Below are 72,089 nucleotides of genomic sequence, written 5' to 3'. Positions count from 1 at the left end.
CAATGCCCACCATTCCACAACCTCCTCCTATATCACAAACAGTCCTTACAAACGAAGCTATGATAATCCTAGTGCAAGCACTGTAAGGGGGGTCGCAATGCCACGTCCAACTTTTCCAATAAGGGATACCAACCCCTCAAGGAGCAAGCCTGTCACAATATCCAAGCTAATCACCAAGCTTGTAGGAGAAGGTTACCCAGTCTCCCATGTTGAGATATTTGAACAAATCTATGATACCTTTGGTGATATTGGGGATCTAGAAAATGTCAATGCTTTTGGCTTGAGTCTTGATGGAAAGGTTGGACAATGGTTTAGAGCCTTAAACCCTGAAGAGAAAATAAATTGAGATACGTTGCATAAATCTTTCATTGTGGGGTTTGCCCCCAGTGGTCCTAGGTGGAGCCCGATTAACTAGCTTTATGAGGTGAAGCAAAAGGAGACTGAGTCCTCAAGAGACTACATTGCCAGGATTAAACATCTAAGCTCATGTTGTGAACCCCATAAGAGGATGAGTGATGCTCAGCTCTTACCATGCTTCTTCATAGGGCTAGGGGAACCAAGCTGCGTGATCATCTATTTGCTATGAATCCCACATCATTTGAGCTATGTAGCAAGATGGCGGTATGCCTAGGGGATAACATGAGGGAGAAGCCCCAAAAAGATAAATCATTAGGTTCCTCTGATACGTCCCAAATAGCAAAGGCTTCAACCTTAGAAGTAGCTAAGGATGCAAGCATGATGCCCAAGGTGCTAAACATAGAAGAGTTGGCCATAGATCTATTAAACAAGTTGAGCCAGCAATGGAAGGCAAAAGCATCAAAAGAGGCTCCTAGCAACCCCCATCTATTACTACAAAGAGATAACATATGGTGTGGGGCATGCAATGGAAACCATCCCACTAATGCATTTTCTCATCTTAGGGCAAGGCCAACACTCTATTGTGCTCATTGTGTTCATTGGGAAAATCGTGACACATCCCAATGTCGTTATCCTACGGTGATTCCTCAACCCATGTATCAACAAAGGCCACAACCCACATTGCTTGCACTACCCAATCTGTCTAATGAGGCACAATTGGCAATACAAGGAGCCACATTAGCCAATGAAGGGAAATTTAGGGCTCAAAAGATTCCATTACCCCCACTAGTACTCTTGGGGGGGTCACCTCCAAAACATTTAGTGTACCACATGCATTCAAAAGGAGGGGTATTTCAATCCCACTTTTTGTTAACAAGATTACAATAACAAGAGGGGTTTTTAATTCAAATTTAGAAAAAAATCCGTTAGTTCATAAGTAAAGAGGGGTGGTTTTATTAGGGTAGTACGTAAGTAAGGAAGGATATTTTCGTCCCACTTTTGGAAAAATTTAAAAAGATTACAATAACAAGAGGGGTTTTAAATTCAAATTTAGAAAAACATCCATTAGTTCATAAGTAAAAAGGGGTGATTTTATTAGGGAAAAAATTTTAGTTGAGAGGCTTTTTAAATATCCCTTGAATGCACGTGATACCTAAGGATTCTTAGTAGTGCATCCCTCGAGCCAGTACTAGGACCTCAACCACCACCACCACCATGAATTACTCCCATGAATCAAATATTGGTGGAAGAGCTACCTAGTGATTGGGGCGACCCTGAACCTAGCTCTAGTGGAAATGACTATCCCCAATATGGTGACAATGCAAATCAGTTTAACATTATAAGTCACTACATTATACAAGATGACCAATACATTCCAGTCTACCAAATGGCACCAATTTCTCAAACAATGGGAGATAAGAACAACTTGACCAAGACACAACCCATTCAATGCCATGTGTGTCAAGGGCCACACTCAACCAATGAGTATCCATATAAGGGGCAATCTAATCAGCCAATCACATGTGCACTAGCATCTAATACACCACCACCATTGTGCTTTGGGTGTGGTGTGGACCATCTTTTTAAGGATTGTCCGATTCAAAGGCCATCTAAGTCCACAAGCCTTAACTTGTTGAGTGTTAAGAGAGGCCAAGTGTCATTAGTATCCTTGAATATAATCACGAGGTTGCAAGCTAAATCCCTTCATAAAGAGCTTTGCAAACAAGTGAAAAGGGATAAATCTAGCAGAACACAACCTAGGGAGGCAACTACATCAGCATGAGTAAGCACCAAGGGTGCAATGAAGATTGGACAAGGACAAAATAAGGTCATCATCCAAGATGGGTCAGATAAAAACACAACCTCCCTAGCAACATCATCTTCCTCTATTGGTCCTTTATCAAATGATAGTAGCAACAAGAAGCTGCATGAGGAAAATGAGGGAATGATAAGGCCCTTAGCCCATGGCCAAGCCAAGGTCACAGTAAATATCCTAACCCATGGGTGGGGAAACAATGTCTCACCAAGGTGTAGAAATTGGTACACAAGTGCCAAGAGGAATGTGAGCAAAGGCTCAATCCAAGCAAGAGTGCTGAGACAATTCATTCAAGGCATGAGATAGCCACTCGAGCCTCAAAAGCCTTGCTAACACCTAAAAGGGTAGATGAAGAAGGTTTTCTCATGCCCTTTAATAGAGGGATCCGCCCTAATGTAGTGGATGTTTGAAGAAGACCCCACCTTGCAACAACTAAATGAGGATGACAACATGTCCTTATATGGCTTAGAAGAGTCGGAATCAATAGGCAGGGAACCTATCACTAGTCCTCAAGGCATTCCACGATTAACCTCATTCATGTCCACCACTGAGATCAAGATGCCCATCGTGACACTATTATGCGATCATCCTACTCTATGGAGAGACCTCTCAGCAGAATGGATGAATGGGCAAATAGTGACACCCTAGTCCACTAATCCTGAGAATATTGAATCCCTCAATCAAGCTCAAGACCTTGCAAGGGTGCAAGTCAACAAACTGGGCCAATACTTTGGTCTTGAAGACTCTTGGGGTGCTCCTATACCTGAGTTAGAAGACTCACTAAATTGGATGCATACACCAACAACAATTGATCTATTAAATGCTAAAGGCACTCAGACAATGCATCGATAAACCTACTACCATTACACCTTTTTAAACCATAAGAGCGGTAGTACATAATCAAGTTGAGCCTGCAATTGATAATGTTACTGATCCTAATGAGATAGATATGACTCCATCTCAACTTTAGGTAGAGCTAACATCAACAGGTGCAACATACCGCATGTAGGCTATGGCAGATTGGTGAGCAAGCAATAACCTCATCTCCTGGGAAACATTAAAGCATCCTGGCTAGGTACACCTTCAAGTATGTGATTCTGAAATTCAATCCGAAGGAGGTACCTCAATTAAGGTTATTGGTTCTTTAATGTGATTGTTTCCATGGACAACTACATTGTGAATGTGCACTCGGATAATGCACCGATAAACCTACTACCATTACACATTTTTACACCATAAGAGTGGTAGTACCTCATCAAGTTGAGTCTACAATTGATAGTATTACTTATCTTAATGAGATAGATATGACTCCATCTCAAATTTAGGTAGAAGTAACATTAGCAGGTTCAACATACCGAATGTAGGCTATGGCGAATTGGCGAGCAAGCAATAACCTCATCTCCTGGGAAACATTAAAGCATCTGCCAGGTACACCTTCAAGTATGTGATTCTAAAATTCAATCCAAAGGAGGTACCTCAATTAAGGTTATTGGTTCTTTAATGTGATTATTTCCCTGGACAATTACATTGTGAGTGTGCACTCAGACAATGCACCGATAAACCTACTACCATTACACCTTTTTACACTATAAGAGTGGTAGTACCTAATCAAGTTAAGCCTACAATTGATAGTATTACTGATCTTAATGAGATAGATATGACTCCATCTCAAATTTAGGTAGAACTAACATCAGTAGGTGCAACATACTAAATGCAGGCTATGGCAGATTGGCGAGCAAGCAATAACCTCATCTCCTGGGAAACATTAAAGCATCTTGGCCAGGTACACCTTCAAGTATGTGATTCTAAAATTCAATCCAAAGGAGGTACCTACATTAAGGTTATTGGTTCTTTAATGTGATTGTTTCCATGGACAATTACATTGTGCCTTGCAAGTGTTTTGTAACTCCTGTAGGTACCTTTACAAAGGCTACCATTCTTGGTAAAAGCTGTATGTAGGCACTTACAAAGGGTTATTTGGTAATGAGTCAACCCAACAAGATGTGTTAAGAACTACCAACCGGCCCAACATTCAAGCATCAACATCCACATCTGCTTCTCAAGCTTGACAAAGACACCACCAAGGAAGAAAATATGGGTCCGAAAGGATCTACTAGAGGCCCAAGCAAATGTGGGTCCGAAAGGATCTACTAGAGGCCCAAGCGTACTTTGAAGGTGAAACATATTTTTGGAATCCAAAGAAACCTCAACATATCAAGCCACCCCCTCATGTAAACAACAAACCTCAACATCAAAGAAGAAGATGGTGCCATCCAACAAGGAAGGTACATTACCAATGGGTTCCCACAAGACTACTTGAGGCCCATGGATATTACCTTGGCAACTCTTATATATGGGCACCCAAGCCTCGTCAGAGCAATCAACAGTCCATCCATGCCTGCCCTCAGCTAAACGTACACCATCTCCATCGCAAAAGTAGGAGCGGATCTCCAAACCTATCAATACAAAAGCATCAATGAGTGCATATGCACTAGTAGTAGTCACACAAGAACCTACTCTACAAAGATGCCAAGAATAGCAAGAACCTACTTGTAAGGACAAGGGAAAAGCACCAATGCAGGAGGATCATACGAAAAGGACTTCATCTACCACCTCTTGAGTAGTTACACAAGAACCTGTCTCAAAAAGGCAGACAGTAGCACAAGAACCTACTCGACCACTAGTCTACCAAAATGCTATTAATTTACTGCATCATGTTCAAGGCAAACAATAGTTACACAAGAGCCTCTATCTTGAAAAAAGAGACAATAATACAAGAACCTACCAAGACAAAAGTTGAATCCACTTTGGGAGCCACACATGAACCTTCCATACTGAGAAATTCGACGGCAATGATTAGGACAACTATGCAAGAACTGGCCATACCGGTGATTTAGATCACAATAAAAGTCCCACAAGAACCTTTCATTATGACTGATAGATTAGCTTCACGACAACTTTCTCAATGAAAACTTGGGCCCAATCTAAAAAAAAGATCTCTAAGACATTGTGATCCTATTCCCATCTGATACATAGAAAATATATCACTTTATTACGGTGACTATCATAGAAGTGGTACATGTGGGAGATCGCAATGTTCAATGGTGTAGCACTGACAACAAGTACACCTTGATAGTAGATCCACAAGAACGTACTCCTAAAAATGGAGTAGCTCCACAAGAACTTGTTGCAATGAAAGATATCAAATAAATTCAAACAATGTTGGGAAGACAACTACCCTCCCACAAGATCTCCATGGGTGTCTCAGTCACACTTCTTCCAAGTCACGATTATCAAGCTAATATGAGGGACCTAATAGTGATACAATTCATATTCCTCATGGTGATCTACAAGATCATGTTCTTGCTAGATCTAGGTCACAATTGGTCAGTGTGTCACGGCACTCACCTTCTGATCACTCACAGGTACTAACGCCATTTAGGTGAATAGAAAGTCACTTCCAAGTGCTAGGTCTAGGTGTGTCATAAAGAGCAATAAAGTTATAACATGTGGGAGTCCTACCTCTCTACTCACTTCAAGGAAAGTCCTAGGTGAAAATAAGTAGTCAATCCTCTTTAGGTCCTCAACATAGAACACTCAGCACATCACCTCTTGCATAAGCACCCACTGGGACCTATGGCTTGAGCAAGTGATGGTAAATCAACCACAATCTCACATCTACATTAATCCCAGGGTTCCTTGATCAAGAAAAGGCTACAATTTTTACGAAAAGTAGTACACCACTCAGAATCAGCAACCAAAATTAAACAAGGCCTTGACTTATGGCTAAGTCAGCAGAGTCTTGAATACATATAATAATAAGTGGTTCTACACCAACATCTCCAAAAGATGCATTCAATTGCAAGGTGGAGGTGTAAACATCCATATGGATTTAGATGAGTTTCTTGTGACGCTCAAAGTTTTTTTCCCAAATTCCCTTACTAACATCACCATTAACTGTCTAACTTCCACTCATCCTCTTTTCTTTATTTTTCTTTTCTTTCAATTCTAGCTTAGAAGACTTTCCAGGAATCCCCTTCTATAAACCTCTTCAACCATAGTCTTCATTTTAGGAGTTTGTATAATGTATTATCGAATTCCTCTGGATGGATTTGATGCCTTGGAAAAAGAGTGCTCTAGATTGCATCAAAAGCTTATTGGGGTAGAAACTGACTTCAAACAAAAGCCAAAATGCTATGTAGTCCATCAACTAGACTCAAAAGAAATGCCCCTATGAAAATAGCAAGAAAAAATGACATGTTAGAAACATAGTCTGATGAGAATTCCATATATGTCCTACTCAATTAAATATGGAACTTGCACAGGAACATGGTAATACATTAATACTTACCCCACTAACACTAATCCCACTAGGATCTTACATCAACCCCTACTAACAACTTTTGTAACACTAACACTAATCCCACTAGGATCTTACATGAATACTTACCCCACTAACACTAATCCCACTAGGATCTTACATCAACCCCTACTTACCCCACTAACACTAATCCCACTAGGATCTTACATCAACCCCCACTAACACTAATCCTCCCACTACGATCTTACATCAACCACTAGGATCTTACATTAACCCCTACTAACAACTTTTGCCTATTAACTTTTCCCTTAGATTTTTCGTTCTCTTTTTCTTCTTCTTCTTTCTTTGAAATGTCACAAGTACTCATCTATACTCCCTCCACCCAACGTCTAACCATTGCAATCAATCAAGCCATGCCATGCCAATTACAGTGGAATCCAATGCTACCAGATGCAATATCCATCTTTCTAGCAACAATTCCACCACAGAGGATCCAATGAAGATCTATGAAGCACTGTAGATGCCAAAAATTCACACAGGTACTCACCAGTAATTATCTTCACCAAGAATGAGCCAACAACCATGACCTTTGCATGATCCAAGGGACTAGATTGAGAACAAGAAGGGGGGGATGTTAACCAAATAGGTTAACAACATCATTTAATGGATGGTGGCGAGTTTGTCGAGCCAAGATTGTGTCTTAGAGCTAGATGGGCCCAAGAGGATGGTAAAAGAATGAGAAGAGAGAGTGGTAGAGAGCAATTAGGGTTGGCCTTCCCTTCAAAAGATGGCATGTATAAAAGGCCAAGTTGTTTACTTTGGTCTTCATTGTTGGATGCACAAGTTTGGAATATAAGCTCCCTCTTCTCTTCCAATAGTGTTTTTGGGTGTTCTCTTGTTTCCTTTGTAGAGCCTTTGTGTTTGCCACTCCATCCCCATTCATTCTCCTCCCCTTCTCCTCTCTTCTCCCCTTCTTCTCCCCTCTCCCCTTTCCTTCCTTCTCTCATGGAAACACATTCCAACAATTCAAGAGATCTTGAGTGACACTTGTAGACAGCTTGTGCTTTGCATTGCTCTCACAAGGAGTAGCTTGGGGTGGAGGCTCCATCAGCATTCCTTCAACATCCCCACAAAACGTGAGTCACCATTGAGACAATACATGAATTTAGCAAGAAGAGACTCAATTGAATATCAAGTAAATTAAAGACAATGAAAAAAGGTAAGATAGTCGTGAAGAGCAGGGTCAACAATTTCATCTCCAAATTAGTATTAACTACTTAGATTATTGTCTATGAGCTAAGGTTCTTGGAGTCAAAGCTTTTGGAACAAAAACTTGGAAGGACTAATGTGTTTGATGTGTTGGCTATTGATATATGTTCTCATGTTATATTTCAGACTACATAAAATGAAAGATTCACAAGTTAAGATAGCTCCAATCCAAGGGATGTATTTCACATATATATGAATTGATAATCAGAGACACACAACGTAGAATAGCAAACCAAAAATCTTTATGGATCATCACAGAAATCTGAATATAGTGTATCAAAGCAGTGTATCAAAGCAAGACTCTGACCCTCAACACAACCCTACCAGGTTTGTTGTTGTGATAACAAGGCATCTGACTCAATCTAAGGACCCTACAAACTGATAATGAGTCAACACTCCTACTGTTGCTACAAGTAGGTACTACTAGAAGCTGAAGCAGGTCTAGATGACTCTCATCAGAGTTTTCGGACAAGAAGAAGGAGAATTTCACCATTCCATAGATTTATAGGGGAGCTATGTTTCCATCACAAGCTCCTGAAAGTCTCCAAACCGCCTCAACCTAATGCTCCTAGAACCACCATGCAACCTTCAGAATGCCAAGTGTTATCCATGTACTGGCCAACTGACTACAACTCAGTTTACTAGATTGTCTGACGATTTTTAGTGTTTTTTGTTGTCACATTATCAGAATAACTAGTTTGGGTGATTGCCAAAGTGTGTGTGGCATCAAATTTCACTCAAAAACACTAAAAAATGAGGTTAGATCAGATTTAGTTGAGGTGTGAGGGAGTTCTCAGCCACCCCCTTCAAAAATCCCCCATTTGATGCTTTCAAATCATTTTTTGGGATTTTATGGTTTAAGTAGGTATAATACGTAGCATAGCATCCCCTTGTGCTCTCAAAAACCCCTAGAGAGCACCAAAAACTAGTTGGTGACATAGCGAGACTGTGTGTCACTGCTTTAAGGTTAACGCATCGACTCAGCCATGCTTTATAACGTAGCTCAACTAACAGGTAGACTGCCAGTTGGCCAACCACACCCACCCACCTCACCTAATGCCATGTGGCATTTAATAAACTCACAAATATCACTCCAAAGGTTAACCCCCCCTTAAAATTAATGCAGTGGCTCGTAACCCATTGTGTTAGCAATCTTTCCTGCTATATTTTACCTGTTGCATTACCTAGGTTTTGGCCACCTAGTCCCAAAGTGCAGGGTATTGATCAAAAGGACTTTGGGGAGGATATCATGCCAAACCCTATGGCTCGCCATCCCAATTTGTATATCACTTGGTTAGGAGCTTCGAAAGGTACTCCCTTCCCTATGACTACATCTTATATGCCAGTTCCTAATGTAAGCATGACCTTGCCAAGGTCCACACCAGTAAGGCCAATAAATTTGGCCCTACCATGCATGTTGGATCCAGGATCAATTAGGCCAAGACCCGCAAACACAATCTGCCTATGGCCTACAAACCTCTACAATCCACCCCAAGGACCACCCAACCATGGTACATGCCAACCCCTCAAGCACCACTGCCTATGCCATAGGCAATACTTACTTATGAGGCTATGAGGATCCTAATCCAAGCATTAGGAAGGGGGTCCGTGCCACAAGTGGCTACGAGAAGAGACACTAATTCTTCACAAAGCCGTCTAGTTACCATCTCTAAACTCATCACCAAGTTTTTAGGAGAAAATGATCATGTATCCCAAGTTTGAAAGGTTTGAGTAGATTTGCAAGACCTTTGGAGATATCGGTGACTCGGATAAAGTGAATGCATTTGGCCTAAGCCTTTATGGAAAGGAAAGCCACTGGTATAGAGCCTTAGGAGTGGAGGAAAAGGTCAATTGGGAAACATTAAGAAGCCTTTATAGTGGGATTTTATTTCACCGGCCCAAAATGGATTCTGATCAACCAATTGTATGAGGTTAAGCAAAATGAGCATGAAACCCTATTGGAATACATTGCTAGGGTTAAACATCTAAATTCCTACTATGAACCACATGAGAGGTTGAGCGACGAATGGCTCTTGCCTCACTTCCTCATTGGATTTAGGGATGCCACAGGAAAATTATTTAGGAAATAAAATGGTCTTCATTTTTTACATTTACCTTGCCTGAGTGCAGATGCCCTTGAGTGAACTGGATGTAGTTATTATAAAGACTATTGTGGCAGCACTTACATTATCAACTATGCCTTCCCTTTGAGCTATTTCAGATCTTAGCCCTGTCGCATCACCCTCATCATCCAAATCTTTCCTACTAGGAGGTACACCTATGTGCTTCATGGGTTTTTTTAAATCTTGGAGGAGTCCTTGAATCTGTTTATTAGCTTGGAGACTCCTTGACACAACTCTTCATTCTCTACTTGGCTTTATAGAAACTTGGTATGTAGTCCACTTAGTGCCTCAATACAATCTTCCTAGTGCACTATTAGCTTCCTCTAGGACACTATGGTCACCTAAACAGTGCTAATACTTGAGTGGAAGATTCCCTCTCCTCCACTCCTAGGGATCTTGGTGCACGGGACCCCCACGGGACCTACTTGGTGCTTGATTAAAGAAGTTAGATGTCTAGAACTAACATGGGGATTTGTGTTGGGTCGGTGAAACCATATGGAGATGGAAAATGAGCATGCATAAGGGTAATATGTGTCATTGAAAGAATTTAATGGACAATCAATATGCCAAATCCAATACTTGTATATCCAGAAGGCCTTAGCCTATTATAAAAAGAGTTGTAGCTATTGCAGTCCACTCACTCAATTAGGACATAGAGATTCGCACTCACTAAGAGCAACAAGGCTCCCCTCAAACTAAGACTACAACACTGATAAGGGGGTGAGTCAAAATCCCTTTCTACATCATACTCAACAATTATATACCTAGTATTCTAGGCTATCGGTTCCAAGAACCACCTTTTAGACTTGGCCCTAGAAGCCTTCAAAATTGCTACCAAGGATTGGCCACATAGCATGGCCCTTGCTTTTTATCATGGTGGTTGTGCCAGTTGGCTCCTCAATGGTAGCATTAGGATTACCATTGCTCACATACTTACTCCTAGCCATGTAACCAATGGCCAACAAGACCATTCCACCCAAGCTTGAGGTTTGGTTTGAGGGGGCCAAGTTTTGCAATGTAGAGGAACATGAGAATTTTATTCGTTAGAATATTTTTCACTATGTGTTGGTCATGTCATGCCATCATCTTTTGATGACATAGTGTGCCCATGCCACTTACACTTTGAGTTCATTCAATCCTACTAGCTGTTGTAGTCTCCTAGTGATAGCTTCAATATTTTATCTTTTGATTCTACTTCATTTCACCTTGGGCAGTACCCATTGTATGATCATGAATTCTTTGATGAGTATCCTAAATACTTCATTCATGAAGTTTGTTCCATAGTCTCTAACGAGTATGCTAAAGACTTCATTTATGATTTTGGCTCTTTGATAACTTATAAAAACAATCAGGTGCCCATATCTACAAAATGATGCTTTCATAGATGAATTCAGCTAGTCAACGAGCTAAGGTTTCTCAAAATGCTTTTGCTTTCGGTCTACTAGTTTATGGCTACAAGGATATACTTATTTTGTGTATGTTGGGCCGACTATTTGAATGGCCCCATTAAGTCGAGGCTCTATCTTTGGAAGGCTTCCCCATGGGAGCTTGGGTGAAGAAGCATGTGGCGTTGAGGTAATAGCCTCCACACTATTTGGCACACATCGCACTCCATGCATTGGGCATTGTATCTTTACACAAAGTGCTCCACCAAAGTCTCCCTTAAAAGACTTTCCTTGCCATCAGCTCTCCATTGTATGTGGTATGAGTGCGATATGTGTCTCAATAATGACAATAGCTCATTCATGTAGAAGCACCCACTTTCTAAAGGTTCCATTTGTGCCCTGTTGGTAGATTGTCCTCTAATTAGGATATAGCTCCAAGCCTTCAATGCAAGTCACCTTTATTTGTCTTAGGGCATGTTTCCAAGAAATGTTGTTTGTAAGAGGTATTGGAGCATACCTTCATACTCATTCTCAAGGATGGCAATGCCAACGAGATATATGTCTAGAATTTTAGTCCAGACTCCTAGTTTGTCTTCAACTATTGAAAGTCTTGAGAGGCCAACCACTCTAACATGTGACTTCCCAAGCTTGTCTATTATTTGGAAGTTGAATTCTTGTAACAACAACATTCATCGTTTTCTAGTCTAGTTAGGCTAAAGTGCCTGGCAACAAAGTTGAAAGGGCGCTTCACTTTGAACTAGGCTACACATCCGTTTGACAACACCCAATGACGTTTTAGTGCAAGACCCTGATGTTTAAGCCACTAGTCATGTAAAAGAAAGCAATGTTGCACAAAGAGGTTATCATGTGTCTTGTCACCTAGAATATAGAAATGGAGAATTTTCCTAACATCATGTGAATCAGTGTACACATACGTTATGTGCACTAAGATAGTAACCTAATAATTGTACCAATGCATGGACTGTATTTCATTTTGCTCTTTGAAGGTATAATTCTCAGCTACAAACTTAATTACTAAGACCACAACATCACATGTAAAGTTCTCAATACAATCTTTGTATTGTTGAGCCTACGACTTGTAAATGGTGTTGTGCTAAATAAATTTATTGATGTGCTTTGTAAAGAAGGAAAAAAAATCAAGAAATTTCATCTATTGCACTAGAATATCCTTTCTCTTTTTCTTTCCACCATCTTCAGTTTGCCAGTCTCTATATCTTGAAAGACCTTCACAGGGAGGAACAAGTAATTATCTATTGTCTCATTAGGACATAGAACCATTCTTGCTATGCCACATTCACCACACGGTCCCATCAAGCATTCATAACTGTGAAACAATGCATCTATTGGTTTTGGGCATAGTAATGTTTCACAAATTGTTGTGATGCTATTGTAGATACAATTTGCAGCTCTGTACATGAAATTGCTCCTGCCCTTGTCACAAACACTGTAGGCACATGTTCCGTAGTGTCCCATGGAGTCCAAATTGTTTATGCTGCATGTAATTGAATGCTTCTTTCAAAAAAATCATTTGCACATGTGAAACACATTAGCAAGTGTATCGATCCTTCAATTGGCACACAAAGAAGGGCTTGAAGCCCTCAAAGCATCTTTGAGAAATCTTGATCTGTGGGTAGTAGGCCTTGAATCTTTTAAAGAGCTCCACCTACCACAAAACAAATATTGGTTAATAGTATCTTTGGACCACTAAGAACCACTTAATAGTACTTCAAGACCACTCAGAGGTACTTAAGTACCACTTAATAGTACCTCAGAACTATTAAATAGTATTGTAAAACCACTTAATATTGCTTCAGCACCACTTAACAATACTTTTGGATAGGTTTTGGATCACATAAAAGCACTTAATAGTACTTTTGGACCATTTAAAAGCATTGTATAACCACTTAATACTACTTTAGGACCACTTAATAGAGCTTCTAGACTATTAAGCTTGTGTGTCCAATTCAAGCCTTCTTAGTTTATGGTCGGATCTTAAACATGACCAACGATTGAGTACTTTGATTTTGCCTTGCCATTTTCACATAAGAAGTAGGTTCTTCTTTGCTCTCTCTTTCAAAAACATTTGGTCCAATCTGTCCAAAGAGAATTTTGGAGACTTGAACACCATTTGTAGTCCACTTCCCATGTTGATCTCATTCGATTTCTCATGTCAAACACATCCTATGAAATCAACATGAAAAGTGGATTACAAACAACATTATGTGTCCATTCATTTGAGAAGGTCCTCCAAGAGAAAGCTGATAGTTCTAGCCTCCTAACAAACCCATCTTGCTTCTTTCATCATGTATAACAACAAGACTAACAAGAGGGTTTAAAAATGACCACTAATAGTACATCTAGACCACGTAATAGTTTTAAATAACTATTTATTAGTACTGCAGAACCACTTAATAGTGCTTCAAGACCACTTAATAGTGCTTTAGGACCAATTAATAATGCTTTAACACCACTTAATAGTACTTCAAAGTAGTACTTTTGACCACTTAATAATACTTCTGGCCACTTAATAGTACTTCAGAACTATTTAATAGCATCGCAAAACCACTTAATAGTGCTTCAAGTCCACTTAATAGGTCTTTAACACCACTTAATAGTACTTCTAGACCACTTAGAAGCACTTACTAGCACGTTTGAACCATTTAATAGTACTTTAGAACTATTTAATAGTATTCCAGGACCACTTAATAGTACTTTTATGGCTTACAAGTACTTAAATACCACTTAATAGTACTTCTAGACCACTAAAATAAACCAATCAATAGGACCTCTAAAGCACTTAGAAGTGCATCTGGACCATTTTGCAATACCTAAGGACCTATAAGAAGTAATTCTACAAGTATTTTAGAATTATTTAAAGTACTTATACCAGCTCCCCAAGTAATTTACTTTGGCCCTAAAGTTCTTTTAAAAGGTTTAAAGCACTTTTAGGTGGCCTTCAAAACTAAAATTAGCACAAAAGTACTCCAAGTATTTTCAAGTGACATTGAATTTGTTCCAAGTGGTACTAAAGTACATGGAAGTACTTCAGTATCACATTAAAATTATTGGATGTTGTTTTGTGCCATTGAAAGTCCACCTAAAAGTGCTACATAGCTATTAAAAGTTCCACATAAAAGTGCTTCAGGGCTATTTTAAAAACCACCAGAAAGTGCTTCAAAGCTGACCACTTGAAAGTGCTTCAAAATGTCTAAAGGTGCTCTAGGGCTACTATTATTTTCAAGTGACACTAAAGTTATTCCAAGTGGTATTAAAGTACATGGAAGTACTAGAGTGTTTGAAGCACTAAAGTGTTTGACGTACAAGAGTGTTTGAAGTACTAAAGTACAGAAGTTGTTCAAGGTGGTACTAAAGTACATGGAAGTCATAAAGGGCCGAATTTATTCCAAGTGGTATACTAAAGTACTAGAGTGTTTGAAAGTCCCCACTGAAGTTGTTCCAAATAGTACTAAAGTACATGGAAGTACTTTAGTATCACTTTAACATTTTTGGAAGTTCTTTTTTGCCATTGGAAGTCCACCTAAAATTATTGCCGAGCTATTAATAGTACTACTTAAAAGTGGTTTAGAGCTATTTAAAAAACCACTAGAAAGTGCTTCAAAGGGTCTGAAGGTGCTCTAGGACTGCTTTACTTTGCTTGAACAAAAGTAAAGTACGGACCTGAGGCTCATCAAGAAACTTTGTGGGATGCTTTCTCTTGTAGTAAACATCTTTTTTGCTGGGGGAGACTCGAGCTTCGAGTTTCCAATGAAAAAAACAAGATCTTTAACATCTTATGTGATGATGGTACCTATAGGTTGTTGTCTATGGCATGTTTGCATGGGCAAGACTCCATCCTCTTCTAATTTTAGGCAAGTGTTGGCTACACAGAGGAATCTGTTATGGATTCCCATAACCTTTGCTACCTTTGCCAAGCTAATAGGTTGGTTGTTACCACCTTCTCCATTGAAACCATTACCATTAAGTACCATCATTAGAGATGACCTCTTCAAGAATAGTCCATCTTTTGATCGGGGCACTTTGACTTGTGTCAAAGTGTTGCCTTGTTTGTAGCCCATTTCTTCATATCAAACATCCTTGAAATTGGGATGGAGGAGTAGTTCTAGAAATAGTTACTTATAAGTAAAATTTGTTGAGTCCCTTTGTCTGCTCACACCAGGTGTTAGCTATGGTTCTCGAAAAACTTCTTTCTTTCCTTCTCATCAATGGACCTATTCTGTTCAACACTTATGCTTCTCCTTGTCTTTTTCTTGATGTTACTTTTGCTTTGAAGACCAATACTTCTTGATAAACTCAACTCCTTGCTACCCAAGAACAACCATGCCGCCATTTGCTTGTGGTGTTGCATTGTTGTGCAAAAATTGGTCTTCTCCCATTGCATCCCCATTTGCAGTTTGCAAAAACTTATCTTCTCCCATTGCATGACCTCCATCCATACTCTGCAAGTTCCTTCAACCTTAAAACATGCAAGGAGATAAGTGGAGGGAAATGCACGTTCTATGTGTCACAGAGAGAGAGAGAGAGAGAGAGAGAGAGAGAGAGAGAGAGAGAGAGAGAGAGAGAGAGAGAGAGAGAGAGCTAATGAATGTACCACAACTCTTGTTAGCCACCACAAGAGATGAATATGAAGAAGTAGAGAAAAGGAGTTGAAGGATGAGGTTGATGCCTTCTCTAAAGTTTGGGAGACTCTATTTCTCGTGTATTTCTCTTTGCTTTTAGAATCCTCCAACTGCTCTTTGTCTTCAAAATACTCGTTAGAGAGGGTGGGAAAAATGGAGAGATTGATGACAAAGGATGGAAAAAATAGAAGAATCTTTAAAGATAACAATGTGATGCTTGATGGAAGGAAAAATGATGACTTGAGGTGAAGACAAGAAGGTGCAGCAAGAGTGGAAGTTTCCAGGGAAGCTGAAGGAGGCGTGGAGGCATCAAACATAACAAATGGAGATGGGGGGAAAACTTGGTTCATGCACCACAATGTGCAGTACGAGCACACACACGTGCACACGTGCATGCACATACACGCATGCACACACACAAAGAGACCCATGACACAATGTAGATCAAAGAAATGGAAATAGTGGTTCACCATCATAAAGCCATATTCTAACAAACTACTACCATTCTTTCCATTAACAAACTACTACCATTCTTTTTACTTGCATCTTACTACCTTTACTCATTCTTTCTTACTAGCACATTCTTACCTTTAGCCACTACCTGTTAGCACTTGATAAAGTAATGTCAAAGACACTAGTTTTTGAACCACCTATCGATGCTTTCACCCGCAGCTACTCAAGTGACAAGACATCCATCTTTAGCTGTTCATCGTCTACACTCAACTCTACCTCTTCGTCGCCTCTATCACTTGCATTCGATTCCTACCCTCTTGCTCTCTACACTTTTGGGGCTATTCTTGTCTCCCTCTCTAGGTTCCTTGCCCTCACTCCCATCTCCATTATTGTCTGTTGCATCATATAGTATCTTGTATATCATGGAGGAATGCAAAGCCCGAACTGTCTGTTAGAAGAGGCACATGGCATCTTCACGAGTTGCGCCCCCTCACCCTATCATTGACTTTTGGAATGATGTCATAAAGGGGATCCTAAAGTGCAACAAACTACTAAAGTTTGCTGGCAAGCTCCTATGGGTGGAGGTCTGGGATGAGGCCCTTGCAAAGGAGATACACTCCTATGACGAAGATGACCAAAGCGTCATGATTCAAGATGTGCATGTCCATTTGTTCATATCTTTGTTGGGGGAAGTATTCGATATGAAGATTCTAGTATCATTAGGACCATTGGCAGCAAATGAATGCTACGATGAGTATTTCAAATTAGACAACTATTCCTCGTCCTAGGGATACCTGATCAATAAGGCCCCACATGAAGGTCTCTAAGTAGTCTGTTCATTTGGAGCCCCTGAATTCACAAATTGACATAGTAGTAACATCCAAAAGGAAACAAAAAAGAGATGCCAAGAATTTAGGTTGTACTCGATGTGATTAGTGGAGTCGATTTTTGGATATCGAGCCCTTTTACATTTGTACCTGCAATAATCATTTGTTATACATAATGAAGACTTTAACTTAGTATCACATTCTTTAGATGTAAAAAGAGAACCAATAATTTAGGGTGTACTTGAAACGGTCGATGGAGTGGGGTGTTGGAATCCAACAGTCTCTTGTTCCTAATTTCACGAGAAGCCATGAAGGACTAAGCCTGCTTCTCTTGTTAGCACCACCTCCTCTGCATTGAGCGATAGTGAGGTCTCGCCTAGAGCCTCTTCCACTTGGGATTTCTCAGCCTCTTAAACCATAAGTCATAATAGTGAGCATGCATGCTCACTACTCCCACAATGTATGTTGTTGTTTGTTGTGGTATCATGTTCAACATTTTTTGATACTTTGTGTTAGTGTCTGTGTTTTTGTTCTCGGTGATTTGTATGTGTTAATAATTGCTAATTTTGCATTTGATCTTGTTTCAAATATTGAAAGTAGGCATTCGCAAGTGGCTTCGTATAAGCTATTTTGTTGCAGGAGAGTGAGCTCGCTTTTGAAATATGTTGCTAGGCCCAGGCCTGCTGATGTCGCGATACTATGGAAGAATGGTAGGGTTCATGGTTATATCCACTTGTGTGTGTGTTTCTTCCAAGCACAAGATGGTTGCATTGAGGATGCTTTGTGAGTTGAATATATCAGCCTTGTGAAATTGAGATGAACATGTGTTCAAACTTTGCAATGTTTTGTCAATATTGTTACTTTATCCAAAGTCGATCTGTTTGAATGTCTAAACTTCAATATCACCCACAAATCACAAGCATCCCCAACACTGTGAATCAAAGAACTAATGCAGAGCTACAAAATGCATCAATTGATAACAACATCAACAACAGTGCACGGAACAACTATTGACCACATCTGGACCTACTCAATACAAAAAAATACACAATACGGCACTAATTACATATACTGGTCAGACCACTCTTTGCTATACACGACAATACAAACATAGGGTGGGCAAAAATGACCACAAAGAAACAAAAAAGGGGGAGGGCACTTGGTCCCCGCACAACACTGTTCACGGTTGAACAACCTCAAAACAACCACCTAAGAGCCGGTCCCCATGGACCGGCATAAACCACGAAAGCGAAGATTGTTGCCTATTTTTAAACCTGCCCCGAATTCTGTGGAGAGGCTGTTGACTCTGTGCCAACATGAACTTATGAAGAAAGAGAAGGTGATACAACTTTGTGATACAACTTTGTGTTACAACTTTGTGTTACAACTTCTAGACACAACTTTATGTTACGACTTTGTGACACAACTTTGTGTAACGACTTTGTGACACAACTTTGTGTAACGACTTTGTGTTACAACTTTGTGTAACGACTTTGTGACACAACTTTGTGTAACGACTTTGTGACACAACTTTGTGTAACGACTTTGTGACACAACTTTGTGTAACAACTTTGTGTTACGACTTTGTGTAACAACTTTGTGTTACGACTTTGTGTAACAACTTTGTGTTACAACTTCTACATGTAGAGAGAGAATGTGTTACAACTTTGTGACACAACTTTGTGTTACAACTTTGTGTAACAACTTTGTGTTACATGCAGAGAGAGAAGCTCTCCAACTTGTATAAATACCCCATAATGGAATGAAGCCCACACTCTTGGGGCATTGTGTTGAGTCTACATTGGTATTCCAAGCATTTGTCTCAAGTGTCCATGCTTCCTTGCACTGCATGTCCAAAAGCATGTCCTAACCTTGCAACCCTTCTCCCCTCTCCTCCAACCCTGCAACCCACCCTCTCCCTCTCCTCCTCCCTCCTCCTCCTCCCTCCTCCTCCTCCTCCTCCTCCTCCCTCCTCCCTCTCCCTCCTCCTCTTCCCTCCTCCTCCTTCCTCCTCTTTCTCTTCCTTCACCCATGCTCTTACACCTTCTTCCTCTCCCACTCCTATGCTTTCCTAAACCCTTAAACTCCATGATCTACGAGGGAGACGAGTTCTCCACCATGTATTCTACTCTGAACCTTGGACCCTCCTTCTAACCCTGGACTCCTTCTAAACCTTGGAACCTCCTTCTAAACCCTGGAACTCTTTCTAACCCTGAACTCTTTCTAAACCCTGGAACCTCCTTCTGAACCCTTAAACTCTTTCTAAACCCTGGAACCTCCTTCTGAACCCTTAAACTCCTCCTAAACCCTACAACCCCCAATGAAGGCGAAAGCCTTCATTACCCCAACAACAATGGTTTACGTGCCTTTTACACATGCTTGCATTTTGTTTACTCACCACACTTAAGCCTACGTCTCTCACCGGAACACGACTCGAGGTCCTAATCTACACATATACTACAATGACAATTCCAATATATCTGTAGGTGACAAAAAGCCTCGGAACCCTGCAACATAGAAAACCCAGCTCTTCCTACGAAAGCAGTAGGAAAGAGCCAACATTTGGCGCCGCTGCCGGGGAGACTAGCGTCTCAAGTAGCGAGTAAACATGCGTAGGTAGGTGTAAAAGCCACTTGATGTACAATTAGGCTAGGTAGTGGACACGGTTGCGTAGAGCTTTCAATTACGATCATTTTACCTTTTTACAGAAAGGCAAACCGAGCTCTCCATAAAAAGTTATGGCTCGGGAAGAGTTTAGGGTTAAAACCTAAACCTAAAACCTAAACCTAAAACCTAAACCTAAAATCCAAACCTATAAAAACCTACTCCACCCCCCCTCATTCTTCATCTTTCACTTTTGCCTCCATTCTCTTCCTCCTTCCGAGCCCCACGCAAGACACTCCTCCCTCTCCATCGACCGCCCCCTTACTCCTTTCCTCGCCATGTAAGTGACATCGAGCCCTTCTCGCAGCGATGACCTAGCCTTCCACCCACCGTCCATTGTTGCGCGACAATCCCGTTCTATCGAGAAAGACTTGGAGAGCGTCAGGTAACAACTTCGCCTTGCTTTTCAATTTCCGTCTTTCAGTTTTTTGTTGTTGTTGCTCTTTTATCCCTCCCCCCCCACCACCTCCCCCCTCCCCCCCTCCCCCTTCACCTCCACCACCACCTCCCTCTCCCCCCTCCCCCTTCACCTCCACCACCACCTCCCTCTCCCCCCTCCCCCTTCATCTCCACCACCACCTCCCTCTCCCCCCTCCCCCTTCACCTCCACCACCACCTCCCTCTCCCCCCTCCCCCTTCATCTCCACCACCACCTCCCTCTCCCCCCTCCCCCTTCATCTCCACCACCACCTCCTCTCGTTCCCCCATCCGCCTCTCGTTCCCCCATCCCCCTCACCCCCCCTCCCCCTCTCGTTCCCCCTTACCCCCCTCACCCCCCTCCCCCTCTCGTTCCCCCTTACCCCCCTCACCCCCCCTCCCCCTCTCGTTCCCCCATCCCCCTCACCCCCCCTCCCCCTCTCGTTCCCCCATCCCCCTCACCCCCCTCCTCCTCTCGTTCCCCCATCCCCCTCTCTCCCCCTTACCCCCCTCGTCCCCCCATCCCCCTCCCTCCTCCTCTCGTTCCCCCATCCCCCTCTCTCCCCCTTACCCCCCTCGTCCCCCCATCCCCCTCTCTCCTCTGTCCACCCCCTGCGACCCCCCACCCCCCGGCGGCGAACGCAGCGCCGCCCCCGCCCACAGAACCCGGCGGCGCACAGCGCCGCCCCCGCCCGCAACCCGACGGCGCACAGCGCCGCCACCCGCGCCCCTCCACCCCGGCCGCCGCCCCCCGCCCCCCGCCCTCCCCGTTCGCCGCTCCCCGCCCGGCGGCGGCGCCCCCCGCCCGCCGCCCCCGCTCCCCACCCGCCGCCCTGCGGCGGCGACCCCACGCCACCCCCGCCACCCCCTCGCACACCCCTCCCACCCCGCGCCGCCCCCGCTCCCACCCGCCACCCCCTCGCACACCCCTCACAAGCCCTGCGCTCCCCCCTCCCCCACCCCCTGCGCTCTCCCCTTCGCACCCCCCTCACACCCCCTGCGCTCCCCCCTCCCCCACCCCCTGCGCTCTCCCCTTCGCACCCCCCCTCACACCCCCTGCGCGACCCCCTCCCCCTCCCCCTGCGCTCTCCCCTCCACACCCCCCTCACACCCCCTGCGCGACTCCCTCCCCCTCCCCCGCCACTCCCCTCCACACCCCCCTCACACCCCCCGCGCGCCAGCCCCCCTCAGCAGCGCCGCCGTCGGGCAACCCCCACAGCCCAAAAAAAAAAAAAAAAAAAAAAACTAAACCTAACCTAAACTAACCTCCGGTTAGTTGCTAACTGTAGTTAGGTTAGTGGTTAACCTAGGTTAGGTTAGGTTAGTCGATTAACCTTAGGTTAGTTAGTCCTAACTACAGTTCGGTTAGGTTAGTTAACCCTAGACTGGTTAGTTAACCTCGGTTAGATTAGTTGACGTAGGTTAGGTTAGTAGTAACTGAGGTTAGGGTAGTTTGGTTAACCCCCAGTTAGGTTAGACTAACTCTTCAAGTTAGTATCTAACTATAGTTAGTTAAACCTCCCAGTTACAGTAACTGGGAGGATCTAGGTTAGTTAGTCTAACTAGAGTCACTTAGTTTCAACCCCTTGGTTGGACCTAAAGTCCATTCACACCACCATTAGGACCCCCCCAAACGCCAAATTTAGCTCTCCTTTAACCCCTCGAAACTCATCCGTTTGGGACCCAAATTGAACCCCGTTTGAACCCAGATTTCACACACGGAAACACCACGTTACGGGGTATTTTTCCAGCCCATTGCACACCATTTCGGCATCCCTAGCACACGTTCGTTCGCGCCCCCGTGTGGGCCTCATTTTGCATTAATTCACTCGTATTTTCACGCCGCGACCTCCGATTAACGATCCGTCTGCACCGGCACATTTCCCTACACACGTAGGACAATCCTAGGCACATTATTAACACGACGGTCCCTACACAAACTAACATCACTCTAACTCTCCTAACGACAACACCTCCACGCCCGCCCTTGGGGTAGCGATCCCCTTAGCCAATCACGCACCATCTGCATGCAGTTACGTTCCGGCCAACGACTTCGACTCCAACGCTCGCCCAATCCGCAACTAACTCCACTGCAACAACCACCCCCGCCAATCCTCTACCCCGAATCCCCCCCTGAGGTTCAACAACTTCCTTTAACTCCTCCACGCCCCAACATGGCTGGCCGTCGTCCTGAGCATGATGGGGACATCGAGCTCGATGCCGAGGCTGACAACTTCTTCAATCGACGAAATCACAACAATCACGGCCGACGCCCCTTGGGAAAACTGGAACTTCCCAAATATAATGGTAGGGGAGACCCTGCTCGCTTCCTCCAACATTTTGATGCCGCATGTCGAGCAGGTGGTGATCAATCCCATGAAACTAAGGTGGCTTGGTTTCCAATGGCCTTAACTGATGAGGCGTCGGAATGGTACCTCGACCTTCTTGTGGAAGAACGTGCCACATGGGACCTACTTCAAACTGAATTCAAACGTCGCTTTCAAACGGAGAGGCTACAAGATGACCCCGCTCTCCAACTCAGCAAGATCGAACAAGGCCGGAGGGAAGATGTACGCACATACCTGGGAAAGATGAAGAGATTGATCGCCAAATGTGACCCGCGCCCCGATGCAAAGTACCTCACGGCATGGTTCATAGCAGGTCTAAGAAAGAAAATCCGCAAGGATATGAAAAAGATAAGTAGCTATGAAACATTCAGTGCTGCTCATGCGGCAGCCATTGACATCGAAGATGGCATGACAGATTCAGACACTAGCAGTGATGATGCCAGATCCAATACACGAGATAAGCGCTCGAAAAAAGGTAAATCAAAGGACACTGCCGAAACATCCAATGAAGATCGCCTCGAGGCCATGACCTTGAAGCTGAAAGAAGATATGATACAGGCCATGGATCAAAAACTCCACTTGTCTCAGCCGCCAACTCAAACATACCCACGGCGAGAAAATGTCTGGTGTCCACACTGCTTGGCAAATCATACAGCAAATGAATGCCCAGTCCTAAGAGCAAGGCTCACTGCACAAGCAAATCCACCGCCACGGTTGTGGTGCCATATCTGTGTCGTCAGCGGCCATGATGAGACCAGTTGCATCTTCAACATGCGCAACAATCCGCCTCGACCACCACAATACCAAGCGGCTCCCATGCCAGTCTACAGGCAACCGGCACTTGCACAAGCGCCCCCAGCTCCGAGACTCAATCCTGTTCCCGTTCGGACACAAGCCCCCCAACTACTCAGGAATCCGAATCCACGACCGTATCCAAGAGCAGCAAATCCAGCTCCTCAGGCAGTTCCAATACATCAATTGCAAGCCGAAGAAGTAGACTCACTATTTGAGTATGAAGCAGAGTACCCAGTGTACTATGTAGAAGGTGCAGAGGGTCTAATACCAGTCTATGCAAATCAAGTGCGACCCAACACATTTCGAGCACCAATCAAGTGTTATGGTTGTGGAGAAAATCATAGAATCGCAGAGTGCCCTCATCGCGGTAGCCCAGCCACTTTCCAACCACTCTGCAGAGATTGTGGCATAGGACATGCTTGTATGGATTGTCCCATGAAAAATAAGGTCCCAGAACAAACAGAGGTTAAGCCTGACGTCCCCATCGGCATCATTGGGGTGGACCATCAAAGTTTGGGTCCGGCAAGCCTAAGGTCACAACCTATCAATGTAATTACACGCCAACAGAAAGCGGCTACGAAGGACCCTATCATTCCGATCCAACCGGAGCGACTTCTGAAAAAGAAAGCACAAGTGCCTCCATCTCCGCCAAGCAATGAGCAGCCGAGCTCATCCACATCAACTCCCGAGCCTCAAACAAAAGAAGCTCCATACCCGAATGCAGAGGTGGAGAAGGCTCGTTTTCAGGTACTTCAGCAATGGGTCCAAAATGAACAAGCTCAATTTGAGGCTCAGAAACAGGCTCAAGACCCAATCCATGACTTGGCTCCACAAAGTATTGATACGGTACTCGAGCCTTTGTTCCAACAACAGACTCCACAACAGAATGTACCGCCACGTCAACTTGAAGGAGCCGCACTCTCTAGCATCCTCAGTTGCCCTGTGTCAATTCCCATCGGAATCCTCTTACGGAATTGTCCCAATCTCTGGGAGAGTTTCAAAGGATGGGTTGAACTTGCAAATCCCCCTCCACCTATGAACGACATTGAAGATATCCCTGTGCGGATGGGTGAGAGAGATGACATACGCAACATTACTGTGCCTTTGATCCACAAGGCATTAATGAAGTCCACGCCATAGTGGATGGTGGAGCAGGTGTCAATGTCCTATCAAAGGAGCTCTACGAAGAATGGGGTCTCCCACCAATGCAAAAGGCTAATTTCAACATACGCCTTGCCGATGATTCACGGGCTAAACCCTTGGGAGTAGTGAATGGCGTGTCCACAAAGATCGCTGGAGTCCGCTTTTCCCTTCAATTCACAATCTTGGATCTCCCCAAAAAATCCTATCAAATCTTGCTGGGACGTCCTTGGTAAACTGCAGCAACCTTGAAGGCTTAATTGAATAGTGTTCTGCAGTAATTACTTTTCAATGTCTGACCTATTGTCTATTCAAATAGTTAGTGTAATTTCTCATATGGTGTTTTTTTTGGGTATAACCCCTGTTTTGCAATGTTAAATGATACCTTTGTAAGACTAGAATATGTCCAATCATACAAATTTAGATTTTTTGTTGTTCTAAAGACCAAAAATCTACACAGAAAATAAAAGAGGAGGTAAAAAAAAACTTTTATGAAAAACAAAAGGAAGACATACTTAGCAAGCAAAGCAACACTTATGTCGTCATCAGTGCCCAAGCATAAGCAGCTATACTGGGTTTCTAAAGACCCGCGGAGTCTCTTGGGCAAACCCAGTGCTTACTAAAATCGTCAAATAAACAAAAGAGAAAGAAAACAATGTTAAATGACATCCTCAATGAATACCCCTTTCCCCAAGTTTAGCAGAGGCCAATGTGGTATTTTATCAGCCTCTTTCCAAACACAATAGCTTCTATCATGTGAGAATGGAGATTTGAGCTGTCCTTGTATGTTTTATGAGACTATATTGGGAATCGGGATATCAATAGTTGTAATTAGATCCATGTGGAAGTGGAAGGCCAAATTGTGGTCGCCAAGTGGTTCCTAGGTCGGTATGCAATCTGTGCATTTGATTGGTCCCATGTTTGGGTACTCAAGTGGGGTGTGGTTTCTAGATGTCCCTCTCAAAGAGAGGCCATCACTCTTGTGGGTCACTAATGCCCATAACCCCAAGCAAGGGGGTCCACCCTCAAATGCTAGACCTAGTCCCCATTGGTCCGTAACTGAACAGTAGGAAAACATTTCATTTCTTAATAAGCATACTATTGAAAAACAAAAAGAAATAGTACCAAGCAAGTGGATACATGTTGAAGCAGGATGACAGGTCTGAAAAGATAGAAGCTGAAATACACAATATTGCTTGAGAAAAGATTAACACATGATAGGGGCCAAGATGGGCCCCACCCCTTTATCCAGGCTCTTTATTAGAATGAGATACAAGACCAAATTGTTGAAGTGAATCTTATCAACACCTTCCAAACTTGAGATCAAACTAGAAAGGACTTAGACTGTAGCCGGAGCTATGTTCAAGACTTGAAATTGAAGTTCAAGGTGAGCAGTAAGCCTATATACATAAACAATGTCTCACAACGTAGCATAGTGAGGTTGCTCAAGGCTCCCAGGGCTCTCCAATCGTGAGGGAAGATGCCTGCACAATTACCAGTGTTTCCACAGAAGGAACACTTAGCCAATGCTTTGAAAACAAGGTTCTGATTTAGCATATCTAGCTCTCTTATGCAACATCAGCTATGTATGATTCAGGAAACAAAGTAAATCTGCTACAGATTTGCCTCAAATTTGGGTATATGATGGGAGAGAGTAGGATTGCATAGGGAGTGTTCTGCTGCAGGACTGTGTGAGAAAACAGCTTGAAGGAGGGCTAGTGCAGGAGAGCTGCTGTAGGAGAAGAGCTACTGTAGGAGGAGTTTCTGCAAAGAAAGGGGCTGTAGCAGGAGGAGCTGATGTAGAAGGAGATGCTGCTGCAAGAAGAGAAGTTGCTGCTGTTGTGGAAGTGCTGCTGCAGAACTTCATGGAGAAAGAGCTGCTGCTGCAGGACTGCATGGGAAAAAGGGATTCTTCAAGGAGGAGCTGCTGTAGGACTGCATGGGGAAAGGCCTGCTCCAAGGAGGACTCTGCAGAGCTGCGTGGAGAATGGGCTATAGAGAAGCTCTGCTGCAGAGCTGTGCGGAGGATGGCTGTTGCTCAGCTGTGTGGAGTAGAGCTGTTGCTTGGCAGAGCTGCATGGAGAAGCACTGTTATAGGAGGCTGGAGGAGAGTATGCACCAGCAAAGGGGTGAGAAAAATGTATGCAAATGAAGGGGGGCAGAGTATTTCTTTATAGATGTGGGTAGGGGCCAGCTCCCATTTTGGCATGCTGTGCTGGCCCCCCTTGGAATTTGGTGGGTTGCATGCTGCATGGGGGCTGGAGTTTTTGTAGTGACGAGTGGTGCCACAGTTCAAGCATGGTCCCCCACATGTCCCCACAGGCTGCCATGTGCCCTATGCCCCTTCATGGGCTGCCATGTGTCATGCCACATGTCATGGCTGCAACCTCAGGATGCCGGCTCAGCGTGTCATGCTGAAATTGTGGAGGAAGGTTATTTTAATAATTCTTTATTTGCTTGACTTAAAATTTATTTTGGGGGATTGATACACTATGATTTTACTTCTATTTTCACCCTGAGGTTTGTGGCAGTTAGCTCTATTCAAAGGGCTAGTCTAGGGTTAGTTTGAGTTTGATTTGCCTTCTCACTTAACCTATTAGGCCTATTAGTTTGTTGTCTTGTCTTGTATCTTTTTGACTCTTTCATGTACATAGAACCAAACCCCAGGCTACTGTAAACATCCTCTTTAATAGTTGCAGGGTCGATATGCATTCTGTGCATTCGCTTGTATGCAGGCCTTCCTGGCTGTCCCATATGGGCTATAAATATGCCCTCCCAGGGTCAGTCCCTTGCAGCCCTCCTTGCTGCTGCTCCTGCCCACCTGGGTGCCCACTCTCGAGCCCTAAACCAGGGCCTCCAAACAGGCCCAAAACCTGCTCCACATCTGCGCCTGCACATCCCGCCATAATTGCACCTCTGCCAGGCCCTTCTTCAGTGCCGTACAGAGCTGTACACCCTGCAGATGTCAGCGCCATGTGATCACCTCTTATTCTGGGTCCCTTGTGCTGGCTACTGCTTCGCCTTTTGCTGCTGCAGATCCATCCTAGCTCCGGGTACCTTCCATCTCTTTGATTCTTGCCCACATGGCCGCCATGCTGCTGCTCGTGTGTCAGTCTCTCAAACCCTAGGTTCACCCCCCCCATGCTCTCCTCATATGGGGGGCTTACAGATGGGGAGGTGACCTTTCCAACAGCTCCACCCTCATAGCTTGTTTGTACCAGGATTTTCAGAATCTTGATGATGAAGCTCTGAGATGCATGTTCATCGATTGCAACGAGAAAATCAAGGCTCTGGGCTGTATGAACTTGAGATGAATCTGAGGTGTAACATGCATGGAACCCAAGACTTAACAATCCACACATATTTTTCATTTATAATAGTTGATTGCCTTCTTTCTTTTTCTTGAGTGCTTATTAACAGACAGGTGATCTAGTTTTCAAGTGTCCACATCTCAGCCCATATCTGCTATAGCTACATCATCCTTGCTTTCTTTGGGATTGTTTGGAATTATCCAAGTCCTTGACTTGCTGGACTGCAATAAACAAGACAACTGTCCATACAGTAGTACAAAATATCCACACAAGAAGAGTTAATCTCTTTTTCCTCAATATTTCATGTGTTTTTTTGTCTAAACTGCAATGCATATAGAAGATAAGGTCCCTGTAGGTGGACATCGTCAATGTTGATTTTGGTGGCTGATTTGCCACGCGCATTAAATTTGCCTAGCACTTACTGTTAATGGATGCTCATGTTTGACTGCTCATACCTTTATGATGGCTTCTCATACAACATAAATGGATGCCCATACCTTTTGCCTAGCACTTACTGTTAATGGATGCTCATGTTTAGCTGCTCATATCTTTATGATGGCTTCTCATACAACATAAATGGCTACCCATACCAGCAAAATATTGATGTTAATCACTGTTCATATCAACCTGGGGCTTTCTTTCTCCGAAGTTAGGCTAGCTGGGTACTTCCAGACCTTAGCAGAAATTGCTTGTAGGTCAAGCGGATTGTCTGACATAACATACCTAAACAGAATGATTCATGGAGAACGATTTGCACTGGCGTATGTGTTTCTGGGGTGGTCTAGGAAGGGGTGTGTGGGCGGCGCGCCGGGGGGGGGGGTGTGATTGGTAGAAATGGTACTGTTATAAGTCTATAATGCTTTCCTGCTTCTATGGTTCCAGATTCATTCCACCTTTAGTATTTCAATGCCTCCATCATTTTTCACGGAGGACATACGTGTGCAACCTGAGCTCGATGCACTTGGAGCACTTGGTGATCTGGGTTGGTATTGTGCTCGAGCTTTTCTCTGGGCAACTGCTTATGAGCTTCCAGTGAGTGTCACTGCCCTTCCTGGGGCAAGGTTTAATGGAGGAGGAGTAATAATGGCCTGTGGTGCTTGTCTCTTGTGGAACGGTGGACGAACAGCGACTTTCCATTGCTCATTCTTGGAAAGTATGGCAATGTCATTAGTATTACAGGGGACTAAAGGTACCCTTGAGGTGGACGACTTTGTCGTACCCTTTGAAGAATTTGTAGCACAGTTCAAGATTCGTACGAATGCACAGTTTGGACCTTTAGACACGAGCTGGAATGTTAACATTATTACTCATCAAGCCCACACAAGCCTACCTCAAGAATGCCTAATGATTCAAAACTTTTCCTTCCTTGTGAAGGGAATCAAGGACGGCACTAAAACCATAGATTCTCCATATTTCATGATTGCCAAGAAAACACAGCAGTTGCTCAACGCTGTTAAATTATCCATCGAGACAGGATATACAGCTGTCAAACTGGAAGGGTAAGAAATTGTCAACACTGCAGTGTGTATTGGACTGTAACAAGCAAACAATGAGCAATAAATGCGAACGCATCTGGTGTTGCAGTGGACACTTTGTCATTTCTGTAAATTATCAAGAGCTTCACTATCCATTTATAGATGTGTACATGCATGAGTGCCCTCCTACCCAAGTTGATCCCAAAAGAATTGGAAATGATTGAGTCAAAGAGAGAGAGAGAGAGAGAGAGAGAGAGAGAGAGTATCATGGATTTCCTTAAGCATAAACATTGTATCTACACACATATATAGACGAAAAATAATCATATGTGAGTGCCAAAAGAGAGAGAGAGAGAGAGAGAGAGAGTATCATGGATTTCCTTAAGCATAAACATTGTATCTACATACATACATACATACATGTATACACACATATATAGACTAAAAATAATCATATGTGAGTGTCAAAAAAGTAAATCAGTAGTTACAGGCTTCTAGGTAAGAATTTGCTTCTCTAATTAATTAGCTTGTTTACCAGCCTTTGGTACAATAAGTTAAACTAAAGTTATAAAAGGGCAAAACATTACCCTAAATTATTTTCTGCTCTACAACATTGATGTTCTTTCAAATCCACCTAATCACCTCAATAACTGGGCTGTAACCAAACGGATACACCTACCTAGTTGAACTCAGCAAAAATCTCCTTCCACATAGCTATGGAGGATGCAGTGACAAATGAAGTTCTCACCATTCCCAAAGACTTCTCCAAACCAAATGTCATATAATACCTTGAGAATGTAATCTCATATAATTCAGTCCATGTATCCAAGTCAATCCTACCATAATCGACTCTTGATTTGAGGCCATAGATTTATGTAACACCTCGTAAATACCAATCCCTCATCTTAAGCCTATTTGGCTTCTTTGGAACCAATTTTACCCCAACTAGCATTTGCCTCATTTGCCATCTCACCTTAATAACATGCCTTCTTTGATCATATCACATGAATCTCCTTGAGTAACTCTAAGTGTTTATAACATTCATCTAACAGGCCACCTGGGTTGTAGTACATGTTACAATTCTCTCACAATGAGAGATCACTCTGCGCATCTTTCCATGTTTTGTTTATTCCACACAGAATGTCATTCTTTGGTAGGCTAGCATTAAGTTTAATGGAGGACTTTGTGATTAACCATCTCAAGCAAGACAAACAACCGAACAACCGCACACTATGAAAGTGACTAGAAACAGAAGTGTTCATGATGGTCTCATCCTTGAACAATGCCCTCATCCACCAACCACCCTTAACCTAAAATCTGTCAATTTTGGATAAATGAAAATGCTCATGTCTATCTATTGTTGCATGCAAACTTCTTCAACCTAGCTACTTCCTCAAAGCCTCACATTCAATCAACATTTCAACCAAGCATCTTGCCGGACTTATAGTTGGTCCTTTCTTCTATCGAATTTGTCCTCATTTCAGTCACAACCAATATGGCAGTGCAATCCTTGAAGGCATCCTTTAGAAAAAATTGCAATGTGGCCCTTTTCCTAGAAGCATTCGGTGCATGTATAGAAATACAAATGCATTTCCAATCCTTCACAACCACATCTAATGAAACACATATGCCTTCCTAATCTCGGTAAAGTTCATTGTTGCTCCATGTTTTGTTTATCCTTAAGGGCAACCCAACATGAACCTCATAGAGTTCAAAAAGACCTAGTAATTTTGAGAATCCGTTCGAAAATAAAAAGTTTCTCTTTCCCACAATTTGATCTCCTGTAACATGATAATATCTAGCCTTTTCTTGCCCAAACTCTTCTATATCCCACCTCCTTCAAATTTCCACAAGATCAAAGAAAAACTTGTCTTTTTATAATATGCATGTGCTGTGTTACATGGGTCCTTATAATCACCTTTGTTTGATAGTGTAAAATCGTTACCATGTATTGTTAGTGTGGTTTGCACCCCATGTACCTACAATTTCCTATAAGTTAGGGATATAAAGTGGGTGAACAAATCGAGTTGGGCCATGGCAAGTTGAATCTTTATTAGTTTCTACATTGAAAAATATACGCAAGGCTTTGTCACCATTAAGACTATTTTTGAATTATTATCCTATGGTTGCATGTAACATTTCCGACTTTAAATCAACAAGTTTTCTATAGGGTAAGCATATAGAGAGGACTAAGAAGTTTCAGATGGGCCACTTGTCGCCATAAATAAATGTCACGCATAAACTCTGTCCATCTTTTTTTCTACGATACAACTGGGCATGCCACATGTCCTTCCACTTCATGAGGTTAGTGGTTTCATTAATCTCTTGTTTACCACCAAGCACCAGTGTGCTTGCCTTGAGCATATATGCTCTTGCATCAAACTCTCCTTGTTTGAAACATTCCAATCTCCTGATTGGAGATGGATTATTGCAAATAAGCTAGCTGGTTTTTCTCAACCTAGCTGTGTTCTTTCTCCTTTGATGCTTTATCCATAGGAAAGGCTATTTTTAATTCTTCAACTCCTCTTTGAACACCCAAGTGCCTTCATTGATGTCTTTATCCATTCTTTTGATTAAGTACTTTATCTAATTACGTGTGTGCGCCTGTTCATGCATGTGCATGCACGTGTGTGCATTTGTGTAATCTTTTCTCCTCATCTTCTTCATCCTCTTCAAGCACATTCATTGATGTTGAGGGCTATTTATCTTTACTTATTGAAGGACTGCCATGTTGGTTTTCTTCTTCATGTGCTTGACCAACTTGCAAGTCATTATTAAGTTCTTTCTCCTCATGGTCGTTGAAACACGTCTGCTACATTGAATATGGGACTAATTTTCCAGCTTACACGCATTTGGGCATATCATTTTCAATACTCTAAATGGTGTAGTTTTCCTTGCTGATATACACCCGTATGAGATCACCTTGCTCAAATTGTTTGCCCTACTTTTTCTTTTATCAGCATGCTTTTGATGCTTGAGATTTTTCTCCTCAAGATTCTGCTATACCTCTTTAAAGAGATCATACATGCAAAAGTAGTCACAACCAACCATCCTAGATAGGACCATCCATGATTTTGTCAATTACATCTGGTCCACAAAACTCAAATGACATGATTCTCTCGAAGAGTTCCTCCTTGAATATCATCGGTGATTCTCTTGAAGACTTCCTCCTCCTATGAAAGGCACTCAAGAACATCATTGTTCACATTGTCCCTCACAAAAGCCCCATGCTCCTTTTGCATTGTGGACCTGAAATTGCTTGATTAACCATCGTGCTTGTTCAAACAACTATGTTGGTTTGACCACCGTGCTTGTTTGGACTACCAGTCAACCACTTTGTTAGTTTTGGTCAACGATCAATCACATCACTGATTTGGGTCAATGGTCAATCGTAACCTAAACTCAACCAGTGTATAGTCCCTTATGAACCTCTTTTGAGACATTGTATGAAAAATAACGCTTTTAGGGGTTATTTACTGTGATTGGCCCGAACCATAGAGACATGCATAACTCACCTAAATCACCTCCATATGGCATCAAACTTGACAAACTTTCTGTCTATATGTAGAGTAACTTTCTGTCTAATGGAGACCAAGTTCCCACCAAGTGATCTCCCAAATAGAGCTTGTACAATGAAGAATATTTCAAGTTGCTTGCAATTCGACCTTTAGTTCTCTTCCCTAGAGAATCGATAGGTGTTCTAGCTTGGGTTGAAACCTTGCCTTGCCTTTAGAAATGACTTGCTAAAACGCTTCAATGAGATCAATCACTAAAGTGGGAAAATCGATCCTCCCTCTATCACACTATGTGTGATCCCTCTATTGCATTGTGTGGCTGTAGCCGCTCACATCACTTAAGTGTAATCTAAAGCAATCTTACACCACACACACATCCACTAAAGAACTTGTAAAGATCTCTCTCTCTCACACACAGACTCACGTAGCACTAAACTCCTCAACGTAGGACTCGAAAGAGAGTCTACATAGGGGATGCTATACAAGTCCATGGACTGTATTCATAATCGCAATGAAATGGAAGAAGAAGGAATAGCTTCAAGCTTGATTTGGACAACTTGTCTCTCTTAAAGGAGAGGCTCTCGAATTACTGTTTGCACCATGGAGCCAAAGAGCATATATGCTCTTGCATCAAACTCCCCTTGTCTGAAAGATTTACATATCCTAACTAGCTGCAAACAAGCTAGCTAACTTATTTTAGTCTTTGATGCTTTTCCGATAGGAAAGGGTATTTATCCTTTAGCTCATGCAGGTGCTTTCACTGATGCTTTACCTATCCATTTGATTATGTACTTTATGTAGCTGATTAGTATAGAATAAAGTTTGGATCTTGATCCTCTTCAATGCCAATTGTTGGCGGCGTAAAATAATAAGCTATGACAATTGGTGAATACACATATGCATGCACGTTTCTTGAGACTATCTAGGATAAAAGAAGACAAGCACAATGTGCAAGCTCAAGTATGTTTTAACCTAGGTGCTATAGAACAACATAAAAGCGAAAAGTTGTTACCTAAAAAAGAAAAGAGGTATGTGTGATATGAAAGGAAGGCCTTATATGCATGTTTAGCCTTGAGCATGTTTTGAAAAGAGGTATCTAGGATAAAAGAATACAAGCACAACATGCAAGCTCAAGTATGCTTTAACCTAGGTGCGGAACAACATAAAAGCAGAAAGTTGTTACCTAAAAAAGAAAAGAGGTATGTGTGATAGGAAAGGAAGGCCTTATAAGCATGTTAGCCTTGAGCATGTCTATATCCGAATCAAAGAGATTGATAACACTTTTCCCATCCATAAGAGAAAGGTAGAGCTTTAAGAATCCAAAGCAAAGGTTGAGGAATAATCTTGGCAAAGTATATGGGAGCATTTTATAGCAAAGGAGAGTAGCAACTAAGGGATAAAGTATGCCAATAGGATGGATACGTTTGCTTCCTATCTTAATAGCAATTTTTTTTGGCATTAAATAAAACATATTATAGACCGAATTGAAAATCACATATGAAGATGGGGAAGACATAGAAAACATTCCTCCAACTCACACTGCTAGTATAGAGCTTAGCATGTAACAAGGAAAGAGGTAAAAGTACGAGTTTTACAATTGTCAATTGTAGCGAGAGCTTGTATCCAATTATTTATCTCGTTGAATTTTTCACTAGCTAATGCTATAGGTTCTATGGGATTTGGTAAGAAAATTTTGTTGGAGATGGTATTTTAGAATGTGTATTCGGGATCTATCAGATTGATCTCCCAATTCTCAAGGTTTACTCAAAGTATTTCTTGTCTATTTTTATGATGGTACTCAAAGTAAACCTCAAAGTGTTGTTCAATCCTTATGAAAATTTGGCATAAGAGACCACTTCATGTGAAGTATCTACAAAATTTCATTACGATTAGGTACACAGATTCATGACATAAGCATACAAGTTCACAAATTTCATGGCAATTGCACCATGCATGATAAAAAATGAGGAAATTATTTTTTGGGCCCATTTTTGAGGCCTTACTTTCATGCACATGTTGTATTTCCACTTTGAGCTTGCTCTCATGGGTTGAAGTCTTTTTCATGAAAAAAAGAGAAAATATGCATGTTTCACCATATAAGTGATGTCTGATCCTTCTTAAGACTTGTGACTATAAGGTGCTATCTAGTTTGAAGGTCTTTGCATAGTAGAGATATGGTATAAGCATAATGATGCATGTGATTTTTTGGCAATTATGCACCATTTATGTTTGAAAATGAGAAACTCTCTATGTGTCCCATGATTAAAGTCATGTCCAATCCATTCGAAACTTTTTCGTTAGTTATGTACTATGCATTGTCAAGAATGAGGAAATATGCATGTCCCACCATACAAGCCATGTCTACTGCTTATGAAACTTTGTACATATGAAGATTTACATCATTTGAACGTCTCTAGAAATCTTCCTAACCATCGAACATGGTATAAGCATATCAATGCACTATTATTTTAGCAATTATGCACCATGCATGGTAAAAAATGAGAGTGTATGCATGTACCACCATAGAAGTAATGTAAAAACCTTATGAAATTTTTTGAGTACAGGGGTTTGATTCATGTAAGTGTCTATGCAAAGTTTGATGACCAGTAGACACAAACATTTTGTAAAAGAAAATTTGATGCACAATTACTTAATAGTTACATGCATCATGTCTCAGCATACAAGTGATGTTTAATCTGTATCAAATTTTGAGTAGAAGGGACTAGTTTATTTGAAGGTCTTTTCATAGTTTTATGACCATCAAACATAACAATGCATAATTTTCTGTCAATTATGCATCGTGCTTAGTCAAAGTTGAGAAAATGGACATGTCTCATCATACAAGTGATGTTCAATCCTTATGAAAATTTTCAAGTATAAGTTTTTAAAGGAAATCCATGCATATTCTATATGGATTTTGTGCCCTCTCCTATATGCATTGTTTGGTCTGGTGCTGGACAAGGGGAAGAGACCTCTAGCAGCCTTAAAATTGTCTTTGCTCTGAAACTATTTACATATTCAGAGCCAAAACTATCCTCTTTCATTTGTAATAAAAAGAAAGAATGTTTTCAATCTTTTTTGTATCAATTCATTGAATTTAGAACTTCTTAAACAGTATGCAATAAAAGTGTTGAAAAATTCAGGTTGTATCTCTGAAAAGTATGTGTCCATCATATATTTTGAACTTATTAGAGTCCTCCATCCATAAGAGAAAGGATCCTTCTATTGTGGTGTTTGTTTTATCAAAATAGAAAGCTAAGATGTATATTGGACAATGAAGAGTGCAAAAATAAGAGAGAGATAAAGATAAATGACAATGATTACTGTACCTGCAATTGCATTGGTTGAGTTGGATCTAACATCCTTAAATTTGGATCACGGAGGTCTAGTGCATCCATTAGTCTTTTGAGACAACTGCAATGGGAATGAAGGGCAACAAAATATAAATTTCATACTTCTACATGTAAAAGCGATATGGCTGACTTTTCAAGAGAAAACCTCGAAATCCCGTTTTATAGCAAAACTATGGGGAATGACTGACTTACAATTCTAAATCCTGGTGGGTGCCTTTTAAGGAGTTGAAGGTATAGCATAACTTTTGTTGTATGTCTATACACACCAAACTCTAGTGATTGCTGCAAGAAAAACATCAAACATGAGGGGATTAGACCAAGAGGTTGTAAATACAATTTGAGCATATCAGGATTTTGTCAATAGAGGGTAGTAGTGGAAAAGGTCAGGGAACATACTCTGAACAATATGGGAGGAGAATCATATCAACCACATCCAAATTGCAAAAACGAAACCACTTGGAGATGCTTTTGGTTGATGTCTTATTATCCTTCAACTTGAAAGATATAGCTGGATCAACTATATACACAGAGTGCTGAAGGCTCTGGTGGATCTGACTCTTTAAACACTACAAAAAACTACTTCACTTAGCCTATGAAAAAGTGAATGCTACAAAGACATAAACACAATTGACCTAGAAAGATATACTTACTATAGAGCTGCAAGCGTGATTGTGCAAGTGACATGTTTTTCTTTCTGTGCTAACGATCCTTTATCAAATCTCATGTCAGGTCATCATTCACAATCTTTAAAGATATTTTGTTGGATGTCTTTCTTCATGATAGTCACCCTATGTGCATGTGCTGCCACCATCATGGTGTCTTGGAAAAACTCTATAAGCCACTCTTTAGCAGCTTCTTGGAGAGCAAGCAGTGGAATCCTTTGCCACCTAAAGTCCACATGCCAGTTGATGCATATTGCCCTCACAAGCCTTTGGAATGGTGCCATGGGTACTATATACCCTATGGCTTTCTAAGCCTTCCTGATCTCCATAAAGATAGATCTACTCACTCTCTTCTTCCTGTTCCTTGCTAGCATGTGCACAGGCTTCCCCTTCTTTGAGGATTTTGATCTGAATGGAGCTGTGGCAGCAACTGTAATGTCAGGTTCCTTGCCTTTCTTTCTGGCTGTTGCTTTGGTTCTTGCCATAGTCTATTGTTGTCTTCTCCTAAACAGAAACCCAAACATAACAAGGAAATAAGCCATTCAAGAGTTTCCTTGAAAACGTGATTTGGTGCAAAGATATAGCCAAACTGTTGAAATTGCCTTTTTGAGCAAATAATCGTTTGCATACTTCAGCAACAGTCCATGAAAACATTTGCTAGAAAACACGATTTGGAGGAAAACTATAAAGAAAATGTTGAAATCGTGTTTTTGAACAAATTCCTTTGCAGCATAATCTAGTCAATCAGTTGGACCCCACCATCCTCCTAAACTCTAGAATGCAGATGAGATGTGCTCAATAGAAACAATTCATAAAGTGTCTTTGAGAGAAAGCTAGAGAATGGACATTTCATCTTAACAACAGGAAAAAACCAATGATGGGTGACAGATTGCTTACCTGGGCTTGTGTGTCTTGATAACAGATAGGTTTAGGTGATGGTTCAGAATAGAGCTGGAGCTAGTGAGGTTGGTGCTGGAGGTGGGGAGGTTGGAGATGGAGCTGGGGAGGTTGGGGCTAGAGCTACAGTGGGACTCTGTGATGGAGGTGGTGAGCTAGTGAGGTTGGAACTGGAGTTGTAATGGGACTCCGTGATGGAGGTGGTGAGTTGGTGAGGTTGGAGGTGCGTTGAAACTAGAGATAGAGATGAAAAGAGAAGGGTAACTCTACTTAGTGGCAGTGTGCAAGAAATGCATGCATACCTAGAAGACCATTTTCCGCACGTGTGGCTGACAAGACCGATGTGACATGCATTCAAAACTGTGCCATTTCCTCTTATCTACTTTTCTCCATCCCTCTAGCAGTTTTGATCTACACTTTTCTCCATCCCTACACCACATCCTTATTTGCATCATTGCCATCATCCCCCCCCTAGACTGCACCTGAATCGCGTCTATGGACAAAACATGCTATGTGTGCTAGTATTTGGTAAAAAACGCGATTTGGAGCAGTTTTCTTGAACAAACTATAATATCGCGTTTTTGACCAAATGGGTGTGCAAGAGTCTATAGAATGCATAGAGAAAGACCAGTTTACAAAAAGTACTAACCTTATTAGTATGTAGATAACAAGAGCTTGATGGGTGACAACTTGATGGTTGTCAGCTTGATGGGGTTGAGCTGTAGTGGGTTTGGGTCATGGATCTTGAGCTGTAGTGGGTCAGTATGATAGAGCTAGTGAGGCTGTGGGTGATAGTTTAATACTTGGATTTATGGGGTGAGGTTGTGGGTCCAAAGTGGGTTGAGCTAGAGTTGTAGTGGGTCAGTGTGATAGAGCTGTTGAGGTTTTGGGTGATAGTTTGATGGGTGTCAGCTTGATGGGTTGAGCTAGAGCCGTAGTGGGTCTAGGTGATGGAGTTGGAGCTGTATTGGGTCAGTGTGATAGAGCTGGTGAGGTTGGATAGCACAAGCCTGTAGGGAGGAAGATGAAACTCAAGATGGAGATGACAAAGGGGATAATTAAGTATGGCGGCTTGGTCTAAAAATAGGTGCATGAAATCATTAGATACTTAACTCACAAGTACCTTGAAGATCATTTTTGGCATGTGTGGCTGACAAGTGTGACTTGCATAGATATCTGTGCCATCTCCTCTTATCTTCACTTTTCTCCATCCATTCAGTAGTTTTGATCTTCATCTTCTTCCTCATGTTCATCCTTATCTTCTTCCTCATTTTCATCTAGATGACACTTTAGACCTTGGCTTGAACCTTGGCTTGTCTCCCCATCCTCGCCTAGCTACACTTGTGCAAAAGCCATGGAGAGAAAGGATACAGGTACTTAAATACACCACAATTTTGATCTACCTTTCCTATCCAATTCCACTACATCAGATATTAGGCATTTGCTTCATCTTTTGAATGATCAAGACTATTTTCTTTAAGATTTACCTGAATTTGTATGGACCTGATGTTTTATATGGAGCCTGGAGATTAATACTGTGTGGCCAAGGGGTTTTCTTAAAAATGCGATTTGAGCCTTATATAGCTTAGGATTACCCCATATCGCGTTTATGAGCAAATCATGTTTCTATTGCTAGAAGTTTATTTGCATCAATAGAATGTTTTGCTAGAAAACATGATTTCAATGTATTTAACTAGAAAGACACTCATATCGCGTTTATCTAAACTTTCAAAGAGGAGGAGCAAACCATTTAGGTGATGCAGCAAGACCAGTCAGGAAGACCATTGACCTCTCAGCTTATGCTGTAAGGGAGGAGGAATCTCCTGGTAAGATTTTCTTTTTGAGTGCTTCTGTTTCTTTTTAGCTATATGTGCAGGACTTAAATTTAATTCTATATGATGTAGTCAAGAGAAGAAAGCGAATGAAGCGTTCAAACAAAGGTGGACAATTAGTTGCTAAGGGAAAGGAGAAGGAGGAAGACAAGTCACCCCAAATACAGCTCTTTGAATTTCTACAAAAGTCAGAATGCCAAATGCAGTATCACAAATACCATGAGATGTTCAATAAGGAGATGGATTTCCGGTCTCTTCTGACATAGCACAAGGAATTTCTTGGAGAGGTGTATGAATCCTTCAACAAGCTGATAGTTGATGGACCAAAAGTTGTCAACAGTAAGACTTTTGTACATATCAAGGACATTGCCGCAAATGACAAGATGAGGTATCAAATGCACAAGCTCTTTGATAGATTTGAAGACTGCCACAAGGGAATTTGCACTGTCCACAAGGGCAATTGCAGAGGATACTTGAAGAGTCACTTGCATTTGCCATGTATGTACACTATGTTGATAGTCATGAAACTTTTTAAAGACCTTCACATGACACAAGATCTTATACTTGTAAAGTTTAATAGATTGAATGTCACTTGTTTGATTTTACATCAAAATTTTCTAATTTTCTACCATCCATGGTGCATATTACCAAAGCTTGTGCATCCATTTTGTGCATATCTCTATGTGTCCAATGGTCATGGAGCTTTGCAATGAAAGTAAAATGAGTAAGGCCCTTATACTCTCAAAGTTTTCTAAGGATATAACATCACTTGTATGGTAGAAATGTACATTTCCTCATTTTTTACCATGCATGGTGCATAATTCCCAAGAAATTGTGCATTGGTTGCTTATACCATAAGGGATATTCAAATTACATAGGCTCTTATACTCTTACAAAGTTTTATAAGGATTGGACATCACTTATATGGTGGAAGTGTGCAATTCCTCATTTTCGACCATGCATGGTGGCTAATAGCCAAAAACTTGTGCTTTGGTATTCTTATACCATACCTCTATGTGTCAAATCAAAAATTTGCAAAGGCTCTCAAATGAAATAGGCCCTTATACTTGCAAAGATTCATCAGCATCATCAAACATGACTTGTACGAAGGGACACGTACATTTTCTCATTTTTGATCATGCATGGCACATATTTGTCAAAAAGTTGTGGAATTATATGCTTATACCATTCCTTTTGTTGTTCAATGGTCATGAAGATTTTGCAAAGACTTAAAAAATAAAATAGGTCCTTAAACTTGTAAAGTTTCATAGGCATAACTTGTATAAAGTCTTTCAAATGACATATGCCCTTATACTTACAGAGTTTCATAAGGATTAGACGTGACTTGTCTCAGGGACATGCACATTTTCTCATTTTCAACTATGCATGGTGCCTAATTGCTAAGAATTTTGCATCAAGTGTGTACACCTTACCTCTATGTATACAATAGTCATGAAACTTTGCAAAAACCTCCAAATGAACTAGGCTTGTACACTTGCAAATTTTCATAAAAATTGGACATATATAGTATGGTTGGCCATGGACATTTTCTCATTTTGGACCATGCATATGTTGGATAAATTGATGTTTAGGGGACACTTATGGACATGGTCATGTGGTGTGTGTGTGTGCTAGTGGGCTAGTGCTTGTGTAGGACATGTTGTGAGTGCTAGTGACCACCATGGTAGGTGTGTCAGGTGACTCATCAGTTAGGTGTCACCCATCTAGGTGTGATTGAGAGAAGTTAGGGACTTGGTGGCCAATTTGATGGAAAACTTGGGGGTGTTACTAATGGAGACAATTAGGGAGATAATCATGGATCTGGAGCCACCTACTCAAGGGCATTCCACTATATGTAACTCTACTCATGAATGAAATCAACTCGTTATTGCTCTCATTTGCTCACTTGCTCATGCTCCATTTCTAACATGGTATCAGAGCTTGGTCCCTAAGCTCTCTCGCTTCCCTATTTCCAAGAGGATGAGGTGAGGGAGGCCAATGTTGCTACCCGAGCCTCTCCTCCTTGGAAGGTTTCCTCACCCCGTACTCCCATGAGCTCTCCTTCCTGTGCCTCTCCTCGAGATCGCGGGGCCCGTTTGAAGCCCCAAATGATCCTGGATGGCTCTGGGCCAAACGGAAATCGTAGGTCACTTGCTCTATTTCGTGCACCGCTTCTATCGTGTAGTTGGTAGCCTCCGACCCCCAGTCGACTGTTTTGGGCGAACTGGGTCGGTCACCCAATTGAGCCTAACCGACTACGACTGGTGGCTATATAAGAGCAAGCCCGTGAAGCCCATTTCATCACTGGCTACAGCAACCCTGATTCCTTAGCATCCAGCCTCCGTCCTCTACTGTTTCCAGCATGCCATCGAAGCTTCTCTCACAGGAGCGCACGGTTGGGAGGCAGCGCCATCTATTGTATCAGTTTTACAGTAATCAAATTTTTGATTCTCCATACTATCTGCTTTTCTCTCTTGCGTACGAGATCCTGTTATCTGTTGAGCATAGACGTTGTATTGTTTTCTTACAGTTAGTGCAACTCAGCGAGAAGAGATTATGACTCAGGTGCAGGACTTGTTGTCCAAGGGACTGATTCAGCCCAGTTCTTCTCCTTTTTATTCCCTTGTACTGCTAGTACAGAAGAAAGATGGCTCATTCCGTATGTGCTTTGATTACCGCGCACTGAATAAAATGACCATCAAGAATATATTCCCTATTCCGAGGATTGATGATGTGCTGGATCAGTTAAATGGAGGTTCAGTTTTCAGCAGGATAAACTTAAAGAGTGGCTATCACCAAGTGAGGATACAGCCTCAGGATGGGCACAAGACAGCGTTTCGTACTACTTTTGGGTTGTATGAATATCTGGTGATGTCTTTTGGATTGACAAATGCCCCAGCTACTTTCAATCGGATGATGGATCATATCTTCCGACCCTACAGACAGTTCACTGGTACCTTCTTTGATGACATTATTGTATTTTCTAAGTTCGAAGAAGAGCACAAGGAACATCTTGCTATAGTATTTTAAGAGCTGAGAAATCATCAGCTCTATGCAAACAGCAAGAAAAGTGAATTCTTCCTGGAAGAAATCCATTACTTGGGACATATAATATCCAAATATGGGATATAGATGGATCCGGCAAAGATCCGTGCCATTCAGGAATGGCTAGAGCTGAAAACTGTGCATGAAGTTCGAAGTTTCCTAGGCCTGTGTTCTTACTACAGAAGATTTATCAGGCATTTTGCGGATATAGCCGCTCCACTCCACGATCTTACTAAGAAAAATGCAGCTTTTAGATGGGGAATTCCTCAAAAGACAGCCTTCACCACACTCAAAGAGAGGCTAACTACAGAGCCAATCCTAATAGTTCCAGATTTGTATCAGCCATTTGATGTGGATTGTGATGCTTGTGGGGAATGTGTTGGGGCTGCATTGCATCAGAATGGTCATGTAGTGGCTTATGAGAGCAGGAGACTCCGGGATGCAGAGAGATATTTGTCTATGAGAAAGAGTTATTGGCTGTAATTCATGCCATCCATTCATGGGAGCATTATCTTTTGGGTGCAGATTTTACAGTTAAAGCAGATCACCAAAGTTTGAGATACTTTTTGACTCAGACAAAGCTTTTCGACAAGCATATGAAATGGGCAAACATGCTGTCAATGTACCATTTTGAGATTGTCCATACTCCAGGAGTTCGGAACAGAGTGGCAGATGCCTTGTCTCGAAGACCCCAGGTCAACAATGTGACTATTGCTTATCATTAGGATCTGGAAGATATGAGGGAGCAATATGCTAATGATGCAGATTTTTGTGAGATTTTACAGCAAACGTAAGAGGGGCAGTCCACCAGTCACTATTCCCTGAAAGATGGAAATCTAATGAAAGATAGTCGACTGCCTATGCATCACTCAAGAGATGAGGAAAAAGATTTTAGAGGAATGTCATGCACCTCCCTATGCTGGGCATAGAGGAATTACAGCAACAACTCAAGCACTAGAGAAGTATTTCTTTTGGCCAGGGATGCGAAAAGATATACATCAGTTTGCTACTGAATGCCTTACGTGTCAGAAAGTGAAGTATGATAGACGGAAGGCAACTGGCCTACTTATGCTTCTTCCCGTGCCTTAGGCACCGTGGGAAAGTATTGCAATGGACTGCATTTTTTATTTGCCAAGATCAAAGTTAGGGAATGATTGGATTTGGACTATCATTGATAGATTTAGCAAGCAAGTTCCGGTTCGTAAAACCATAAAGGCAGATCATACGGCTAAGCATTTCATGGCACATATCTTTAAGCACCATGGTATGCCTAAGTCTATTGTCAGTGATCGAGATCCTAGAATGACCAGTCTATTCTGGAGAGCTTTATTTGATAATATGGGGACGACCGAATCTTAATTTTCTTCTTCTTTCCATCCCCAAACAGATGGTCAAAGTGAAGTAGCAAACTCTACAGCATTGGATATGCTGATATGCTACGAGGGTTACCAAGGTTTAGTGTGTGACCAAGGTTTATACTGGGAAAATTACCTACCATTGGTAGAGTTCGCTTACAATAATACAGTACACATCTCTACAGGAAAAGCCCCCTTTGAGGAGGTGATTCTGCCACCTATCCTAAGGACCAAAGATGAACTTTTTGCACCTAATCAGTTTGTGAGAGACCTCCAGATAGCAATTGAAAGGTCTCAAGAAAAGCATAAAAGAGCTGCAGATAAACATAGGAGACAGTTAGATCTCAAGAAAGGGGATTGGGTAGTTTTGAAGTTCAAGAAAGCTAGGCTCTGCAAGTTTAAAGGCAAACAGAAAGTGTATGCAAAGTTATCTTCCAGGTATTATGGCCCTTTCAGGGTTACAGAAAGAATAAATGAGGTTGCATACAGGTTGGCATTGCCAGAGCATTGGAGGATTCACAATGCATTCCATGTGAGTCTTCTAAAGAAATTCCACGGGCTAGAGCCTACAGAGCCAATAGCAGAGGATCCACCAGAAGTGGATGAGCTGGAGGAGGTCCTTTAGCCAGGGCTGATTGTGTACCATACTGTACGCAAAGGCCCTCAGGACAAGGACTTTTACAAGTACCTTGTAAAATTCAAGAATTATATGGCATTGGATGCCAAGTGGATGGATGAAGACATGTTGTCCGATCATCCACAGCTTTTGGATGTTTACAAGGAAGCTTTTCAATTGAGATCAACTGAATAGAAGCCGAGGGGATGTCACCACAATGTAAATATCCTAAGTCAAAGTACAGTTGACCATTTATCTGATCATAATTAAAGAGTTTTCATATGTGTTAATTATGGTCAAAGAGTTCTTTTAATGGTCAAAGAATTGACTACAGTCAAAGATACTTGACTTTGGTCAAGTAAGCCTGATTTCGGTCGAGGAGACTTGGTTTATTACCAAGAGGGTTAACTATGGTTAACCAGAGAACCACAGAGCTGACTACGGTCAGAGAGTGTTGATTTCGGTCAACGAGACTTGCATGCGCCAAGAGGGTTAACTACGGTTAATCAAGATGTGCCAACTTCGGTTGGAGAGTCGTGCCAACTTCGGTTGGAGAGTCGTGCCAACTTCGGTTGGAGAGACTTGATTATAATTAAGGCACCTCGACCCTTGGTCAAAGCCCCTTAATCATGATAAAGAGGGTTGATCTCGGTCAACCAAAGAAATGTTTAATGTTGCGTGCTTGTTTGTTCAGTGGGGACGCCCACCTGTGACTAGGATTAGTCCACAGTTTATTATCTGCATGCAAAAGCGCTAACAATCAATGGGTGCCATGGTGGTGCGCTTTAATTAATTGTTGCAGGTACTATCAGGGGCTAAAGACCCAAGCAATTTGGAGCGTAGCAAGTATTTCGGAGGCCACCCGCGTGACCAAGTGCTACGAAGACCCCAGAAATTGCCCTTAGAGGCATGTAATAGGATTTTGATAAGTGGCATGTTGCCATTTTGGAATGAGCTTGAAGCTCTTGTAAAAATGGATTCACGTTTGAATTTGTAAAGACAGCTCTATGCTGAACTATGTACTCCTTCTCTCAAGTAATATCCTTTGGCAGGTCCCAGCCCGACTGTTGTCCTGGGCCCTAGTACTGTGTAGAGTGAGAGAGTGAAAGAGAGAGCTAGAGAGAGAGAGGGAGAGAGTAAAGAAAGGTAGAAAATCAGCAGGGAGATTGCAGTTATGCTAACTACTATCTATATTGCTAAGGTTAGGCCTGCAGAGGTTATAGAAGACTGCACATGATTTAGGCTGTTTGGAGAGGCTAGAGGGAAACTTACCCCATGATAGGATGGGACATGAAGGGGCTAGAGGGACTGTTAGGGATGTTGTAGAGGGCTGATCCTGTTGCTACTGCTGGACTGTAGGCTTCACTAGGCGTTTTTGCTACTGATGTCATTGAGGCTGATGGTACTGTCGCATTGGCTGCTAGGGAGGTTGGTGCTATTGCTGAAGCTGATGGATTTGAATGAGGGGAAAGGCCTCCTTTCATTGGCCTGAAGTCTCTTGTAATTGCCATCTCACAGACCAGTTTGTAACTGCCATTCATAGACTGATCTATAACTTCCATTCATAGAGATTGGTCTTTTTCAGCCACTTTCACAGATTGGTCTATTAATTTATTGGATTTGAACCTATAAAAGGCTATTGCGGATCCCTAATGCTGTTCCAAGCCTGACCTATTTTGGTCCTATATATGGCCTAGACTGGCTATTATTGGGTGGGTGCATTATACTCTATTTGTTTGTGGCACTTGCTGGTCTCTGTAAAACAGTGATAAAAATCAGCATTTGGTGGAGCTTCTATTGTGTTGAGAACAATTTTCAACCTGCTCATCAGCTCTGTCGTTGCAGGCTCATTTTCTATATTTACTATTTTCAGGCTCGAATCCCGGACTCTTTTTTTTTTCAAGAAAGAGACTTCTATTAAGTAAGAGAAAAAACCCGCGAGAGCAAGCTCAAAGCGGAATACATCATGAAACCATGAGGATAAATAAACCCCCTTAAAATGAGGTGGAAAACAACCAAGGCTGAGGTTGAAAGTGCCACCTCAAACCCTGTAAGAGTCTTAGAGAAGAAAGGAGAATCCTTCCATTCCCTGAAGAAAGAAGCCCTCCTAGCTGAGGCTGCACAGGAGTCTCCCTACATGCTCGTCCATACGGCCATCAAAGTATGTATGGTGTCTGTCCAGATACTAGCCAATGTGTGTGAGGAATGAACCTGAGTTCCCTCCAATGCCTTTGTGCATCTGGCTCTCCAGATATGCCAGGCTGCTATGCTCACCAGTATCTCCCAAGAGGTATCCACAGAGGCATGTACAGCTGCAAAAGGAAGGTGTGGTACCATATCCAAAGAACAGGACTCAACCTGATGACATCGAATCGAAATGGCCCGAGAAGAGTCATGTCCCTCATAAAAGACCTGGGGCCCAGTAAAAGAAAGCCAAGCCATTGAGTCCCATGTCATAAAGAATGGGAAGTGCACAAAGTGACTGAAAATCCTGGCTACCCCCATCCAAATCATCCTTGCCTGTCTGCAATCCCATAAGCAATGCTGAATTGTCTCCAAAGCAGAGAGGCAATGAGGGCAAGTAGGGTCGGCTCCGAATCTGGATCTCCAAAGGTTCACTGCAATCCCACCATGGATAGAAAGCCAAAAGAAAAGAGTGATCTTTCTATTCCTGTGGGATTTCCAGAGTCTCCTCCAGAAGCACCTCTGCAAATCCGCAGTGATATAAAATGCCTCCCAATGAGGAACTCTGGAAGGTCTCCAACCTCTACTACTGAGTTGGAATCTCTTGGCATTACTGACCATGTAGCGAAAGAAAGGGATGCTATTCTCTCATGCCCTGCGTCAATCCACTCCCACTCTCCAGGGTCCCACTGCAAATACCTAGTGGGGGAATCCCAGACTATTGGTTGAACCATACAACCAAAATCCACTCCCACCCTTCATTGCGCATCGGGTCGGTTCCCATCTTCATCCATCATGTGTTTACATCCTTGAGAGGACATTGGGCTTTGTGATTTGTTGTCAGGGGTGTCTGTCAGAGGATTTATACCTTGTTGAGCCAAGCATTGCATGATTTTTTAGAGAGAATTCCGAGATTGCAATACATATCCTAGCACGGGACTTTTCTTGCAGGTTTGAGGTGCATCCTTTGCCAAGCATTGGCTTTGGAAGTGATGTCTATTGCTTGAGCAGGGCGCTCACAACACGTGAACTTTGCTGAAATGGCATATAGTAGAATTTGAATGATGTCTTTTAGATGCTTGCACAAGAGAATAGTTTGGATGGCACCAACTATTCTCTCTGAGGTTCTATGATGCGGAATCTCTTGGTTGCAAAAAAATTAAGGGTTTATGTCATGGGTGATGATGCGGAATCTCTTGGTTGCAAAAAAATTATGGGTTTATGTCACGGGTGATGAAGCCCATTCAGAGGGATTTTCACTTGGCTAAGAAGCTTGCTGTTACCATCTCGCTGGATCAGTTTGTGTTAGCCAAACCTCCAAAGTGGGTTCAGGGTCGCAATGGTGGTGTAGGGGGGGGGGGGGGAGAGAGCAAGGGCAACAACACGTTGCTCCAGTTTTGGTCAAGTGCAAGCACCTACAAGTGTTATCTTGAGCAAAAGAGGTGAAATACACATGATGGCCAAGCATTATCTTTGATTTCATTAATGTGGAGAGGTTTATTATCCCTCATGTTAGGTCCTGCTGGACTTCCAAAGCTACCAAGAATATTTTGGAAAATATGTATTAAGCTCGTACTGAGGCGGGAGTCTCATATTTGAGCAAAGAGCTTGATATTGTGTGCATGCATGAGAGTGACTCTATGTAGGACCATGTCACCAGGATCAAGACTTGCATGAGCAACTCTTGAATATTGATAAGGTCATTCTAGACTCAAGCTTGTTACCACTACTTTGAACTCTTGTTGGAGTCTTAACTTTTTTTTCAGACATCTCTCAACCTTTCGACGCAAGGGAATCAAAAGCGTCTCACTTCTGAAGAGTTGGTAGCACTCTTGTTTGTAGGAGGAGCAAAGGTGAAAGAATATGGCTTCATGTTCTCGTAGTGGGGAGCATGCTTTTTCAGCCAAGAATAAGGCCAAAAAGAAAGTTCAGCCAAGGCATGCCTCTAGCAGTGGTTTTGGACATGCGAGTGGGAAAGATAATAAGGATGCCACAATGCCTTTCAAGAAAAGGAAGTGCCATTATTGCAAAAAGCCAAGTCATCACATCATTGAATGACCCAAGAGGCTTGCAATTACTCCAATTCTTGCTGACGGCCATAGTGCCATTGCATTGTGCAAAATCTTGTATTTCTTGCTCATACAAAACACATTGAAATTCATAATCATTATGTCAGGGAGCGGCTACATGCATGGGACATCAGCTTGGTCTCCTGCCCTACACAGCAAAATGTGGCACCACACCAAAGCATTACTTGTCCAAAGTTTGAGGCTTTTCACAAAGCTTTAAACTTATATCCATTTGGTGATTGATGTTTACCTTTTACATTGTGACACATTCACTGCAGGGGGGTGTTAGAAATATTTATGTTTCCGAAGGTAGTGGCCAATAGGGCTAGGGACACTTTTTCATTTTATTAAGGTTTTTTACCCGTAACCTCAGTTAGAGGTTGAGTTTGTGGGTGAGTTAGTCACCACACATCTTTTGACTCCAATTAGGGTCCATCCTGGGGTTTTGTCTATATGACTACCCTAGCCTTGTTGTCACATGCACCAAGGTCAAGCCCAAGTGCCAGTGACAACTGGCTCTCTAGCCTGCTTGAAATGGCCCAAAGGGCCTGGTTTTATAGGCAAGGGCCAGCAGCTTGGTCGGCCAAAACCAACCAGCCAGTCGGTTGTGCTGGTTCCCAGCCTATATAAGGGGACTTCTGCCACCCCTTTTTACTCACTCAGCTTCCTCAGTTCAGGACTCAACTCCCAGCCTCCAGCACCGCTTCCAGCCAGCATAGGACATGGCAGTGACAAATGGCTGTCTAGCCTGCTTGAATTGGCCCAAAAGGGCCTGGTTTTATAGGCAAGGGCCAACAGCCTGGTCGGCCAAAACCGACCATCCAGGCAGTTGTGCTGGCCCAAGGTTGGCTGGTTCCCAGCCCTATATAAGGGGTCTTCTGCCCCGTTTTCAAGGTTCTAGGCTGTATGAACTTGAGATGAATCTGAGGTGTAACATGCATGGAACCCAAGACTTAACAATCCACACGTCTTTTTCATTTATAAGGGTTGATTGCCTTCTTTCTTTTGCTTGATTGCTTATTAACAGATAGGTGATCCAGTTCTCAAGTGTCTACATCTCAGCCCATATCTGCTATAGCTACATCATCCTTGCTACCTGTCGTCCTTTCTTTGGATTTTTTGGAATTATCCAAGCCCTTGACTTGCTGGACTGCAATAAACAAGACAACTGTCTATACAGTAGTACAAACTATCCACACAAGAAGAGTTAATCTCTTTTTCCTCAATATTTCATGTGTTTTTTGTCTAAACTGCAATGCATATAGAAGATAAGGTCCCTATAGGTGGACATCGTCAATGTTGATTTTGGTGGCTGATTTGCCACGAGAAGCAATAAATTTGCCTAGTACTTACTGTTAATGGATGCTAATGTTTGACTGCTCATACCTTTATGATGGCTTCTCATACAATGTAAATGGCTACCCATACCACAAACAAATTTAATTGCTCATATTGATGTTAACCACTGTTCATATCAACCTGGGGCTTTCTTTCTCCAAAGTTAGGCTAGCTGGGTACTTCCAGGCCTTAGCAGAAATTGCTTGTAGGTCAAGTGGATTGTCTGACATAACATACCTAAACAGAATGATTCATGGAGAACAATTTGCACTAGCGTACGTGTTTTTGGGGTGGACTAGGAACGGGTGTGTGGGCGGTGCGGGGCACGGGGGGGGGGGGGGGGGTGATTGGTAGAAATGGTACTGGTATAAGTCTATAATGCTTTCCTGCTTCTATGGTTTCAGATTCATTCCACCTCCAGTATTTCAATGCCTCCATCCTTTTTCACGGAGGACATATGTGCGCAACCTGAGCTCGATGCGCTTGGAGTGCTTGGTGATCTAATTTGGTATTGTGCTCGAGCTTTTCTCTGGGCAACTACTTATGAGCTTCAAGTGAGTGTCACTGCCCTTCCTGGGGCAAGGTTTAATGGAGGAGTAATAATGGCGTGTGGTGCTTGTTTCTTGTGGAACGATGGACGAACAACGACTTTTCATTGCTCATTCTTGGAAAATATGGCAATGTCATTAGTATTACAGGGGACTAAAGGTACCCTTGAGGTGGAAGACTTTGTTGTACCCTTTAAGGAACATGTAGCACAGTTCAAGATTCGTACGAATGCACAGTTTGGACCTTTAGACACGAGCTTAACATTATTACTCATCAAGCCCACACAAGCCTACCTCAAGAATTCCTAATGATTCAAAACTTTTCCTTCCTTGTGAAGGGAATCAAGGATGGCACTAAAACCACAGATTCTTCATACTTCATAATTTCCAAGAAAACAGAGCAGTTGCTCAACGCTGTCAAACTGGAAGGGTAAGAAATTGTCAACACTGCAGTGTGTATTGGATTAGTTTATGACTTTAACAAGCAAACAATGAGCAATAAATGCATACGCATCTGGTGTTGCATTTAAGTATGGACACTTCGTCACTTCTGTACATTATCAAGAGCTTCACTTGTACTTATCTATTTATAGATGTGTACATGCATGAGTGCCCTCCTACCCAAGTTGATCCCAAAAGAATTGGAAATTATTCAGTCAAAGAGAGAGAGAGAGAGAGAGAGAGAGAGAGAGAGAGAGAGAGAGTATCATGGATTTCCTGAAGCATAAACATTGTATCTACATACATGCATACATGTATACACACATATATAGACTAAAAATAATCATATGTGAGTGCCCAAAAAGTCAATCAGTAGTTACAGGATTCTAGGAAAGAATTTGCTTCTCTAATTGATTAGCTTGTTTACCAGCCTTTGGTACAACAAGTTAAACTAAAGTTACAAAAGGACAAAACATTACCCTAAATTATTTTCTGCTCTATAACATTCATGTGTCTTTCAAATCCTCCTAATCACCTCAATAACTGGGCTGCAACCCAATGGATACCAGTACCTAGTTGACCTTAGCAAAAATCTCCTTCCACATAGCTATGGAAGATGCAGTGACAAAATGAAGCTCTCACTATTCCCAGAGACTTCCCCAAGCCAAATGTCATATAATACCTTGAGAATGTAATCTCATATAATTCAGTCCATGTATCCAGGTCAATCCCTACCATAATCGACTCTCGATTTGAGGCTATAGATTTATGTAACACCTCGTATATACCAATCACTCGTCTTAAGCCTATTTGGCTTCTTTGGAACCAATTTTACCCCGACTAGCATTTGCCTCATTTGCCATCTCACCTTAATAACATGCCTACTTTGACCATAGCACATGAATCGTCCTTGAGTAACCCAAAAGTGTCTATAAAATTCATCTAACAGGCCACCTGGGCTGTAGTGCATGCTACAATTCTCTCACAATGAAAGATCACTCTGCCCATCTTTCCACGTTTTATGAATCCCACACATAATTCGTCATTCTTTGGTAGGCTAGCATTAAGTTTAATGGAGGTCTTGTGCTTAACCATCTCAAACAAGACAAACAACCAAAAACTGCACACTATGAAAGTGATTAGAAACAGAAGTGTTCATGATTGTCTCATCCTTGAACAATGCCCTCATCCACCATCCACCAACCACCCTTAACCTGAAATCTGTCAATTCTGGATAAATGAAAATGCTCATGTCTATCTGTTGTTGCATGCAAACTTCTTCAACCTAGCTTCTTCCTCAAAGCCTATACATTCAATCAACAATTCAACCAAGCATCTTGCCGGACTTACGGTCGGTCCTTTCTTCTATCGAATTTGTCCTCATTCCAGTCACCCCCAATATGGCAGTGTAATCCTTGAAGGCATCCTTACAGAAAAAATTAATATGTGGCCCTTTCCCTAGAAGCATTCAGTGCATATATAGAAATACAAATGCATTTCCAATCCTTCACAACCACCTATAATGAAAAACATATGCCTTCCTAATCTCTGTAAAGTTCATTGTTGCTCCATGTTCTGTTCATCCTTAAGGGCAACCCAACATGAACCTCGTAGAGTTCAAAAAGACCTAGTAATTTCGTGAATCCGTTCTGAAATAAAAAGTCTCCTACCCACAATTTGATCTCCTGTAACATGATAATATCTGGCCTTTTCTTGCCCAAACTCTTCTATATCCCACCTACTTAGTCTCATCACAACCCCCCTTCAAGTTTCCACAAGATCAATGTAAAACTTTGTCTTTTTATGATACGCATGTGCTGTGTTACATGGGTCCTTTAATCACCTTTGTTTGATAGTTTATAATCGTTAGTATGTATTGTTAGTGTGGTTTGCACCCCATGTACCTACGATTTCCTGGAAGTTAGGGATATAAAGTGGGTGAACAAATCGAGTTGGGCCATGGCAAGTTGAATCTTTATTAGTTTCTACATTGAAAAGTATATGCAAGGCTCCATCACCATCAAGACGCTCCTTGTCGAATGCTCAGCAACGGTATACAGCAACTAATTTGGAGTGCTTAGCAGTTGCGTGGGCGATTTCCAAGTTGCACCCATATGTACATGGTACAACTTTTGAAGTACAGACCGACCATGCAGCTTTGACGGGTCTCCTCAAGAAGCAGCATGCATAGAGCCGACTCGCTCGATGGATCCTATTTCCCCAAGACTATTCTTTCAATATCTCCTACAGGCCTGGGAAACAAAATCAAGTAGCTCTCTGGAATAAAAAATAAAAAAAATCAAGTAGCCGATGCCTTATCACGTTCGATAGTCGTAGCCGCTCAGTAGGCGAATCCTCCAGTGGCTAGACGCACGCCCCTGCCCGTACCAACCAGGAATACAATGCTTCCATCTCTGAATGATATGAAGCTCGCCCAGGCTGATGATCCAGAGATCTCCCCACTGTTTCTAAAGCTCAATTCCTCGACTCCGCCTCTACATTTCCGCCTTATAGATGATCTCATCTATTATCACAAACCGCCTTTCCAACCTCGTCTCTACATTCCAGAAATATACAGAGATAGATATTTCCATGCTTTTCACGATGGCATGTTTGGCGGCCATCTTGGGTTTCGGAAGGTACTCCATAAGCTCTAGACAAAAAATTTCTGGCCTAAAATGAGGCATTCTCTTCACCTCTATCTCCGCTCATGTCTCTCGCGCCAAGCTTTTAAGAGTCCCACAACAAAACCCTCTGGAGATATGCAGTCCATAACAGTCAGCAGGCCCTTCGAGCTTGTTGTGGCTTATGATCTCACGGGTCCTTTTCCGTCTTCCACAAATGGTTACAAGTACATTATCGTGCTTAGAGATTATCTTACACGCTGGGCAATCGCACACCCCTTGAAAACCGCTTTAGCAGATGAGGTAGCTAGTTTCCTAATTCAGCATCTTATACTTCCTCATGGCTGTCCAGAACAGTCGCTCTCAGACCAAGGTGATCGCCTGAATGTCAGACAACAGTTCACAAGTCCATACCATTTGGATGGAAATGCCCTCACTGAAAGACTCAACTGCACAATTAAGTTAATGCTGGCAATGTACATTGATCCGGAACATTGTATCCCTGCATACAATACAGCTCTACAAGAGTCAACACACATAAGCCCATTCGAAGCACTTTTTGGGAGGCCACCGAATTTTCCAGCAGAGATCGGGACAATTCAGATGGATCAAATGAAGCATAAAGATGCCAAGCAGTGGGGTGAATTCCTTGCTCAAGCCCTGTGTTTCATTCACCAAAACGCAGCAGCACATCTTCGCAAAGCTCATAGCAAGCAACGATTTCTATACAACAAGCGTCATAAAAAGGTAACGTTTGCTCCGGGAGACCTGGTGATGGTACACTACCCCTCGAGAAAGAAGGGCCTTGCTGAGAAGTTCATCGAGAACACACTGCAAGGATTGCATGATTCATGTTCCGAGGGGGGAAGGACGTGACGACATCCAAATCAGCTCTAACTCCCATTGTTTGAAAGATTTAAATCTCCTCACTAGCTGCAAACAAGCTAGCTCGCTTGTTTTAGTCTGTGATGCTTTTCCCATAGGAAAGGGTATTTATCCTTTAGCTCATGCAGGTGCTTTCACTCATGTCTTTACCTATCCATTTGATTATGTACTTTATGTAGCTGATTAGCATAGAATAAAGTTTGGATCTTGATCCTCTCCAATGCCAATTGTTGGCGGTGCATGTCCCCAAGTGTTGTAAAATAATAAGCTATGACAATTGGTGAATAGACATATGCATGCATGTTTCGTGAGACTATCTAGGATAAAAGAAGACAAGCACAACTTGCAAGCTCATGTATGCTTTAACCTAGGTGCCATAGAACAACATAAAAGTGGAAAGTTGTTACCTAAAAAAGAAAAGAGGTATGTGCGATATGAAAGGAAGGCCTTGTAAGCATGTTTAGCCTTGAGCATGTTTTAAAAAGAGGTATCTAGGATAAAAGAATACAAGCACAATGTGCAAGCTCAAGTATGCTTTAACCCAGGTGCTATGGAACAACATAAAAGCAGAAAGTTGTTACCTAAAAAAGAAAAGAGGTATGTATGATAGGAAAGGAAGGCCTTATAAGCATGTTTAGCCTTGAGCATCTCTATCTCCGAATCAAAGAGATTGATAACACTTTTCCCATCCATAAGAGAAAGGTCTCTGGGCTTTAAGAATCCAAAGCAAAGGTTGAGGAATAATCTTGGCAGAGTATATGGGAGCATTTTATAGCAAACGAGAGTAGCAACTAAGGGATAAAGTATGCCAATGGGATGGATATATTTACTTCCTATTTTAATAGCAATTTTTCTTGCATTAAATAAAACATATTTAAGACCAAATTGAAAATCACATATGAAGATGGGGAAGACATCGAAAACATTCCTCCAACTCATACTAGCTAGTATAGAGCTTAGCATGTGACAAGGAAAGAGGTAAAAGTATGAGTTTTACAATTGTCAATTGTAGCGAGAGCTTGTATCCAATTATTTATCTCATTGAATTTTTCACTAGCTAATGCTATAGGTTCTATGGGCTTTGGTAAGAAAATTTTGTTGGAGATGGTAGTTTAGAATGTGTTTTGGGGATCTATTGGATTGATCTCCCAATTCTCGAGGTTTACTCAAAGTATTTCTTCTCTATTTTTATGATGGTACTCAAAGCAAACCTTAAAGTGCTGTTTGATCCTTATGAAACTTTGGCATAAAAGACCACTTCATGTGAAGTATCTACAAAATTTCATTACGATTAGGTACACAGAGGCATGACATAAGCATACAAATTCACAAATTTCATGAAAATTGTAACATGCATGATAAAAAGTGAAGTAATATTTTTTGGGCCCATTTTTGAGGCCTTACTTTCATGCACATGTTGTATTTCTGCTTTGAGCTTGCTCTCACGGGTTTTGTTTATAGTTGATAGAAGTCTTTTTCATGAAAAAAAGAGAAAATATGCATGTTTCACCATATAAGTGATGCTTGATCCTTATTAAGATTTGTGACTATAAGGTACTATCTAGTTTGAAGGTCTTCGCATAGTAGAAATATGGTATAAGCATAATGACGCACGTGATTTTTTGGCAATTATGCACCATGGATGTTTGAAAATGAGAAACTCTGTGTGTCCCATCATTAAAGTCATGTCCAATCCATTCGAAACTTTTTTTGTTAGTTATGTACTATGCATCGTCGAGAATGAGGAAATATGCATGTCCCACCATACAAGCCATGTCTAATGCTAATGAAACTTTGTACGTATGAAGATTTACATCATGTGAACGTCTCTACAAATCTTCCTAACCATCGAACATGGTATAAGCATATCAATATACAATTATTTTAGCAATTATGCACCATGCATGGTAAAAAATGAGACTGTATGCATGTACCACCATAGAAGTAATGTAAAAACCTTATGAAACTTTTTGAGTATAGGGGTTTGATTCATGTAAGTGTCTATGCAAAGTTTGATGACTAGTAGACGCATAGACATTTTGTATAAGAAAATTTGATGCACAATTACTTAATAGTTACATGCATCATGTCTCAGCATACAAGTGATGTTTGATCCATATCATAATTTTGAGTAGAAGGTACTATTTTATTTGAAGGACTTTTCATAGTTTCATGACCATCAAACATAACAATGCATAAATTTTTGTCAATTATGCCTCATGCATGATCAAAGTTGAGAAAATGGACATGTCTCACCATACAAGTGATGTTCAAGCCTTATGAAAAATTTCAAGTATAAGGTACATTTTCATTTGAATTATTTTGAAATTTCATGAAGGTCGAACAGATAGAGGTATGGTATAAGCATCCCAATGCATGTTTTTTTGCCAATTATGCAACATGCATAGTTAAAAACGAGAAAATGTGAATGTTTCACCATAAAAGTTAAGTTTGATCCTTATAAAATTTTGAGAGTATAGGGGAATATTTAGTTAGAATCTATTTTCAGATTTAATGACCATTGGACACATAGAGATATGGTATGAGCATACTGATGCATATATTTTTGGCAATTATGGACCATGCATGATTGAAAGAGAGAAAATGTGTGTGTCCCATCATACAAGTATTGTTATGTCCTAATAATAACATTGTGAGTACAATTAAATGTCTCTAAAAGTTGCATGACCATCAACACACGTGGAGATATAGTATAAGCATATCGATGCATAATTTTTTAGCAGTTATTATTCATGTGGTCCAAAATAATGAATCATGCATGTGCCACCCACACAATTCATGTATGATGATTATGAAATTTTGCAAGTTTAAGTACCTAATTTATCTTAAGGTCTATGTAAAGCTTCTTGACCATTCAACACACAAAGGTATGTGAAGATAGTGGGACAGAAGGAAGGAGTCTCACTTGCGGCTTTCTCACATACACAATGGGGGAATACACACAAAGGTGGAGGCTGAAAACAGTTTTCCTCTTCTTAGTTGTGAAAGCCAAAAGAACTCTAGTACAAAGAAATAGAAGAACCCTATATGCGGGTCTCAAACCAAACTCAGCTAACTAAGGTGGCATACTAACTGAGCCACAAACTAGAGTACATAAGGATAACTGTCATCCAGCTATTATTCATGGGCCGTGTACCAACCACATCTGCAGCTAACAAGTCGGTGACATAAATGGACAATAGTCACCCTGGCATATCACGAGTGGAGCTCGATATCTCAACACTCCCCCTCGAGCTCAATCCCAATTCCTGCACACCAAGCAGGTCTCTGAACTTGCGGAGCTTCTCTGCACCCAATGCCTTCGTGAATATGTCAGCTACCTAATCCTCTGTGTTGACATAAACTAGATTAATAAGACCTAGTAAAACCTTCTCCCGCACATAGTGATAATGCACCTCAATGTGCTTTGTTCTAGCATGATAGACTGGGTTATTTGCCAAGTGTATATTGCTCATGTTGTCACAATAAATGACAACTGGCCCATCTATAGACTGATGCATATCATAAAGTAGCTTATGCAACCAAGCTACCTCACATGCAGCCATTGCTGCACCCCTGTACTCAGCCTCTATGCTCGACAAGGCAACTGTAGGCTATTTCTTGCTGCTCCAAGTGACTGCAGCACTCCCAAAAGAGAACACATATCCATTGGTAGATCGTCTATCAGAAATACTACCAGCCCAATCAGCATCAGTGTATCCATGCAACTGTATATGAATCCCAGTTTCATAAAATAGTCCATACTGCAATGTGGACTTCACATACCTGAGTATGCATCTAGCTGCATCCAAATGTGGTTTCCTTGGAGCCTGCATAAACTGACTTACCAATCCAACAGCATAGCTCAAATTTGGCTTGGTAATAGTCATATAAATTAAACTTCCTACTATGCGTATGTACATAGTAGGGTCTTCCAGAAGCTCACCTGCATCTGCGCTCAGCTTCACATTCTGCTCCAAAGGAACTGAAATAGGCTTACAGCTTGTTATCCCATATTTGGACAGCATGTCCAATCCATACTACCTCTGCAAGAGCCGTATCCCACTTGGTGATCTAATCACCTCAATGCCCAAGAAATAATGCAGCTCTCCCAAATCCTTCATCTCAAACTTCTGCTTCAATAGCATTTTCACATGAAGGATATCTTCATCACTATCACCTGTGATGATCAAATCATCAACATAAATGACAAGCAACATAATACCTTTCTCTATTTTTCTCACATAAAGTGAGAAATCTGCCTTGGAAATCTGAAAGCCAATAGTGACAAGATACTGTCCTATCTTGTCAGACCATGCTCTAGGTGCTTGCTTCAAGCCATACAAGGCTTTCTTCAACCTGCAAACAAACTCAGGATGAACAGCATGAACATAACTTGGTGGCTGCTCCATAAAGACCTCTTCTTGCAAATCACCATGCAAGAAGGCATTCTTTACATCCATCTGATGTAAAGACCATCCTTTTGATGCAGCCATAGCAATGACTACTCTTACGGTTGCCATCCTTGCAACCGGACTGAATGTTTCTTCATAATCAATGCCATATGTCTGTGCATACCCCTTGACAACTAATCTTACCTTGTATCTGTTCACAGAACCATCTGCATTGTGCTTCACCTTATAAACCCACTTACATCCAATTGCATTCTTGTCTTTAGGGAAAGGCACCAATTCCCATGTAGCATTTGCTTCCAAGGCATTCATTTTTTCATCCATGGCTTTCTCCCATTTTTCTTTTCCCATGGCTTGCTCAAAAGAAGTGGGTTTTGGTTCATGTATCACTTTGACCATATAGGCATAGTGAATGGCTATAAATCCATCATATTTCAGCCTATCCATAGGATACCTAGCTCTGGTAGACCTGCGCAAAATAGGCTCACTTCCAGGTGCTCTCAAAACATCCCTGGTCTTCCTTACTCCAGGTGTAACAACAGAAGCAATACCCAACTCATCATCAATGCTCTATTTTGAGCCACTGGATTCACCATCCACATAAGAGTGACCTGCATTCACATTAAACATGGGCTGATCTACCTTCTCTTTTCCTTTTTGTGATACCTGCATACCACTATCTGCATTGCTTTGAGGAGATTCTCCTGATCTCAATCTGCCTATCCATGGCAAAGTATGTGAACCACTGCTAGAGGACACTCCAGGTCCACTAATATTTTGTGATTGCTGCTGTGTTACCATTTTGTGCATCTACATCATCAATCACATTTACTGGTTTATACCAGCTGCTCATCTCATCAGAAACAACATCTCTGCTCACTATAAACTTACGAGTAGAAGGGTTATAGCATCTATACCCTTTCTGCTGCAGAGAATAACCAATAAAGATGTACTTCTCAGCTTTTGGATCCAACTTGGACCTCAACTCATCTGGCACATGAACATAGGCAATGAAACCAAAAATTTTCAAATGAGAAATATCTGGTTTCCTACCAGTATACATCTCCTCTCGCATCATGCTATGTATTGCTGCAGTGGGAGTCCTGTTCATTATGTAAATTGTTGTAGCAACTGCTTCAGCCCAATAATAATCTGGTAGGTCTTTTTCATTTAGCATGGCCCGAGATACCTCTCCAATATGTCTGTTTTTCCTTTCTGCACGTCCATTTTGATGTGGGGTATGATTGCATGAATATTGCTGCTTTATGCCATGCTCCTGTAGGAACCTTGCAAACTCATTTGAGAGGTACACCCCCCCTCCATCTGACCTTAGGCATTTTATTTGCAGGCTTGTTTCTTTTTCAACCATAGCTTTAAAAGCTTTGAAATGCCCAAACACTTCACTTTTCTTTTTCATAAAATACACCCAAACTTTTTTGCTGTAGTCATCAATAAAAGTGATAAAATAATGACAGCCTGTAATAGATGTAGCTTTAGTAGTCCACACATCAGAGTGGATTAATTCCAATGGCTTCTTACTCTCTTGAACATGTCTAGGAAATGGTTTCCTTGCCTGTTTTCCAAATTGACAGGCTTCACATACCTTATGCATTTTTGCAACCTTGAATTTAGGCAATCCTGCAACAATATTTTGGGCTTGCATTGATTTAAGTCGTTGTACATTAACATGACCAATGCGTTTATGCCAGATATGAATATCTGCAACTACACCGGTCCCATGTGCAAACATTGCTGCACTCAATTCAAGCATATGCGCATCCAACGTAAACATCATGCCCTTCTTCTTTCCTTTTGCTATCAAGCGACCGTTATTTTTCATATCCTCAACAAAGCATCCATGAGGATTAAATCTGACCTGCAAGCCCTGCTCAACCGTGACCAACAGAAACTAGGTTCTTGGTGATATTCGGGACATGAAATACATCAGACATGTATTTCTTTTTCCCATCCTGCATAGACAAAGGGATTTTACCAATCTGCACAATAGGATGTGCAGTATCATTACCAGTCTCCACAAATCCTGGTCTTTCCATTTTCCTTACATCCTGCATCCATTCTGCATGACCTGTCATGTGGTTTGATGCACCTGAGTCAACATACCACACATCATTGTTTTCTCCTACGTTTGTCACAGAATTGGTCATGTGCTGCACCATAAACAGATGCTCATTTCTGTCATCACCCTGTCTACTAGAAGATGCATAATTCCCTTGCTGCAGTTTTCCATTCATGATGTCATTCTGCTTTTTATAGTAGTCTTTAGCCATATGACCCATTTTACCACAATAGTAGCATTCAACATTGCTGTTTGCATTTTGGCCGCTCTGCCATCCACCACGACCTCTTTGGCTCCCCCTGCCTCTAGAGTTACCATGTCCTCCTCCATAGGACTGGTTTTCTTGAGTTTGCTGCATATTATGATTTCTACCATGCCCTCCAGATCGGCCTGCTCTACCTCTTCCAGCATTTGAGTAGAAGATAGTTTCTTTTGAAGTTCCTTCTGAAGAAGATGCAGCACCATTTCTCTTCTCTTCAGAAATTAGAAGAGCAATCAACTCCTCAAAATCAGGAAATTTTTCACGGATGGCAATGGATGTCCATAACTGTGCATAATCCTTTCCTAGACCATTCAAGGTCACAGAAACTAAATCATCATCTTCCACTGGTGACCCAATGGAAGCAAGTGCATATGCAATTTTCTTCACCTTCATGTGGTAGTCATTGATGCTCATATTTTCTCTCTGCACATTGTGCAACTCCTGCTTGAGCTGCATTTTCCTGGCTTGCGTATTTGTGCTGTAAATTTTTGCCAAAGTATCACATGCCTCCTTTGGCGTACTTGCATCCTAAATATGCACAATCATAGAATCTGAAATACTGATAGACAGCCAGTACATAACTTTTCTGGCTCTCTTATGCCATCCTTTAAATGCTTGCATTTCCTATTGATTGGGAACATTAGAAAGAACTGGTTCTTCTTCATTTCCTATAATGAACTCCCAATAGCCTTTTCTCATAAGGAAATTCATCATTCTAAACTTCCATGCTTGTGAAAGTTGTTCAGATATATCGAGGTTGTCGTTTGTAGTATACGTGTAGCTTAGGACCTCGATTCGTGTTCCAATGAGAGACGTAGGCTTAAGTGTGGTAAGCAAACATAGTGCATGCATGTGTAAAAGGAACGTGTATCATCATGGTTGAGGTATTAAAGGCTTTTGCCTTCATTGGGGGGTGCAAGGCTTAAGAGGAGTTTAAGGGTTAGAAGGAGGCTCCAAGGTTTAGAAGGAGGTTCCAGAGTTTAGAAGAGGTTCAAGGGTTAGAAGGACGTTCGAAGGTTTAGAAGGAGGTTCAAGGGTTAGAAGGAGGTTCCAAGGTTTAGAGAGAGGTTCCAGGGTTAGAAGGAGGATCAAGGGGTTAGAAGGAGATTCCAAGGTTTAGAGAGAGGTTCCAGAGTATAGAAGAGGTTCTAAGGTTTAAAGTAGAGCACATGGTAGAGAACTCATCTCCCTTGTAGATCATGGAGATTAAGGGTTGAGAAACTAAGGGTTTAGGGGGAGCATAGGAGTGGCAGAGGAAGAAGGTGTAAGAGCATGGGGGAAAGGAGGGCGAGAAGAAGGGAGAAGGAGGAGGAAGAGGGAGGAGGAGGAGGAAGAGGGAAGAGGAAGAGGAGAAGGGAGGAGGAGGGAGGAGGAGGAGGGAGGAGGAGGAGGAGGAGGAGGAGGGAGGAGGAGAGGGAGAGGATGGGTTGGAGGAAAGGGGAGGAGGACTTGCAAGGTTAAGACATGCTTTTGGACGTGGAGTGCAAGGAAGCATGGACACTTGAGACAATTGCTTGGAATACCAAAGGAGAACTCAACACAATGCCCCAAAGAGTGTGGGCTTCATCCCATTATGGGGTATTTATACAAGTTGGAGAGCTTCTCTCTCTGCATGTAGGAATTGTAAGACATTCTCTCTCTACATGTAGAACTTGCATATAGAAGTTGCATGTAGGAGTTGCATGTAGAACTTGCACGTAGAACTCGCATGTAGGAGTTGCATGTAGAACTTGCATGTAGAACTCACATGGAGTTGCATGTAGAACTCGCATGTAGAACTCGCATGTAGAACTCGTATGTAGAACTTGCATGTAGAACATGCAAGTTGGATTTCTAAATGGGATTATTTCTAGCCTTATGCAAGTACAAGTGGAGCTTTGCCGCTACTCTACACACACATTCTGTTCTACCTAAGTCCATGTTGGCACAGAGACAACATACTCTCAGATCCATTTTATTACCCGTCCTCGGGTTATGGCTTATTTTGATTTCAGAGTTAGGATGCCATGTGCGTAACCCAGTGGCTCTTGAGCTTGTGGCATGCGAGCCATTCCTGTTGTAATGCTTTTGCACCATACAATTTGTGGTCTATAGTGAGGAAGCTTATCTCCTCTTAAGGAGGGGTAGATGGCTGTGAATTTTAGAGGGGATCTCGTTGCTGAGGTTGCAGACTCTGCCGTCGAATCTTCTTGGGAAGAGGTTTGGCAGGGGTCTCGTTGTTGAGGTTGGCATTTCTTGCTATCTTGCATACATGTTGGATGCGATTGCACCCGTATCATTGAGCTTGTAGATAAGTTTGTATGCAAGTCTGATATTTTTGCATATAGGAGAGGGCTATGATGTTTGGTGGGCGTCTCATTGCTGAGGCTGCAGATGCTTTTGCCAAATCATCTTGAGTTTTGGCATAGCTTCTTGTCCTGCTTGTGAATTCATTGCATGCTTCGAGGGTATGGGATGAAAGTGTGTGATACTATTATTAATGCAATCTATTATGTGCCTATGCAAAATCGTGTGAGTGCACGTGATGTGTCTATCTATATGCTTATTTGTGGGATTTAATAGGGAACTAAGGCTCAGTCATCCCCTAATACGAAATTGATTAGGTCTTCCTAAATGTGCAAAAACATGCATATGCCAATGAGTGTGCGTGTAACAATCTAGTGCAAACTATATGTACAAAAACGTGCATATGCTAGTGAGTGTTCATGATACAATCTAATCCTAACTAAGGAAGACTTAGTTTTCCAAATCTTTGTTTTTGTCGGGGATGGCTTGCGTGTTGATGTAGTAGTGCTTCAGTCGGCTCCTGTTTATTATTGTGTTGAATTGGACTCCATCCAATGTTTCTAGCAACACAACTCCGATGGGATTCATCTTTCATACTCGGTATGGTCCTTGACCTAGATACTTCATTTTCCCCTTGTGTACTTTGGCATTGTATAACAGGACTAAGTTGCCTTCCTTGATGTCTTTAGCTTTAAGATTTCTATCAAACCATGCCTTTCTTCTGCGTTTTTCTATTGTCATGGCATGGTAGGCAACTAGTCTTGTCTCTGTATGCTTCTCCAACTGATAGAGTCTCTCTTTCAAGGATTCATGGTCTCCCATAATGGGTAGTCTTTCTTATGTTCACCAGGTTGGCAAAGCACACTCCCAATTGCATACTTGGATCCATCAGTATAAACATGAAAATCAATATCCCAATTGGGAGATATAAGGATGGGTACTATAATTAGGTGCCACTTTAAAAGCTCAAAGGCTTGGTCGCACTCTTCGGTCAATAAGAATTCCACTAATAATTTGTAAAGTGGTCTAGCTATCATCGCATACCGTAATATAAATCTTCTATAATAGCCGGCATGTCCCATAAAGACCTATACACATTTGGAATTTGTAGGAGGGGGCAATTCCATGATGATTTTGATTTTGTCCATGTTAGTTGCAATCCCATGTTAAGAGACGATGTGTCCCAAAACAACTCCATGGGTGACCATGAACTGGCATTTTGTTGGATTTAGAGAGATGCCATACTCCCTGCATTTGATTAGTACTGCTTCAAGACATTTCAAGTGGTCTTTTTTGTTTGAATGGATGCACAAATCATCCAAGAACACCTATAAAAACTTATTCAGAAATGACTTGAAAGCTGTGAACATGACTCGTTGGAATGTGGCCGGGGTATTACAAAGGCCGAATGGCATGACTCTATATGCAAAAATATCCCATTCTGTAGCAAATGTTGTTTTTGATTGGTCTTTAGGAGCAATTTGCACTTGGTTATAGCCATTGAAGCCATCCAAGAAGCTATATATTTCTGAACCTGCCACCTTCTTTGAGAGCTTCTTGTGCGGAAGTTGTCTCTGGAGTACATGTTGCATGTGTCGCACCAAGTCCTTTTGGTATATGTGACTTACATTATTGGTAATGGGTTGATTCTTATTGTTATTTTATGCAACTTGGCTATGTGGGGGTTAAAGGCCACTATGCTTTAGCCCCGGTCATGTACTATACTCAAACACACACATATATATATGGATGACATAGAAGATTAGGGTTTTTTTCACCCACCAAAACTTGTGTGGCTCTCTTCAGGCTCTCCCTCTCTCTCTCACCCAGCTCCATGAGCTTAAAATATCACAAGGCTTACTATGCCCTCATCCACAATTAATAAAATAAATTAGTCCACGGCTTACTATTCATTACTTTACAATATGGCCCATGGCCTTTGGCAACCATTCAATATTTCAATCAATCCAGATCACCTTCACCATCTCTGTTCCTCATTATCCAACTCATCATTTGTACTCAAGCCACCAATTGTGTTTTTGTTACAATCAATTGATGAATCATCACACCAACTAATCCCAACACAATTGTATGCTTATATACAAACATAAAAATACACACCTTACGACCAATTGCAATAACACCGGTAACAATAGAGACATTAGTTTTAACATGGAACCACCCACTATACTAACCATCTAGCCTGGCAAAACATAGGTAGTTAGGCATCCCCAACTAAACCCCACAAAGCATCCACTAGGACACCTTTGAGAGCACTCTAAACTAGTATGAGAGACTCCGTGGTCTAGCTGATTCTTTTGGGTAGTCTAGCTAATCTCGTGTGCATGCATGGAGCCCAAAGTCTACTACTATAGCTTTGTGGGAGGAAGGAGAAGCCATGTGGGAAGTTTTGTGGGTGACTTTATCTGCACCCTAGTGTGCAAAGACCTAGAAGGACCTTTGGAAAAGTTGTTTTGGTTTTTTTTCCAAGCCTGCAGTGGTTTTGGAGCAAAAAGACGTTTTTTGATGATTCCCTTGTTCCTTTCGATGTGACTGAGTCCAAAATGACTTGCAGAGGCAAGCATTGCCTACTTTTGGTGTCTATTACACTTTGGGAGTTTGAAAACCCCTTCATTATTCAATTTAGGGTCACTTCATTGGATTTTTGACTCACTATCTCTGCTTCAACCATTTCTGGCTCACTGCTTTGATTTAACGATTTTTTGCCAGTGTCTTAGAACTCAAGTTTGAGGCAACCGTTCGTACATCTGTCAGTTTTGGTGGACTCAGGAGGCCCTAAAAATTATGTGTTGCTCATCATTCACACTCTAGTGGTGTTTATAAATAGATTGGTTTGATAAAACATTTTTTAATCCATGTGTTAGACCCAGTGGTTGGGACCACAGTTTCCAAAACCATCTATTCCATTGCATTCCAAAGGCTTGAAAACCCCTATCTATTAGCTCTTGTGCAATTCCATGGAGATTTGGAGAAGTTCTGTCTCTCTGAGATGCTGAATCATTTGTTTCTCTGTCAAAAATCCATTCAAAGATTTAAACCTTTGATTTCTTGACACATGGCATTTTTTAATTGAACCTTAGGCTTCTAAGGTTTCATTTACAAGTCAATTGCAATCTTTGACTTGGGTTTACTTCACATCCATAGTGATTTTTTGAAGTAGTATTTGAGTTGCAAAAAGCGCAGGTCATGTCATTGATGCCATGTATGCAAAGATTGCAATGGTTTTGAGGCATGTTAGGTTTTACTTTCACTGGCGATCATTGACTTGAGGCCGTGATTTTGATCATACCTTATGTAGATTACTCTGGTTGTAGTTTGAGCCATGTGCGCTCATTCATGCTGTGCATTGGGTTGCAGTGGATGCTTTACAGGCCATTTGGATGCATTGTGATCCTTGTTGGATGTGCTAATAGGCCCATATTGCCTTGTGGGATGCTTTATTGATGGATGTTTAGCACACAGATGCTATTTTATGCTGAGGGACAGCTTTGACACATTGCAATTGATGCACTGATAGTTTTATGCTCTCTTGGATGAGACACTATTGATGCTTATGCCCATGAACTATGTTTATGCTTGAGGCATTTGGCTCTTATTAGCATTGGGTTTGCCATTGTTTTGTCATTACAGGTTGGCATGATTTGCTCATATGGATGCATAGGATATGAACATGGGTCAGATGCATTTTGATGCTTTGCACTTTGAGCTTTTGGTGATATTACCTGGTAGACATATTTGGGCACACTTGATATTTGGTGTGATTCTTTCTTACAAGCACTAGCATTTGGGATTTTGCTATATTTGCATAGTGGTCTCCTCTCCATGTCTAAAAAGAAGTTTTTCAGCATTAAAAAGTTTGATGGGACAAACTTGTTGGAATTCAAAGCATGCAATCCATCTACATGATCTCTCTCTCACTCTCAAAACATACTTGACACACCCTTTACCTTTGCTATAGAAGCTCACATGAAGAACAAAACCATCTCATATATTTATGAGGGGAGACAACTCTATAACATAAACCTTTGACATACTGTTCATGCCTACCAGCCTTGTCAGCTTACAACTGATATTGACTCAATAAAGACTCATCGAAGGACTCTATGACCATTATGAGAAGCCGCTCTTAGACACTCTACAAGGAGTAACACAATTGAAATGTAACTCTCATTGAGATGAATAGATAGAGAGAGTTTTGTACAAGAAGAAGGAATTTGCCCTACAACTTGATGTGCAAATAAGAAGGAAGAGAATCCAAGGGAGGACAAAGGAAAAGTGAAGATCAAGAAGATCAATGCAGTCATTGATGATAGTGACAATGACATTCTATTAATGTCTAGTCTGCCTGTAGAGTTTCTTGCCACTTTAGATGATGCATATTCCCAGGATTGGATTTTGGATTCTAGTGCTTCATTCCATGTTGCTCCCCATAGGGAATGGCTCTCCACTTATGACATTAGAAAGACAAGTTCTCCACTTATGACATTAGAAAGACAAGTTGTGTGCATCTTGGAAATAACTATGCATGTGACATAGGGGGCAAGTGACATAAAGTTTTCTTTTGCAAATGGTCTGCATTTGTTTTGAAAAATGTGAGACATGTGCCTAAGCTGACCAAGAGTCTCATTTCAGCAAGTTAGCTAGATGATGCTGGTTTTTAGACTAGCTTTGGCTTTCAGAGTTGGAAAATTCAGAAGGGCTCTATGGTTTTGGCAAGAGGTGCCAAGTGTGGGATACTAGTAAATCCCTTACATGTATCAGGGGTTTCTGATCATGTTGTTACAATAACCGAGCAGCCAAGTACTTCTTTGTGGCATTGCTAGTTGGGGCACACAAGCCAGAATGGAATGAAACTCTTATGCTGTTTGGGTTATGTACTACATTTGATTTTTTTTTATTTTGAATTTTGTGAGCATTGTCTCTATGGGAAGCATACTAAATCAGCCCATATAAGAAGGGAAAGAAAGAGCTTGAAAAGATTGATTTGGTGCATTCAAACATATGTGGTCCCATGCCTACATGGTCATTATGCATACTATGTGACATTCATTGATGATTCAACTAGGAAAGTGTGGGCTTATGCTATGGATTGGAAGAGTGATGTGTTCCAGGTATTTCAGAAATGGCTGGCTTTGGTTGAAAATCAGTCAAGTCGAACACTTAAATGCCTACAGACTGACAATGGTTAAGAGTATCTCTCTCATGGCTTTCACCATTTCTATAATACACGTGGGATCAAGAGGGAGCTCACGTCCACTCATACTCTAGATCAAAATCCAATTTGTAGAAAAGACAAACCACACCATTTAGGAAAGGTTGCAATGTATGCTTTCCAATGCAAGTATTTCTGGTGGTTTTTGGGATGAGGCAATGAAGACTGCTATGCATGTGATCAAGAGATCACCTAGGAGTTTGGATGGTGGTATTCCAAAGAGGCATGGATTGGCAAGAAGACCTCTTACTATCATTTGCATATATTTAGGTGTGAGGCATATGCACATGTGCCAAAAGAGCTTTGAAAGAAACTAGATCCTAAGTCTAGGAAATGCATCTTTCTGGGTTATGGTGAAAGTAGAGAGATGGCCTATTGTCTCTGGGATCCAAAAGTAAAGAAGATCATATGAAGCCATGATGGGTCTTCAATGAGAAGAAGATGCATGACACCCATGAGGGATGTGGAAATGAGGAGAATCACTTTCCAGGATGTAAATTCACCTGCATATACTGATATATAGCAAGCTGTCCATTCACCAAATGTGCAAGAAATGGTGCCACCAGGTACTCCCACAAGTACACAATCAAGGATAGATGATATATCATCCATTGGTGGGAATAATGAGCCAAATGAGGTTGATATACAGGAGGGATAGCAAGCTGAAATGCCCTTTAGAAGATCAGCTAGAGTGTCTAGACCGCCTGATAGATTTGTTCCAAGGGCAGACTATGTGATGCTTACTGATTGCAAGGAGCCTTCTTGCTATAGAGAGGCTATGATGTGCGAGGATCAGCGCAAGTGGGAGTATTCTATGCAATTAAAGGTGAGTTCACTCATGAAGAATAAGACTTGGGACTTGGTTTCTTTGCCACATGGAAAGAAAGCATTGCCATGTCAATGGGTCTACAAGATGAAGGTCACAGGTGATGATGTGCCTAAGTACAAGGCCTATTTGGTTGCTAAAGGGTTCAAGTAAGAGAAGGGTGTGGAATTTTATGAGATCTTTTCTCCAGTTGTGAAGATGACTACACTTAGATGTGTACTTGGACTTGTGGCAGGAGAGCACATGGAGCTTGTGCAGATGGATGTCAAGATAGCTTTCTTGCATGGGGATTTGCATGAGGAAACTTACATGGTACAACCGGAAGGCTTTGAAGAAAAGGGCAAAGAGCATTTGGTTTACAAGTTGAAAAAGCGTGTCTATGGCTTTAAGCAAGCACCTAGAGAATGGTATTAGAAGTTTGATGCTTTCATTTGGTCCCAGGATTTCAGAAGAAGTGAGATTGATCACTGCGTCTACAGTAAATGGGCTAAGGATAATAGCTTGATACTCTTGACACTTTATGTGAAGGATATGCTATTGGCTAGCAAGAACAGTTATGAGCTGGATGCATTGAAGGCCCAGTTGCATGAGGCCTTTGTTAGGAAGGATTTGAGATCTGCAAGTCATATTCTTGGTTTGCGCATCATTTGTGACTGAAGTAGGAAACTCCTTTGGCTTTCACAGAAGGAGTATGTTACAAACATTTTGCAACGTTTCAATATGGAGGGGGGGAAGGGAGTAAGTACTCCATTTCCTCCATATGTGAAACTGAGTCAGGTAGATAGTCCCTAATCAAATGAGGAGAGGACCATGATGGCCAAGGTTCCTTATGCATCATCGTTTGGGATTCTTATTTATGATATGATAGTAGCTACTAGATCAAACATTGCATTCAACCATTGATGAGCGGTTATGAGCCTCATTGAGCAAAAGTTGCAAAGAGGAATTTTGTACAACTTAGTATTTCCAAGAGCCACTATACATTATTGTATTCAGAGGGGCTAGCTTGTTGCGTCCAAAGTTTTGGGGAGCCAATGAATATGCACAATTGCAGGAGTCAAAATCCAGGGATGAGGTCTACAACAACACGAGAACAGTTTGCCTTGAAAATCCTTAGCCCTTGTCAATGTCTCCAAGGAGTCCATAAAATGCAACCACTATTGAGATATGGTGCCATGAGCACATAGATTAAAGGCTAAGGTATGTGCTAAGGAAAGAATTAAAGTAGCCACCCTAGGATGTGGACTACATGATGTGGAGATGTGGATTGAGGATATCCACAAGGAGAGAAGTGGACCAGAGTATCCCACAAGTGTTGACTATTCAAAGGGCTCTCTATAAGAGGCCTATCATGTATTGTTGATATAGCACATTTGGAATAGATTGAGTGTTTCATACTTCCTATCTCTCTCCCCATGGCTTTTCATATTTGGTTTGATCCTCCATGATCTTTATGCTCATTAAGTGATAGATTAGGCTTGTACAATCCATACTTTTTCAACTAGAAAGAGGCCAGCGGCGTACATGCATGCAAGGTGATAACCTGGAGATGTTGGGGGAATCGATGGAGACTACGAAGAATATGCACAAGAGATAGAGGTCGCCATCAATAGTAGAATAGGCAAGTGATGGATATGCAAGGTTAGGGGCACTTGAGGACATATCTTGGCTCTATTGGCCGATATGCTCCCTCCATGCAATCTTGACCTTGATTGCGCCAGACCTATCCTCATGGAAAATATATCATATTTCTGGGCATACACCACCCTCTCCGACCTGAGACTACAACTCCTCTTCCTTGGTCATGTTTTATGTGCACAACATCTCAAAATGTGTGGCAATGTGGGCATCTAGCTAACAGAGTCTCTCAATAGAGCATCCTTGATCCACAAAAACATATGCCTCACACTTGCACTTGCATTTGTACCACTCAATTGCTTGTGCAACTGTCATGTTCAATTAACTCCCATGGACTAACTAATACATCTCTCTCTCTCTCTCTCTCTCTCTCTCTCTCTCTCTCTCTCTCTCTCTCTCTCTCTCTCTCTCTCTCTCTCTCTCTCTCTCTCTCTCTCTCACACACACACACACACACACACACACGCGCGCGCGCGCATGCGTGCGCACGCAGGCACGTGCGCACACATACACGCACACGCATGCACGTGCACACACACACTTACACACACACACGTGCACGCACACACACACACACACACATTAGAACAATTATCTCATTAACTTTGTAGAGGCCTTGCCGTGAAGTAGGG

The 72,089-nt window shown here is 41.8% G+C and overlaps 1 protein-coding gene across 1 annotated transcript; it reads left to right on the top strand.

The window, feature by feature from the left end:
• The first annotated feature begins 26,157 nt into the window (after window positions 1-26,157).
• Window positions 26,158-29,502, top strand: LOC147890365 (putative oxidoreductase At4g09670). Its single transcript, XM_087390272.1, has 3 exons — window positions 26,158-26,178; window positions 26,277-26,684; window positions 28,767-29,502. Exons 1-3 carry the CDS (start codon window positions 26,158-26,160, stop codon window positions 29,385-29,387), a joined length of 1,050 nt encoding a protein of 349 aa, XP_087246398.1. The 3' UTR covers window positions 29,388-29,502.
• The last annotated feature ends 42,587 nt before the right edge of the window (window positions 29,503-72,089 follow it).

The sequence above is a fragment of the Dipteris shenzhenensis genome, chromosome 19 (genome assembly GCF_047967505.1).
Source record: "Dipteris shenzhenensis isolate YYH24624 ecotype China chromosome 19, Dip_SZ_1.0, whole genome shotgun sequence".
Taxonomy (NCBI): Eukaryota; Viridiplantae; Streptophyta; class Polypodiopsida; order Gleicheniales; family Dipteridaceae; genus Dipteris; species Dipteris shenzhenensis.
Note: the sequence above shows the minus strand (reverse complement) of the source record. Positions and strands in the feature narration are given on the sequence as shown.

Coding starts and splice junctions, on each gene's coding strand:
- LOC147890365 (XM_087390272.1), top strand. CDS start 26,158: ATGTATGATTCAGGAAACAAA. Junction 26,179..26,276: donor TGTATGATTCAGGAAACAAA/GTAAATCTGCTA, acceptor GTGAGAAAACAG/CTTGAAGGAGGGCTAGTGCA. Junction 26,685..28,766: donor TTATAGGAGGCTGGAGGAGA/GTATGCACCAGC, acceptor CTATGGTTCCAG/ATTCATTCCACCTTTAGTAT.